Raw genomic sequence first — 72,089 nt, 5'->3', positions numbered from 1 at the left:
ATGGAATATTTTTCTTCAATAAAAATAAAGCGTAAACTTATTTTAGCAGAATACTATGTTCCTCCTGACTGTGACCTATCTATACTCATGACACGTAAGCCCACACATTTATTTTTGTTATGAATGAGAATAAGTATTTTCCCTGTTTTTCTGTTCTTTTTCTATGGAATCAATAATAAACATTTTCTGTCACTGTGCATCACTGGAGAGGGTACTTCAGTTAGACAATAACTACATAGAGTCTTGGCTTTGGGAGCTCCTTCTTGCCTAGAACTGAGAGGGATGTGGAAATTAAGGACATGCTCCATGCCACTGATGGCTCCTATTTTTCCTTCTGTATGCATGTTTCTTTTAATGGAGTTGTGTAGAAAGCTTACTGCGCTCAAAACCAACAAAGATGGTCCAGAGTGTATTTTTTCAATGCTATTTTAAACATGCGGTTATGGCTCTGAGAGACATGGTTTCACCAGCCACACCCTTCTCCTTTTCCCAGCTTCCTCAAATGGTTCCTCAGTGCTACAGCAGATTCACTCCACGTGGAGCAATTGTGCAATCTTACATTATCCCTCACTCTTTGCCTCCACATTTTCCTCCATGAAAAGAGTTGCTCCAATATATTCAAGACGTGATGTAACCAGAGAATTTTTTAATCAAAGGTCCTAAAGTAGGCATTACTATAATCTATTTACATATTTTCTACCTATCAAATGACCTACAGTTTCAGCTCTAAGTCAACAATACTTTTATCACTGTCAAAGATTGTTGAAGGAGACAAAGTTTTGTGGAATTATTTCCTCATATGATACTTCATTCCTCATGTAAATATTCTCTGACAATCCTCTACTTTTAATTTCTTTATATATTTTAGCCACAACATGCTGGAAGAAATAGTAAAAACATTATTCTGATAGACTACTATGTAGATAAACACTATAGTTTTTCAATGTGCTCTAGGGAATTAAGCAGACAATTAAAAAGTTTACCAGTGGGATATTATCATAGGTCTGCAGAAATTGTAGGGTGAGCTGAAGTTAGGAATAAACTGCAGGTATGAATACAGAGAGCTTTCGCTCTTAGTTTCAATTAATACTGACATTTTCCCAAGTGCCATTTTATGTAGTTTGTGTCACCATTGTACCTGCTCATTAATACTTGTCTTTTAATACACATTCCTGTGGCACAAGGAAATAATCTGTTTCATGGATGAGGAGTTGAGAAACAGAGATTAAGCAATTTATACAAAGTCACACAGGAAATGTGTGGCTAACCCTACATCTCTTGAATGCCAGTCTGGTGGTGCAACTACAGCAGCAGCTCTCTGCTCTCTCTTGCCAAAAACATAAGCATGAGTTGTACTAAAGCCCTATATTTTATATTGTAAAAAATCAAGATTATTATTATCTTTTAATATATTACAAATGATGCAAGACATAGCCCTATATCTAGTAGTTACGACTCCTAATTTACTTAAGTTCTACCAGTTACGTTACTGCAAATTGCTGCTGCTCAGAACATAGGATTTTGGAGCAAGGTCTACGGACATTGACATACCATTATGGCAAGAAGTGAATGAATGGTGTTCTACTATGTGATTAAGTTTATTTCCCTCCTACCATTGTGAAGTGCAATCCTGTAGAAAACTGTTTACCTCTAACCGACCTCTAGTCACCAACTATGGTTAATGTGTGTTTTGTGACTGCCCACTTATGCACAGAGTTCAGATTACCTCTACCCACAATACCTTCGTATTTCTGTACCACCCTTGAATATGTTTCAGAAATATGCTGAGAGAACATAGATGGTGACTGCTATTAAAAGATGGTTTTCAATGGCTTTGGACAGATTGTGTTGCTAAATTCAGTGGAGAAAATATAGTTGCTTATACAACTTTTTTAGATTTAGCATGTACATTTGATATTATGTGGAAGTGTTCGTATAGTAAGGACTCAGGCTACTTTGCAACTTGTATGGGTCCCTTGAAACATGTTCTTTCTTTGGCAGCTGGAAGACCACAATGTACAAGCATATTGAGTTCACCACGTGGTACTCCCTCTTAAGGCTCCTCCAAAACCTCTCAATCAGGTTTTGGTTTCAGTTTTCTCCTTGCCTTTTTATTTAAATGCCTCCGCCCAAGACCCACCGGCTTGTAGCATACCTCCCCATCAGTTTCGTCTGCTGTGCTTCAGCTGCTCTGTCACAGCCTCAGGAGGGGATGCCTGATGGGGATCCCAGCCACTTGAGCCTATTTTCATTCTCTCATCTGTCATGTCTCTGCTGCACAGCATCCATCAGCTCCTTCGTTGGTTTCAGGGACCCTTGGAAGGGTCCTCTGTTGTTTCCTTCCATCTCCAAATACTGTTTTTTCCATGTCTAACCTATGACCATGAAGTCTCTCCCTTTCTTTCATTGGTTGCCCCCCATCACTGTTTGTTTTCTCCCCAGTTTTTCTTTCCCTCACATACTTTGCTGGGAGGTCATGGGCAAAGGGTGCTAGGGACTGGCTGAGGCCCATTGTTTTTGGAGGAAAATCCACAAGGAACAGTGATCAACTTCAGGCACTCTGGGAGGAGTACAGGAAGAGGACAGTCAACCAGTAGTATTTCCCAGATTACTTTCATGCACGCCTACTGATCTGAAGGTAGGTGCAGTCCTTGTTGTCCTTTGAATATGATGAATTTTCTTAATACTGCTTTCAGGTAAAGGTCATTCTGAAGGGATTTAGTGTGATGTGGATTTAGGTTATAGATATTACTGTAAGCCTGATACTGGAAAAAAGCATCAGAAGATGTTCTGAAGGGAATCTTCCTAATAGAAAATGAACACAACTTTTTCTTCAGAAGTTCTGGCTATGTTAATAAACACTCACCTGGTATTCTCTACAGTAAGATGATGGTCCATGTAAATTAGGTTTAAAGTGCTTGCACAAGCATCCTGTATTAGCTTTCATGCCCAAAGTGAATATTCATATTGATTTTTAGAATCCATTAGTCACCCCAAATAATTTCACCTCTAGGAAAAAAAAGCTGAGGAACGCAGCAGTGAGACATCCAATCTGAGTGATGTTAAGTGAACAATTTCTTCCCCTGGTTCATTAGTTACCTGCTGGCAAGATTCTTACTGTGGGTATTTGAATATATAGGAATAGGGGAACAGTGAAAAAAGCAAAAATGATTAGAGGCTTGGGAGGCTTGAAAAGTGCAGCTGTCAGAAAAGAGACATTACAAGAGGAGTAATCAAAAGGTACATGGAACAAATACCAAATAAGCAAATAATAGTCAGTGCTTAAAGGGTTAGCAGCATGATTGCATGGGTGTCCAGCATAGGTAAGCGAAGTTGAGGAAAGAATTTGGATCCTGGAACAACTTTTTCATGCTGTGTTGTTGCTCAAAGTCAGTGCTGGTGGAGACCCTGCTCCTTCCAAGCTCTGCTAGAGAGCTGACTAATAAGTGTTTGCACAGGCACAAGGGAAACGAAACTAGAACTTGCAAACTATCAGATTTGCATTGGAAGCTTTGGTAATAATAATAAAATAATAATATTTTTAATAAAGTGAAAAATATTTCCCAGGTGTAACCTGTATTCTTAAGGAGGTTCTAGAAAAACATGTTGTTAAGAAATGATTCAACACTGGATTCCTAATCTGTGGGGGTGTTCCTATCAGTTGTTGATAATTAGCATTAGAAATAGGTTCTTATCAGCTAGCCACAAATCCCATCTTCTCTTTCTCCTCTTTTGGGTGTGTGTTTATGAGGTTTGACTAACCTTGGTAAATAATGCAAGGTAAAATTGTAGTGTTTGATTTCATGATAAGAAGAGAGGAGAAGCTGTGGTTAGAGTTAGTCAGTCTGAAGTAAAATCCTACCACAGCTGAAACAGTTTTCAGATGAGGTAAGCAGCCGAGCAAAGAATGATTAAGCTCCTTATTTGAAACACAGGCCTTTTGTCTCTGATCAGTCTACCTCTGCTAGTCTTATACAGCAGTAATCATGTCTTCTTTTGTTATTTTGATGGCCTTGAATTTGTTTTGAGCATTTCCATTATATCTTTTGCCTATAGAGGTACTTCTTGCCTTCAAGATTTCACTTAAATACCTAATTTCTTAGGTTCCTTCGGTACTTCCTTCATTTCTTAGACATCTCTGTTTACTTAAATAGAAGAGAGGTTCCAGCTTTCAAGGGAGTTACCCAGAGGAGTGTGGACCTGACTGCAGTAAAATACTTCAGCTGGATTCTGGTAGTGGCCTCGTATAGGTATATACAGATGCTGAAATGAGAGTAAATGTCTGATAACTTCATGGGATAGGTGCTTAGAGCTTCTTCTCTAATGCAAGTGACTATATTAATGGTAGGGGACTAAAGACCTGGCCATTGTCCACCTGAAAAATTCTTCTGCTGATAGTCACCTAAGGCATAAGATAGATTAAAAGACTAGATTCATTGCTGTCCAGTGATGAAATTGCATTCTTTTCAGGTATTTTATCAGGAATGGAAAACTTGGTAAATTTAGCACTTTCTTAATTTTTTTTAAAAATAAATATATGCCAGATAGCAGAAACGGAACTAAGGTTGTCCTATGGCTTCTTGTGATGGGCAATTGGTGGTCGTGCATAATTTCACATGTGGATTTCTAAGAACAAGATGCATGACTGTGTCTTAGAGAGCAGGGACTAAGCAGATTATTTAGACCAGCATTAACGGAGAAAGAAGGAACATTTAGATGTAGGAGATAAGGCAGTGGCAATCTGAGGACTTATGTCCCTGACAGGGCTAGCTGGCAGAATCCAATATCTTTCTGTAAATAATTTCTTTAAGAAAATGGTTTAAAGTTTTTTTTTTATTATTATTTTTTGCAGTCTTGTTTTGAAATTTTCAGGATGAGAAAAAGCAGATTATAACATTCCAGAATTTTTTTTTTTTTTTTTTAAATGGGATATCTGGGTTCTCCCTTTAGTCCCTAGCACTTGACAATGGTTTAAAGGTGTGAAATGCTAGCATCCCTTTATTTTGTTCAAAGTTAAAATGAGAAATTAAAAATGTCTACACCTTTATACTAAATGGAAAAAGTGTGTGAACAGGAAGACAGAATTGGAAGTTGATTTTTGTTTTTATCTTTTTTGCTAAGTTCTTAAAATGTACTGATGGAAGAATCCCAAGACTAGGGAACTCCTGACTAAGAAGAGACCAAAGCCTAGTCCATGAGTACAGTCCTTTGGATGTTGGAGTAATCTGAATTTTCCGTTACCTCTGACTGAGCTGAGGCTTAAACTGGCACAAAGGGCAGGAGTGGTAAGCTGGCCTGGCCTTGATTTGTCCATTTGTTTAATAAAATGCTAAAGAGGCAATTGGGAACATACACCAGATTCAGGACTTGCTGATTCACATTTCCCACTGGGAGAGTCCTTCTGGACGCTCTTCTTATGGAGCTGCCAGCCCAGAATCGGCCTGCATCTAATGGAGGAGGAATGAGAAGAGCTAAAATGGAGTCAAATAACTGAATAGCTGACTTTATAGCAAAAACATGTAGAAATGAGTTTGATCCTGTAGACTAAGTATTTATACCTTTTATGCAACCCAAGAAGACGATTAAAATGGTGAGATCTCTATGAAATCCTCTGGAAAATTTGATGAACAGGTTGTGGCTAATCAGCCACGTTGGGAGAAGAAAATGATGCAATTTATCAAAACCTCAGGAGACTTGGGTAAATTTACTGATAGCTCCTTGCCCCTACAAGACCAAATAAAGCCCCAGCATGTTGTTTAATCCTTGAAATCTGTTTTTTCCACTGAAAATGAAAATTAGCCCAAAGTACAACCCTAGTGATTAGTCAAGGACTTAAAATCTGTCTTCTCAGAGTGGTTGGGTCAAGCAGGTTCTGTATTTCATCTCAGGAGCAGGGCAGGATCTAACCTGGCTCTGGCCCATAATGGTTAAAAAAAGTTTGCTCTAGACATACTTCAAACAAGACTGAATAACAGTAGTAAATGAACATATGACATAATAAGTGAAGCTAAGCTGTATTTACATTTTCCACTCTAAAAAGTGAAAAAGAAAAAAAAAAAGGGTGGTAGCAGTGGAAAGCAATTCAGTATTTAGAGAATAAGCCCATGTGAACAAAAGATGCAGCTAGTATTTTTGTTGGTGCTATAATAATTGATGAGTTTATGTGGGGGTACATTATTATATACCTCATTTCCCAATTACCTAGCTTATTCAAACAAATCTTTCCAAAACGTATCAATTAGGTAAGCTCAGTGCATCAATCAGCAGCATTCAAGATTGTGCTGACTTCAGTTTTTGTGGTGACTTCTTTGCAGTATTGTTGCTCTTATAAAAATTATTTCTGTGGTCCTTTCAGATTTCCAAAGTCGGCTGCATCCAAATTCTTCTAGCAGTGGACATTTTGGGTAGTTAGGGATAACTATTTCCAAAACCACATTTAATTTATTTATTACCTCATCCCATAACTTATTTTACCCTAGGGCACAACCAAAACATATGTAACTAATTATCCCGAGAATGTCCACAGCTCCAGTAAGTATGATTTTTTTTTTTTTTTTTAATCCCGCTATTTTTCATTCTTTCTTGTGTCCATTAAGTCCTACAGAGACATTTCTGCTGGATAAATTCAGCTCTGAGTTCATGTGCAAATTCATTTATGTTTCAGAATATTCTGTTTCATCTTTTGTTGTTCAAGTAATAATCTAGATCTTGGTCCATGAACTCTTAAGCCTCTGTCAAACATTTCAGGGATATCAAAAAAGAAAGGCACAAGATGAAGGCACCAAGGCCCAGATTTAGTCAGTTTAAATTCCACTAACGTCCCCATGCGTGGTGATTCCTGTTGGCCACACATGGCTGAAGATGCAGGGCCATCCAGGAGGATACATTAGGCAAGAGGAATAAATTGGAAGTTAGCCAATGCAATTGAGATCTTGTGTCTGATTTTGATTAAAAAAACAATCCATAAAAACAGTGCATTCTTCAGGATAGAAAGTTGTCTTATGAGGCTGAAGTTTGTTTAAATGCAGATATTTTCACTGTCCTCCTTCTGAAAGAGGGAAAGTATAAATACAAAATACTTATTGAACTGCAGTGGAGTCATAGGAGGAATAAAGTCAGACCATTCTGATTAGAAATCTTTTTGCTTGAATTTCTCTGATGTCTGGTCTTCTGTGAAGTCCTGAGTGAGTCCTGATTCTAGGACTGTGATAAGAAGTATTTAAAGAAAATAAAACAAAACAAAAAAATCCAACAACAAAACCCTATAGCAGTGTTTGGAGAAACTTTGAGGCAGATGGGTGCCAAATCTCTCTCAGATATACAGATTTTCCATTCTTCATTGCCACAGAATAGACTCTTCCAACTTGCTCATGGGAGTCAGGAGAGTTGCCCATTAAAAGTATGCTGGCCCCAGTTCAATGCAGTGTAAAGAACCAAACCTGTTCAGTCTAAGTATTAGAAGCAGCTTAATTCTCACGGAGAGGAGTTCCACCTATGCTAATTTATCATATCAGGAAGCCTGGTAAATTAGCCTGAAGCAGTCATCACCAGACTGTCTAAAAATCGGATGCGCATAATGTAGAGATGTTACTAAGTACTTTCAGGTCTCATTTACTTTGCTGCCAATGTGGGAGCTCAACGCATTTCATATTCAGGCTCTTGACTAAAGGTAAAATTCTAGCATCAGTGAAGGCAATGGCAAAGCTTCCCTGGATTCAGTGAGGCAGGATTAGCCTGACGGGGCTAATACAGGACAGGTCCTTCTTCAACACAAGAGGAGTTTCACTGCAGCATTCAGTGTACCTGACAACAGAAGGTGACTCTACAGCTGAAATGTATGTAGTTCTTGGTAGCATTGCAATGTGGAAGCGAGTTCTCATTGGAACCATTTGTTTTTAATCCTGTAAAAAAGGGGATTTAATATCTGCCACTTTACATTTGTAAACTCCCCTCATAATTTTTCCATAACTATAAAAATGAATAATTTAGATGCCTGCTTTTTTTAATTAGTCAAATGGCAACAGTATGCTTCATTCCATGAAAGACTTACAAGTCAGCGTGCCCCTAGAAATATTAAACTCACAGACAAACATAGTAAAAGGAGGTTTAGTGGAAGACATAGAAACAAAGATTTGCTACGGATTTCTTAACTAATTTTGATGCTGAGTTTCCACTGTGTTTGCTGGGCTTTTGGGGGACAATTGTCTTTGGGAATGCGAATTCCATTTGGGAGATTGGTCTTGCTCTGTGTGTGTGTGTCATTTACTTTACTCATTGTCCATTGAAGCTAATGAGCCTATCCACAAGAGTAAACATAAGATGATAAAAGTTTCCCTGTTCAGACCCTAACTCACATCTCAAGATGTGTGACCAAATGTCGGACATTCCACTCAGAAGTCCAGATGAGCTCATCTCAGATAACTCACTGTGTTTCCATCTGGTTCAGATTTGAAGAAAACTATTTTGTTGGAAGAAGAAAAATACATTTTGTATCATTTTAATGCTGAACAGATTTAGTGACATACTTGCTTATTTAATCTACAGCATTGGAGAGTCTAATGAACTGAGTAAGATACATATCTTGGCTCTGGTTCTGTTCTAAGATACACCAGAGAAGCCCCAATTGACTTAAATGGAATAGCATCTCTGTTAATGAGTGCAAAATGTATTCTGATGAAAAAAAGTGTACAAGCATAGTACAAATATAAGTATTTCAAACTATTGGCAATTGCTTAACAGTTCATCTGCATTTATCTCTCGTGTGTGTTTTTTTAGAGGAACAATACTGTTTAGTCAATAAAATAGTCTGGTTTTTTTCAGCTGAGGAACTTAAGCCTGTAACTCCCACTCCCAATATCTGGAGAAATAATAGTTATGTGAATCTTCCAAATTCTGATGGGAGAGTGAAATCTAGTGTTATGCTGCACATCACATGTTGCTGTTCTGTGTGCCAGACAGGTTACCTTTGATATAATACAGCCCGGGCCTGGGGGATGCCAAGCACCTATTAAAGAGTTCATGGCCATCTGCTACATTTCAGGAAAATGGCTTTTCTCAGGATGGTCCAACTATGCTTCCTTTCTGTTGTACTGAAAATGCAGAGGGACAACTGACATAAAAAAGAGGTCTAGCCATAACCCAACTTTTATAGGGAAATTCGCAGCTTCTGGTGACCTTATCTGGACAAACTACCAGGTAGCAGCAAATGCCATAGTCCTGCTTAAACTGGCATTGCCATTGGAATAAAAAATCTTGTTCTGTCCATCTCCAGCTGCTCATTCATTCCCAGTTCTGCTCCATCCTTTTTTCCTGTTGCACATGCTTGGGAGGCCTCATGGTGAACAAAATCGAGGGAGAAGCTCGGCTAAAGCTATCCAGTTGTTTGTGTAGTAAGGGTCCATATAGACAAGCGATGAAGGTGGGAGAAAGAAGTATAAACTGCATCAAGGATGAGATCCATATTTTTAGCGGCAGTTCCATTTTATGCTGGTTAAAGTATGTCACCGTACTCTTGAGGGTACAGTTTCAGCTCTCAGAGGTAAACAGGCTACTTTGCTAGTTCAGCTATAATAAGAAGTCATTTTATTGTCCCTGGCTCAAACTTCACCTATAGCTCAGTTGTTTGCAATTTTTTTTTTTTTCCATGCTAAGTAATGCATATGAAACCCTTCAGAAAAATACAGGGGTTCAGAAAAAAAGAAGTCTAATTTTTGTTTTATGAGTTGGGTTTGTTGTACAGTTCCATTTTCTTAAAAGTTGTACTGTCAATTTATTTTTCTACAGCTGTGTTGTCATCAAAGTTGTGGGATAAAAGACTTGATTCTTAAGCATCGAGACTGGAGGGCTGTTTCCAGTGCAACTAATGAGAGGAAAAAAAATAGAGGGCTGCTTCTTTTCAAAAAAGATTATACAGTAATGAATTGTACAGAGAACGTTATTTGGGCACTCAACTATAAAACATTAGGAGTCTTTTGACAAATCTTTTTTTGTCAGAAAATGTCATTTCATTGCAGTATTCAAACATTGAAATGTCAGCTCACCAAAATTTGGCAAAATAGCTTCTCCAGATGACATATGGAGGGAAGGAGAGATCAAGCTATGAGAAAGGCCTTGGCTTTCTCCCAGGTGTGGAAAACCAACTTTCCAACCCCAGCCTGGTTAGCAAAAGCTCTCCAGAGGGCTCTCACCCTTTCCTGGGGAGTGCAGCCTCTATGAACCTTCTCTGGGGGCTTTGTCACAGAGTTGTGCTTTGTTTTCAGGGGAGAAGTTGTGGATTGCATTTGCATGCATACAGAAAAAAAAATTGAAACTAGACGCAGTTTAATGAAACAGAATCCCAATTTTCCAGTCAGCCTTCCTTGCTATACTTTGTCATCGGCTAAACTCAATGAAAAAGGAAGTAAAAAGGAGCATTCTCTAAAAAGAAACAGACTCAAGGGAATATATTTGAAACAGGTATAAATGCCAAATTTCCATTGCCATAAAATGATTAACTTAGTGTCTGAGAAGTTCTGTCCCCTTCATCATGGACAATCTGAAGGTGGGAAATTTTTATATAAAGGTGCCAGAGCATTTAACTGCCTTTCTAAATATCAAGGCTGAAGCGTGCGTTGTGCCATGTGCACTGATTACAGCAATGGCACAAACAGGCAGCCGATAAAGAAGACAGAAGCAGAGGAGGCACATTTGCTCTGAGTTCTTTTCAATGCAACTGTTGGGCATAGAGATTCACAGGTGTTAATATTATCTCCTCTTTTACAGCACGCTGACACTCACCATTAAATATCACTTGGACATTTTTGGAGACCTAGCCAAAGAAGGAAAGGGAGTTAACCCTCCTTCTTTTTCCCTCTCCGTTTAGCTGCAGCAAGTTCTTGTGAAGATTCCTTCACTCCCTTGTTCTGAATCTTTTCCGGTGTTAACTGTCCATTTGGTAGAACAGAAAAAAAGGTGATTTTGTTATTCTTACTTAAAACTGACTCCTAGTTTCTTGAGGACAACACAAGACAAAAAAACCTTAAGAGGAGAGGGAGAACAGGACAGCAAAACAGCAGAGTCCTTTTTTCATTCTATTTCTTCCAAGCTTGCTGCTAGAGAAAGAAAAAAAAGCCTTATAAGCCGCTCTAGACCTGGCAAATTTACACTTGTGTTGGGCTGTCAAAGGCAGTGCTCTCCGTTATCTTGCTGGTTGCAGGATTGCAGCAGTGTTGCAAAAGAAAAAGTTTAGGCCAGACTGACTAAACAGATGGCAAGAATAGAGAAAGATTAACTGAACTGGAGAAGGAAAAGGAGATAGCAGGGAGAGGCTGGGAACAGGAACCTGAGCCTCGCATGCTGGATATCATTCATAAGTTAACAGAAGCTAGTAGAAATGGGGTTATCTTTTGGATCTTTCCCATCGACTCTGCCCACATCATCTCTTAGCATTAGGAGAATTAAGGTCCAACAATGCCATAAAGAACTCTCAAGTCCCAGCAGACAGTGGGCATTTTGTGCCACAAAGGTATATCTCACTTCTTTCAGCCCTCTTGGCATCAAACTATGGGCACAAAAGGACAATAAGCAAAAAAGGATTATCCTTCTGTTGTTCGCCAAGTAAGAAAAATTTCCTGCTTATCAGTTTTGTGCCATTCCTCTCATTTCTCAGATGTAATCTCACCCAGCATATCATTCAGCAAGCATTTTTCTCCAAACTTATTAAGCCTTTTTGTCTATAATCTTTTCTGACTTTATAAACTCTTCTATATAACAGGCAGAAGGAGATTTTTGCCATTTGGATATTGATGTGCCTATGCAACGTATCTTGTTAGTTTTGGATCAGCGGTTTCCATCCAGTGACTTAGCCACTATTAAGTTTCCTTTTAAAATAAGCAAACTATTATTCTATAAGGATTTTTTTCATTGTCTTCTAAAAAATCTGATATTGTCTGCTATCAGAAAGGGCCACTGAACGCTGATACGCCAGCAGTCCTAGGGTTTCTGGGATGGTGGACTGCCAGTTTCTAAAGGTCAATTCCTCTCTCAAATATGCCGTGCAAAACATCTTGAGATCATCTGATGGAAATCACTGTGGAATTGTCATTGTGCTATCTGCCTGTCTCCTTAAAGATTCTGAATAAACAGAACTAACTTAAGGATATATTCAGACAGTAGTCTCAACAGAATCAGTTATAAGATGCTAGCTGTGCCCTAGGCAGTGTATCCAGTATTCACCAAAGTGGTTGTGTGGTAGCACAGGGTTCTTGCCTGGGCACTGGGCACTACCTGGGACCCTGGCTAAAAGCCATGCAGTTGGGTCCTCAGCCTTCACATTGGCCTTGCTCTCTGAAGTAGCATGGGCACACAAAGTCTTGCAGCAAGCATTTCTTCCTACTGTCATGTGAAAAGGGAGTAAGAAGCGAGAACATTATGCAAAGAACACTGCAGGGAACACTAAACAAAAATTGCTCTACAGTTGGAAAAATGTCATCATCAGATTTCCTCTTTTTGCTTCTGTAAATTGCAGCACTAGGAAAAGGGGGGAAGGAAGAAGAGGGAAACGGGCTTATGGCCAAACTTTTGTTAGCCATTTAAATGGTAGTCCAAACATAGACCAGAAAGTCTTCTGTTAAGGAATTACTTTTTTCAAAGTTGTCTCAAGTTCTTCAAACTTTAGTGCTGAGTTTTATTACACTGTTTGCCTCAGTAATACAATCAACTCTGAAATGGAAATAGTCACCCTCGAGTGCATATTACCTCTTCATGGTGCAAAGGACTACCCTGTTACAAATGACATTTAATTTCAAGAGGCAGAAAACTAGTATTTTGCAAGCCACACATTTTTTAGTTCATCTGGTGTTTCATGTAGCTGATGGAAAAGCTACCATTAAAAATGGCCCAAAGAAAGACAAAATAAGGAGATTGAAGGAAAAGCCTGTAGTCCTTTCATATTTAGTTTTATATGCTAGAACTTTGAGCATTCAGGGTCCTGTGAGTCTGAGTCATGCCTGTGTTCTCCGAGATATGTTGGTGTCCCTTCCAGCTCCACTTCTCTACATCATTCTCCAGTTCAGTTACTTGTATTAAATCATATTTCAAAACCCCACTTTCTTCCTCTACTGAGTGCTACCGTGTGTACCACTAATAAAACCTAGTTACATGGCTGCAATGCCATGAGGTGGGTCTCATGCCCAGAACGTGAGCACCTGTGGCTGGTGGAGTGAGGAGGTGCTGCACATCACGGTGGGCACAGCCCGGTCTGCTAGATCCAAAGAGGTCTGGGGAGCACTGAGCCTTACCTACGCACATGGCACACATCTGCAACATTCTGAAAGAGGAACCAGTGACTACCTTTTACAGACTGCCTGGTCATTTTATGCAACTGCCTGGGACACCTATTTGGTAGTATTAAGAAGAAGAAAAAAATCTTGTGTGACTTCAATTTGGACTTGCTAGGTGTCTAATGCCGAACTCTAAAAGAGACTCTAAAAATAAGAACCAACTTTTAAATATAGAAGGCCTTGCCCCCAGCGGGGGATGACTTAAAATAGAAGCTCAGTCTAACAGGGGAAGAGGAGTGCTCTGTGATTTTGTTACCTTATGCAATCTGAATATGGCATGAAAAGATTAAAGGAAAGGAGCGAGCCAGTTCTCTGAAGCCTAAAGCAGTTCTACACATAGTTACTTTGGAACAGAATCTTAACAAGAGAATTGTTAATGAAAATTGGGAACTGTTCAAGGATTTACTGCTGCTTTGTCCACGCACACCATAAAGGAGAAGTAAATGGAAACAAGACTAAGTTACAAGTCGACATATACAGGTGATAAATGGCAGTCAAAAGAATAAATGGACTGTTCAGAGACAATTCTGTCTTATGTTTACAATGGAGCAGGAATACACATTCTCGTGGCTGGACAGCAAATAGTCTCACACTGGTGCCATTAGCTACCTTGTGCACGACTGCCTAAATGCCTTCAGCACGGCATGCGACTCACTGGAACTGAAGCGTGAGTCTGACACATGGTGAGCGTATGGGAGGAAATCTTTGAAAACTAAATTTCAGTTCAACAGGCCTGAGTAGCTCAAGGCATATTTACTGCCCTGTCACTGCAAGATACTTACCTATGTATCTAACTAGCTACATCACTTATGACCTTTCTGCTTTCTTTTCTTTCACCAGTAAAGGTGAAATGGAAGGAGAGCAAGGGAAAAAAATATAAACCAGAAGAAAAATGAGAACCCAAAAAACTGTTGCAGAAGGGAGATTATTTTGAAATGTTTTCTATGAAAATATTAACATTTTTCCCTGGCTCTAGTGAGTGCACAAAACAGACCTGCTGTGTTCTGGTGCTTCCTATACCAGTCAGGTTGCAGCCAAGAGGAAGTATGGCTGGCATTTTTTGCCTGCAGGTTTTTTGACAGGATTGTTCTGTCTTCATCTTTTTATTTCCATTAGAACTTCACACAGAGCAAACCTTAATATTTCCAAGCATCTCCTTAGTAACTAACACTTAAAATAGAAGCAGCTCAACATTGACCTAATTTCTTGCTCTCTGCCCTCCAAAACTCCCAATGATATAGAGGATTCTAAGAAAAGGAAGCGGGATGTGCAGGCATGGTCTAAGGGAGGGATGAGCTCCATGAAGACCTGAATCCAGGAAAGAGCCTGAGCAAATGAAGGTCCAGCAGAGGAGCTGTCTCTCAGCTGCTGCTGTATCCATGCTGTTGTGAACACTTTTTCTCTCGTGGCAACAAAGCTCTAACAACAGTACTATCTAACTTCCAGTTTTTGTGTTTTCTTTGGAGACAAAAACTGCCAAAAGGAAATTCTTTTGCCTATGGCCAAGTAATGTTATTCAAAATTCCTGTGTTAGATGGGGGTTGCTAAAATCCCTTTGGAATCTCCCTTGTGCAGTGTTTCTGTACAAACAGAGCATGGCACTATGTTAAATCACCACGGTTGAATGATCTCTGCAATCTATGACATAAGGAAAATAGATTGATCATATGGATTGAATCACAATAGATAGGAAAGACTAATACAGAATATATCTTCTTTAATTAGGAAATCTTTCTGTCTCAGGTACTCAAAAAGTGAAGTTAATTCATGTAAACATTTTACATCTGGGCAGACTTAAAAAAGCATCAGCATAGAATATTTTAAAGTTGCAGCTTCCTAGGGGAAATTCAGTAATTTTTTAGGGCCAAACAGTGAAGCCAATAGGATTTTCCTCTGTAGAATCGGAATAAAATAAAACAGCACCCATCCCTCCCCTTGACTATTGATGCCAGAGCTCTGCAAAGGAAAACAGAAAATGAGCACTAATGAATTTTGAAGTGACTGTGCCAAGTTACACTACTGTCTTCATTTAAGTCTCTCCTGAGAATTTTTCCAAGGTATTCACAGGAAATAAATAGCTTATGAAAACAGCAGTATAATTTCAGTGGAACCATTGACCTACCCAGGAGCCCAAGTCAAAGCTTTTTCATGTGAGACTCTCCATAGCTGTTGACAGAACAGCACACGCTTCATCGGTTTGGGGGTTAGTTTGGCAAACAGATGTGGGTACAGTTGCTTGTTCTGCTCTGACTTCCTCTGAAAGTCTTCAGTACTTTTAGGATGATCCATTCAGTTCCTTTGGGTATCTTTCCATGCAGGGATGACCAAACCAACTCTGAACCTTTTCATACCAAGATAATTTCTAAAGCCAAGTTTCAGATACTAAAAGATAGTCCCTGAATGAGCAATCCTCGTTTCTGGAAGCAGGATAATCTCATTAGCAAGGCACAGGTTGCTTTCCAGCAGGGCTGACTAGCCAAGCAAGCATGGCTGTTGTTTTCCCAGTGCCTGCTTTGCTGCTACATGATTAAGTTGGGTAGATTTATGTGTCCCTGCACCGGCTGCTTAGTTATAACCCCTGGGTCTCAGTTCTTTGGGTGTAAAAATGAAAGCAGTAATAGCCTCCTCCTGCCTTGCACACATGCAAAGGGGAAAATGTTAGAAGACAGAAAAGCACGTGGGTGTTTCTTATAAAGGGTACTAGACCTGTCTAGTATCTCAGATCTCCCTTTCTGACAACTTTGTGAATTTTGAACCTGATCGATGGCAACTGGCCATGTGATTTCATCATTTTATCCACAGTCCTGCTTTTATCCTGTTTCCCTCTTATTAGTCACATTCATATTTGGAGAGTGCAACAGTCCAGAGGGACGGCAAGAAATGGGAGACAGAGTTATCACAGAGCTGATGCTGGGGCTCTGTGAGTTACAGAAGGTCTCAAATGCAGCGGAAAGCTGGCTGGGTCAGAGGCTTTCCAGCCACTTCCTTTTTCTGCTGCTACCACAGCAGGATGTGAGATGGGAGGCACCCTATATTAAGAGCTATCCTGAAACTCAGATGAGTCTCCCTTGACTACTTAGTATGTTTCTACTGGTAGATCATACTGGCAGTGCCACTCAACGTAGTCATACTAGACGGAAGGATGTTGTTGAGTAGCCTACTCAGTTGAAAAATTGGATACACATAATGACTGTTTTTCTATATGAACAAAGAAATATGCAAGGTAAGGAGAAAGAAGCTTTCTGAGGTTGTTAAAAGTGCAGGCAAAACTCCCCTCTGTATCCCCTCTCCCCTTGCGTGGGTAAGATGTCTCACACACAACACATGTTCCACATGTTACTGACTCATTTTCCTTCTCTTACTAAGATCACTTTTAAAGCAAAATTTCAGTCTTTTAAAGCAAGTCCCTGCCCTTTTATATTTAGCAAAAGTAAATGACTTCTCTAAAATCTGTCTGAATTTCTCTGCAGTGGGTTTGTGTGGAGGCTATATCACAGATCTGACAGTCACAGTGAAAGAGGAATATGACCTGCTCCATATATGAACCAGGAAGTCTACTCTTTTGTGTAGAGTTAGTGAATTTAAGATGAAAGATCTGAATAACTTCCTTTTTCCAGTTCAAGCTAAAAATAACAGAGCCCAGCCCAAAAGCCAGAGGGATACAGAGGGATGGGGATAAAGTAGGAGACTGTCAATCTGGTGGCTCAGGAGGTCAAAGCGCTGCAAGAGCATCACATGCTGATACTGTAAACCAGACCCAGCAAAAGTCTTGCAAGTGCTTACCATACTATTTAAACGCACTCTTAAACCTTTCTGCACTGTTACTCTGCCTCTGTCCCACTTCATATTCACTCTTTTAGCAATACATTTTCCAGAAAAGAGGACTTGATGTAAGAATTATTAATTAAATGATCTCTGCCTGGTGCTATAAAGAAGCAGAAACATGTCATTTTTACTAAGTCACATTTTGCCTGTCCTTCATGCCTAGTTTTGAGACATCTCATAAGGGAAGGTGAAGATACTGTGTTTTTAATCTGTATTTCTAGCTATTTTCTCTCTGTGAGCCATATGACTACAGTTTTGGGCCTCTAAACAGAGTCTGAATGTCTCTCTGGTTATGTTTATAATGTACAGCAGGTACATGCTGTGAAGCACCTCAAGGTGGCTTTTTTCCAGTTGTCCACTTCAAGCATGTGTCTGAAGTGTGTGTTGGCTCCCGCCTGCCCATGAGTCTCCCCCAGGAGCTGGTGGGGAGACCGTGAATATCCACATCTCACTGAACTGTGGGTGTGTGGGTTGACATGCTTTTTGCACGGCTGGGGAACCAATATCTCATATTTGCGGGCCTTTGATGAGGATCACAAAGATGACTAATAATCCTAGTGATATTCTCTGCCTCTTAGCAGGAGGGTGGAGCTAAGTGGTGGAATTCAGTATGTAAAACACCAACCTGAGACGACAAGCAATTGAGTTGGCTAAGAGTTTCTGTAGCTGGCAGTTCTTGTTTTTACCATTCAAGAATGATCTCAAAAAAAAAGAGAGAACTCAAAGAGGATCCACAGCAATGGTTAAAGAACTGGAGGATGTACAAAGACCCAAAGGAGCTCAACCTATGTATTTGGTAGGTGATGAAGTTAAGGGAGAGTCTGCAAGTCATGCTCATTGAGGAAGAAACAACTTGATGATAAAGGGCTTTCCGATCCAATAAACAAAAGTACAAGACCTAGAAGATGTCATCTGAGGACTCCCCTAACAGTGCAACAGTAAAGAAAGTCTTTCCCAACAGCTCCACGTTGGTCCAACTGAGATGGTAGTGGAGGGCACTGTTCCTTCAACTGAATCCAGTGCAGGCATTGCCTCCAGCAAGACAAGCTGTGGCCATGGCCTTGGTTTGGCCTCAGTGGCAATGACACACTATTGCATCAAATGCACTGTGCATTAGAGAAGAAGCCTGGCAAGGTAATGGCTATATAGCTGACAGGTCACCTGTGAATTGCTGAAGGATTCTTAAGAAGTCTGGATTGATTTTGGTATCATAGACTGGGCCTGTTAAAGTAGTCTTTTTAACATGTTTTAGGATTGAGCAAACAGGCAAAAGAAGTAAGGACTAAAAAGGGAAACAAATTTCATTTTGGCCCTTGGAGAAAGAACTTTTTTTTTTTTTTTTCATTTTTGGGTGCTCTGATCATTGGATTTGTAAACCTAGGTACAGAGGCAGAGACATGGAAATCCCATGATACCACCATTTGTGCTTGCTCCCACAAATGTCTGACAAATTCTGGAGAAATAATTATTTCTGCTTTCACCATAGTGCAGAGGTACCATTTTGGGTAAAAGAGGGTTAGAGAGTTTCAGATCTCTGCCCAAGCCTAAAGTAAAATGCTAAAGAATTTTGTTTCACATACCACTTCAAACTGATAATAGATTCTTCCATCAAAACTCGCATTGATCAAAACTCAGGCAGCAGACTCCCAATGACTGCAAGATGTGCTGCCCTTGTAAAAATGGCTGAATTTTTTCTTGTAAAGTAAAGAAAAAGGGCCACTTACTGATAGAATATTTTCTCTCTTTTTTCTTGAAATTATTAGAGTTGGTGATGAAAAACTTACATTTAACTGAGTATACACTGTACACAAAATCTCAAAATCTTTAAGGGAACTCTGTAACAGCAGCTCTACCAAGGCATCGCTTCACTCTGGTTGTCCTAACGTAGAGTAAAACAGGCTTCCAAAATTATATTCTCCATATCAAGGGAAAAGTAAGCAAAACCAAGTGCAGAATATTTATTGCTATTGAATTTTCTCCATTGGTTTATGGAAGAGTAACATTTAACTGGTCAAATTCCAACCCGTAATTAAATTCCACCTGAAATTCACCTCTTGCCTAAACTGACTGACCTGTTCACACCTCAGTGCTACCTGTGTTTCTTTATTGAATAAAATAATACTGATGTGCAGCCGGAATGTTTGTTTGTTTGTAAAACACTTGAATTCTTTAAGGAAAAAGTTGCTCAATGAAAATTATAAAGGCAGCTACACATACAGTGCACAAATTCCTCAGGTTTAGTTTGATGCAAACCTACCTTATTAACAAAATAGTCACACAGAACTATTGTAACCTCACGATAGTGGGGAAAAAGATAAAATCTATGGAATGAATATGTCACTTCACAGGTTATTGTAAGTGCAATAGCTCACTGTAAGTGCAAGACCCTTACATTATTGTGGATTAACATCTTTACCACAAAATTTTATAATGTGATTCATAACCCATTTTCATTAGCAATAATTTACAACAGTAAAAAACTTGAAGCAGCACATTTTTTCCTAAAAATGAACTTGATGCTAAATAGAAAGTGAATACACTTAATAAAGGACAGTTAATTGGAAAAGGTTTCTATGTATATCTTCAAAACTTATATCTTACTTTGTACATCCTTAGTAGTAGGAGCCGTTTTGTCTCCTTTGTATTGCCTGAAGAAATAAGTAATTTGGATGTTAAAAATTAAGAGAATATCCTTGGTTCTGAGTAGGAGGGGATGAGGGATGATGCCCAGATGTCACAAATATATTATTTAATTTTTTTAAATCTAAATAAAAATCAAGGGCCAAAAGTAATGACCAGAGAGGACCACAAGCAAAGTATTTATCCATTTTTAGAGGAAAATCTGAAATAATGCAGAAAATCTAGAAATGTTCTGTAAGTGGTTTTGTTCTTTTCTAGGGTAGGGGGAATGCAATACTGCATTCACATAATCTGTTGATGTAATACTTTCCACTACAGCAGTTTTCAAGGCATCTCCATTCAACATATAGAAATGGGAGCTTTTTGTTGCTCATTTATCCTACCTGTCTCGGACTCCTCTCTCAGGACAGACTAAATCACTTTCTGAAAGGTCCTAAAGACAGAGGAGATGAAGTCCATCCTCTGAGTCAAAGAACATGAATTTCTGTTGTAAAGTGGCATTCCTCATCAGGGCACAATTAAAAAAAAACAACCCACAGCTGAAAAGGCTAGTCAGCCACAGGGTGCAATCAGAGGAACAAAGTGACCTGCATGCAAAAAGGGACAAGTAATCTCAGGATGAATCAGGTGAGGGAAGTTCTTTTTTAAAATGGGAAAATATTAACGCTATTTGCCAAGACTATTGGTTAGATGTTATCTGGAAAGGCTGTTCACTCATGTTTGAGAATTCAAACTTGTGCATGGGTAGAGCAGGCACCTGGACAAAATGGGGAAAATTGCTGTCGTAGAGCAGGCATGAAGGAGCTTGTCTTGTTTATCATAGCAAAAGAAAGGATGGGATGCGATATGATTGCTTTCTGGAAAGACATCAGAGGACTGAGCACCACGAGAGGAGAAAGATATATGAACTAACAGCATTTACAGGAAATGGAAGATCGATAGGTAGGTAGATAGATGTATAGATAGAGAGATAGTCACATTCAAAGTGACTCTTTCCTGTAGGAGTTGTATCAGAGGCTCAAACAGTTGGAAGCTGAAATGAGAAAAGTTCAAATCAAAACAAGATGAAAATTTTAATTGTGATGGTAATTGTAGCAATTTATCAGTAGATTCTGTCTCAGTGGAAACTTTGAAATGAAAATGGCCCATTTTCTCTAAAAAATATATTTTGTTCATTCATAGTGCTGCTCTTGAATCAGGAACTGATTCACGGAAATCATACAGCTCTTATTTTGCTGTGTGTCAACTAGATAATTCCCATGGTGCCTAAAGTCTTGTTGCTATCACTTTACTTTTTTACTTTACAGTGCCTTTTAACTTGCAAGAACGGTGTAAATCAGACTCAATGGAAATAAAAACTGTGCCCTATGGTTTAGCACTTCTGTGAAACAAAAATCCATTGTTTTAAATTTCTTTACTCTGTCTTCTTCAGTGGTTTTATTTCATACATGGTGATAGCTCAGCAGAAGGCTCTTGTTAGCTCACAGTAATGGATTATATTCCAGTATTTTTTGTGTAGCTTCCTTTGCTGAGGAGGCCAGCCTCTATGTTCACTTCTGGAAGTAACTTTGGAAACTAATTTTCAGGCAATGCTCCAAGAAAAAGAGGCACATGTTGAGGAACTGACATAACTTTTTAACACCACAACCAGCATATTTCTTCAGGCAAACCCAGCCAAAACAACTTGCCAAAATCAATATTGATCTAGTCCTTCATCCAATCAACAAATGCCATTGTTTATAAGATATAACTTTTCTTGGTTAAAGTTCAAAGCTAAACGCCAAGGATTTTCAAAACTAAAAATGAGAGGACTTAGGTTTCCAGAAACTGGCCTGCTTTCAGCCTCAGTGGGTATTCCAAGCCATCAGAAATTATCCAAAGAACCTCCGCAGTTTTTATATAGAACCTAATGGTGGCAGGACAGCAAAGAGAAGGTGAGCACGTGCACATGTGCATGTGTGTGTGATATATGTACACAAAAAGTTACTTTACAAATCTTATATCAAAAAATAGCACTTCAGATTTTTCTGAATCGCTGAAATTTAGTTTGAGACTAAGACAAGAGAATTAAGCACTATGATTAAATGAAATTTGCAGGACCTCCTCTGTGTTGATAAAACGTCTGCTCTTCCAATCCATCAAAATAAAAATTGTGTTGGGTTCAAAATTCCATGAGCTTGGGTTTTATAGTTGTAAATCCATTGAATCATTGCATAGGCATGAGATTTATTTAACCTTTTCCATAAGATGTTTCTTTAACAGAACCTGTCAAATATTCCTGAATTTTCCATGGTAATAATATGTCCAGAACTACACAAACCCAGGAGAGGAAATTCAAATGTTTATCTCTCTTAGTAAGAGATTTTCACAATTCCAGTCAAGGATTATATTCTGGAATCTGAGCTTCATTTTGTGAGACATTCTATAGGAGCTTTAGATAACATGTAGACAGGTAGGCCATATGGCAAAAAGGCAAATTTTCAACTAATCTCCGGCAACCTCAATAAGTGGGAGCTGTACTTTTGAAAGTTTTGAATAATAATCTGTGTTCTAAATAGCTATCAAGGTGTTATTGAAATATTACTGCATACTGCTATCTAGCTGTGGCAGGCCATTTAGGTAATGATGAAGATTCTTGCTTAGATACTGAATGGTAAAATTTGGTTTATTTTCATAGCCTTTAAATTCATGGAGCAATAGCAAGTAGACATCTGATTTTTAACAGGCTTATATGGTACTCCGAGGCTCCTGATTTGCTTTTTCCTTAGATTTAGGATTTTTGCTTTCCTAGCTTGAGGGTGAAGTGGTTGGAACTGATTATAATTTCCAGTGTTAACTCCTTTAAAAAACTCCGATGTGCCTATTTGCTAGGAATTCTGGTTATTCATTGCGCTGCATGGAGATAGTGCTGCCTTCTCCTCACTTTTTACTATTTCAGAGACCCATGAGAGTTTCTAAAGGATCGTAGCGGTTCCTCTTTGTGCCTCGGCATACATGGGATTTAAAGTTTCTATCTTGTGACACAACAGAGAGCCGTGGCTTAAATTCCCCGTTACTGAGTGTGTTACATGGTAACCCTGGATGCAACAGGGGACTGTGTCATTTTCTTACCGTCGTCTTAAAACTCAGAGGTATGTTTTTTGTAAACAGGAATGCCTCTGATTATGACAAAACAAATGCAAATTGCATTAGTTTCACTTAGCTTCTTTGAAGTATTCTCCCTAAAAAATAACATGGTGGATTATATAGTCTGGTATCTGGTAATCAGGCTGTAAGATGAAAAACCTAGCATATGACAGAGTGGGAATTTGGTACAAAATTAGGTATTGTCTTTTTAGGTATTCTGAGAGTCCTTCAGGTCTTCTTCTATGCAGAAAAAATAAGAATTTGTGCTGTTTACTGATGAACACTCACAGAGGACAAGTCAAGTTCTTCCAGAAATTGTGCAATATTGTGGTCTTAAGCTATGCCATGCTTTAACTTTTGAGTTTCATAGTTCTAGCATAGAGTCTGTGGTAGGACATAGATTTCATGCAGCTAGTGTCAAAATTTACAAAAAAAAAAACAACCCCCAAAACATTTTCTCAAAGAAACCCCCCTTGTCTGTAGGTGTTGGGTTATTATCAAACTTTTAAGTGTTGCTTCAAAATGAGCCTCCCACTTGGATGTTAGTAGCCAAAGAAATACCTACTTAACCCCCGTCTTTAGCTGCAGGTCAATCATCTTTTCTTTATTAGGACTAACTTGTTCTGGGTTTAGAGCAAGCAAAGATAAGGACCTCTTCCTCAACCCCACCAGCAGACCCAGCCCTCCGTTCAACAACGTAGGCACCTTCTGTCAACCTCAGCCCTGAACTCTGCCTGATCCCACAAAACAAAGAGTGTAGTACCACGAAAGGCTCCCAGCAGCTCCTTGGGTACACCACCACCAAGTATTCAGTGGGGAAGGGACAAATGGGAGTGCAACCTCCTATTCTGAACTGGTCAGAAGGGACGTTTCACAGCAGAAGGCTCTTATGGCCGGCTTGGTTGATAGGGGACAAGCCAGTCTTCTGCTGCAGTTACATATGCTGCCTTGCAGATTGAGTGGTTTGCACTGTGGTGGCCTCACCTGAAGTTTCCACATGCTTGAAAGCAATGAGAAGATGCTGCTGTCATTTTTCAGCCCTTACGGTTGCAAGGTGCGATAAGCCAGTCGGACCTGTGGGACCTGGGAAGCAGTGGTGGACTGGGTACATACCAGAGCATGGCTACACTTACCAGGGGAGGAGTGTCACATTTACCTGCTAATAACCTATTACGAGTTTTGTCTACCTGTTCTTATTTGATTCAGGTTTTTTTAAAGGGCTCGTAACTAACTGCTTCATTGTGGTGAATTTCACTGTGATTTATCAGGCTGCATTGGGTTCGTTTGTTCAGCATTTTAGGATCAACTGTGTCTATACAGCAAAACCTGAAAACCCTACCCTCCTCAGCCTTTGCTTTCTTGAAAATCTTTCTGGATCCTGCTTAAAAGTAGATGTACTGTTCACATTTTTTCTTCTCTCAAGACACAGAAGGCCATTCTGGAGTGGACATCCAATGATATATTTTGTTTTCAGGGAGATGTTTAAAAATATTTGAAATCTATTGCCAGTAAATATTCATAATATTCCCTGCAGAAAAGCTTGTTCCCAGAAGTTGCCATAGGTGACATGGAAGTTCAGGAATGATAAATGTTTCTTTTTGCTGACGATTTCACATTTTCTTCTTGCTGCTGACATTTAGACGAAGTTTTCTGCTGACATTAGAAAAAAAAATTATTTTCCCTGTCCAGACGTTCCTGGCCAAAACATCACTTTTGTGCTTGCTTTTACATTCTTAAGTTCCCAGTTGTCCTAAACAAATTCTTTTTTATTGATCTAATGATTACTAGGTTCAAATTTTCCCTGATTATTCTTTCACTTTATGCCTTATATCTGTAGCTGTAGTAGGAAAGCTCAGCTGTTTAATACTTTTAGTAATCTTCCTTTCTGCCTGCCTAGCCACACAATAACTTTCACTGGACTTTAGGTCAGATAATGGCAGATGGCTGCACAAATTTGGATGGTTTTTTTTCCCATCTCTTCTGCAATCCGAATTAGCAATGCTTTCCTTCACACCCAATTCTTGAAATTGTATCTACCCCATCTGTTTGGTGACTTTGTTTATGTGTTGTTTTACAGCAATATGGTTGCAATTTCTTCACTGCTCTTACATTATCAGGCGTCTCTATTTCCCTGATCACATCTAGCATTGTCCATCCTCTTGAGTTCTGGGCTTGGCTTCTTTCTTAACATCATACATAATGTTCCTCAGTCCTGTACAGAGTCAACTCAGGCCAAAACTTAAGGTTGCAATGGCCACAAATGAACGTATTTTGAAATGGCCTTACTTTCTAGAACTAACATTCAGTACAAGACTTATTAGTTCCAGATTTGCACAGATTTTTAAATGCTGTTAATTCAAAACTTTTGAATTTACTTTTATAACACTCAGACAATTAAAAGCAGGCTGGACAACAATGAACAAATCTGGGACTTGTTATGACACCATTGTTGTTATAACAGTTCTGGCTGTTTGTATTTTGAAGTGAGAAAATTAAAAGTTATTCTGAACAAAACCAATGCTAGTGAATGCTAAACTTTTAGACTCAATTTCACTGCCTTTGGTTTTTCTATCATGGAAAAAAACATTCCTAAAAAAAAACATGACAAAAAAATCAGTTCTTGAGTTATCTGGCTGCCAATGAATAAGTAAGCAAGAAGGGCACAAGTCTGCAATACCACAGGAAAAGGAACACAAAGCATGCAGGCCAATTCCTAGCAGATCTGAAAAATTAAACCAGTCTTACCTCAAAAGCCAAAACAGTTGGGGAGAGGCAATGAAAATGTACTGCAGAAAACCCTACTGCACCTTTGTAAGTTGGAAAGATTTGTTCCATCTAATGCTGCCAAGGGAGAGGGAAGAGAGGACACAGAGAGTTTTGCAGGAAACACTCGCTTGTGCAAGGCTTTTGATACTCTTCTTCTTGTTTATCACCTAAACTGATAGGAAGCAGTACACAGCTGTTCCTGACGAGCAGATCTCTTATGGTGCTAATACAGACCAAGAAAAATGCCTTGGTTTGGGTTCGTACCTTTATTCCCTAAAGAAAAAACAGGGCACAGAAACCTGCTGGTTGCTGGTTTCTGGGGCTCTGGATTTCTTGGATCTGCACCAGTAAAATAACACTATGCCTGTGGAAGCCAGATTCCCCATTTCCATGCTTGCATCTCTGCAAATTCAGATGCAGTCAGTACCAGTAAATTGCTTTGCAGTAAGAGGACCCACACTATATGTTCTGCCCAAACACTCTGTAATAGCCTTTATGCTATGTATGATGATACAGGGGTGGGAGGCATCATCTGTAATGAAGACACACTTGCCAAGAAAATTAAAATATTAAAGGCAGAAAAAATAACGGTCTCCTAATTTTTAGCCCCATTGTCTCACAGTGTCAAATATCATTCTGCCGTGCCACACTGCTTTCTTCTACCTTAACACACAAAAGAAATAATATTCTACCATGTCTTGTTTACAGCCTTGAAGCTTTAAATATCTGCAAGGTTAAAAGCCTTATTCCTGAAGGTTTCGTTGGAGGCAAAATAGAGAGCTGAAAGCCCATACAGCATATCGAAGGTATATTACACAAGAGACTCCCCCCCCCCAATTCTTTTTAATATAACAAGAATGAGAATTTATAGCAGAAAACAGTCATCCAAAAACTTCCTCGTTTTGCTTCTCTGTTCCTGCCACTCCTAGTACCCACGAGAATGAAGCAATGGAAATGAGAATTGGTTCAGCTCCATGGAAGTATAATAATTGACACACTACATTTCAGTTAAAGACTTGATACCTTGCATTAGGTGACAGAGAGGACTATATAAATAACAAGAAGTTTCCTGCTAAAGCAGGAAGCTATTTTAATTTTTTTTCAGAAGTGCTGCAGAGATATGGTAGTTACAAAGCAGTGATGCTTTGGTCCACTTTTCCTACTCATCTGACCCAGCACAATGGCTGCAGGGGCTTCCTGGCTTGGAAACCATAGCACCCCAGAATCATTTAAAAATACACATTGCTGACTGCAGAAGGTAGATAAAACCAGTACTAAAACTAAGGCGACACTAGATGTTCAGGTAAATGCCAGCTTTGGGGCCTTCTAGAACTGCACTTAGGTGTATCTTTAAATGAGGGTGTAATCCCAAGCTCAGACAGGTACCACTGGGAACGTGCTTTCCTTCTCAACACAATTCTGTATTGTTCAGCTGCAGGAGCACAGGAAGTTTAAGAATTAGGAAGCTATGGAGTTTTCCTTATGCATCAACATTAACCTTTTTTTTATCATGAGCGATTAGGTGCTTGTTTGTCAGCCTTAGAGGGGATATTTTACAAAACAACCCACAAAGGAGAGCATTAAAAATTGCTGGGCAGAGTTGAAGAGAGAGCAAAATTTACTCTTCTGAATTTCCATTTCTTGTTCATCTTTGTTCAGCATCTTTTTTCAGTGTAAAGAATACTGAAAACCAAAGAATCTGGCTACGATCCCTTCATGGGATGAACTTTCTCAAATTTTAAAAATAAATAAGATGAACCTTGTCAGCAGAGCTCTACCTTTCCCTCTGTTAGGGTAACCCTGCTACATTTTGAGGGAGTCTCACCATTTGAAGATATTAAATCTTTCTTGGGATTTAAATACCAACATTTACACTGGAGGTAGCCAAATCCCAGAATATCTAAAGGGATGAAATTTTGGCATTTTGAAATTTGTTTATGTGCAGATTAGAGGGGAAAAAAGCCTGTGAAATTTCCCATTGAGCAGGCAAAGGGAAAAAAATAACTCTGCAAATACCAACACACATAATTTCCAAAATGAAAGGTGCTCTCTAGGGATCACAGCAGCAGTTTGGAGAAAGCGGCTGCTAGTTGGGGTAAGCAGTCATGAAATCAACAGGAATCGTGTCAGCATCTGCCACGGCTTCGAGACTCCAGGCAGACGTGGGGAACCGAGAAAGCCAGCTGGACTGGGAGCCTGGAAACCCTGGGACCCTCAGCCCAGGTCAAGCTGAATTAGCAGTGAACCTCTGCAGCCTCCTCCATGGCAGGACGCCTGGCAAATTTTGGCTTCAGCTGCGGTTGCAAGCTGACTGCTATAGAGATGGAGGCCAAAATAAAGTTAAAGCCAGAGCTTCCAAGGCTTCCTTGCTCTTGGCTTGAGTAGGATCCCTGCGCCCCCCCCAGCGCCTGGCCCCAGGACTGCTTGCGAAGAGGGCTGTTCTGGAGCTGTGGGCTCTAGCACTGCGGGCACCTAGACAGAAACGTCACAGCAATGCCGCTGCAGCCCACCAGGACCAAGAGAGAGCACTTCAGGTTTGACAGATTTGTAGAAAATTTTGGTGTTTTGTTTGTTTTTTTTTTAAACTGATGAGCTGACCTCTGAACCAATGCTTCCTTCCTGGCCAAAGGGATGTGATGTGTAAGAGGAAAATACAAATGCCTCAGACTGAACAACGGCTGCATCTTAATTTCACTGAGTTAGTTAATGTATCTCTAAAATGCCAGAGGAGGCATCTGCTGTCATGCCATCAATCCTACGGCTTTCAACCCTACAAAATAGGATAAAAACTCTGCCTACTCATCTTAATTATCTCACTGAGGCCAAGACTGGCATTTTCTTTCTAATAACATAGCACATTAACAACTAGCTATACATCATGTGTCAGCTGGAAGTGAACTAGTAGAAGGATGACAGTGTAAGAACTTGCCTGAACCAGAAACCTCAATGGGTCATTTTGCCTTTGACTTTACTGCCACTATAATTAAATTTTTTTTTCAATGCCAGTGTTCAAAGGACCCAATTAAAGCAGGTCTGCACTTTGACCTGGGAACTGAGTACAAACTGAAGAGCGATTGTACTCCTGAATCTAAACTGCCAACTAAGTTGGCGCACAACATATCTAGTTTTTTAAGATGATGAAGTTGTATCCTTACACTGAGACAATGAAAACTGTATGTCAAAAACATTATGAAACATCACATTGAAATACAGCGATTCAATTTAAGACACTGATTGGCATAAATAGAAAACAGATGCTAAAATTGCATTCTTGTGGATCTTGGTTGAAGGCTAAGCCAATACTCTTATCTCTGAAAGTAGCCAACATCAGTTTCTCTGAAGGTATAATACTCTGCTGCTTCTAATTTTATACTTCTGTAAATAGGAGAAATTCTGTCTTCACCGAGCTAGGGATCAGCCTGTGGATCAGGACTGGTGCTTCTAGAGTCTTTCCCCAGCTGGTAGCATAGCAGTGGAGGCAGATGCAAAGACATTACAGAATGTAACATCCATCACTTTATTGACTCATCTTTATTCCTTCGGTACAGTATATGAACAAATATGCAAGAACCATTGCCCTAACAAACAGAACAAATAATTAGTAGGCAAGAGGAAGAGCTGAAGTTTACATGCAATCATGGTTCCTTTTTTTTCTCTTTTCACAAAATACATTTTCCTAAACATGGACCAAGCTCATTATTCACATGCAGTGTGAACCCCACACTGAAGTCTCTCTGCCCCCTTCCCCATATGCCTATAAACCACAAAGTGGTGGGAAAATACTGTGGCTGCTTCTTACTGTTTACTGTACATTTTTGTGATAAAATGGTTTGTGGGACTATCAGGATGAACTCCAGCTGACTGCTTTCAGTCCAGCAATATTCCATATTGCCAGGAACTAACCCTTGAAGCACTTCCTTCTTTCCCTGAGCTCTGCAGTGAGGAACACTGTCTAGTTATCTGTACATCTTGACTGCTTCTCTGTATTTCTTTAAAGCAAGACAAAGAGGCATTCAATAGGAATTTGCCTGTATTATATAGCTTCTACTTCTGTTTTTGCCATTACCACGTATCAGCTCTGTTTTTGTTCTCCAGCCAAGTTCTTTTCATATTTTCCAGATCATTCAAGTGCCTGCACCCAGTGCCCCAGCAAGGTTTAATGAACAAGTCAGTATTACTTTTTAAGCAAGCAATTATTTTTGATTCATCTCTTTTCAGATCTGCAAGGGAAACAGTGAATTAAAGAAACCCATGGAAAGGAGTCCTTGCTGCCACTAGCATGTGCTGGCTCTGAGCCAGAGCCTGTCTAACATTTGCACGAATCATGAGTGTGAAATGAAGGTGGATGACGGCTTTTCTGTAAAATAATTAACAGTGTTTGTCCACTTTCACTCTTCTCATGAAAAGAAGTCAGACAGTTCTTGCAGAAGAGCTAAACTAAAAAATATTCCTGGTCAGCCTGCAAAAGGGAACCAGGATATCCCCAGCCAGAATTAGCTCATCCAACCTTTCCCCCTACTCCCAAATGTGTAAAAAGTTCAGAGACAGGTATGTTTGGGAGTCTGGCACCAATGACTGTTGCTATCTGAAGTAGCTCAGATCAGGGTTAGGTCTCTTGGATGAAGATTTGGGCACCAAAGTGCATTTATCTGAAGGCTGTTTTCCACTTCTGTTGGTCTGGAATACCTCCAGATATGAATTTTCTGCACGCCAATGTCCTACCATTGTCAGTCTTTAGGAGAAAACATCTTTGTCCCCCTCACAAGAAAAACACAGCAGAAGCTGGTAGTTTCCACCAAGTTCTTACTAAATAGCATCTTTTTTTTAATTCCTTTTCAGCTATTGTTTTCATCATCTCTCTGACATCTCAGCCTACCAGCATTACTTTGTTTTTCCTGTATCATTGACAACTTTTTAAGTCTTGCATCAGTGTATTGGAGCATATGACCTAACAGCCAGAATCTCTGAAATGACCATATCTCTAGTGGCCATGGAGGGCAGAGGGAAGTAGTGTATGCTGTAACCTGCAGGCAACTTCAGCAACTAATAAGTGCTCTTTGGTCCTCCCTCATCTAGGGATGACACAGTAAAACTAGGATCCTAACTTTAGTCTTCTCAGTGTATCTATCTCATTTAGATGTCAAAAGCAGATAGCTTTTGTCACTTTTCTACATGCCTACAATGGCAGAAAATAATCCTTGTGTTTTGGTTTTGGAATCTGATGCTGGATGTGAAGTGAATTTATCAATGCCCTATTTCCACTGCAGCATTGCAACTGCCATCCTTGTGCTCCTGATGAGTAAGATGTCAAAGGAAATGCTGATGCTAATAACACTGCATCTTTTACACAGAATTTGTGCTAGAGCTCTTTATCACTGTGATTGCTTGCACTTGAACTTTTTTCTCTCTGCATGATGCTAGTATGAATGTCTAATACTTATGCTGATTATTAAAGTTTACATTTTATTTTTGCTTATGTTGTATCTCTTCAGGCAGAGTTAATATTTAGGCTTTTATTGGAAAATGAGTCAGCACTTTCAAAAAACTGCAGTCTTGAGTCCTCATATGCTTAACCTTATGAGAATAGCTTTGTATTGATAGCCAAGGACTCCCAAAGCTTGGTCCTGGACTAGCTGGGATTGTAGTACTTGAGATGCTGACGAAAGTTTGCAACTTTTATTTCACCCTAATAAAGTTTCCAGTATTGCCTGTACATGTGAATGGGCACAGATCAGCTGATACAACACAGATTTAAACACATTTGACAGAATTTGAATTAGACTCTAATTAAACTTGCTTTGTTATCTATTCCCTTTAATATTTTGTTTTCAGAAAAGCCACAAGCTCTTCTGACTTAGCTGGCCAAGGAAGCATTCCCTCTGCTACAGGCAATCTTTTGATGCAGGCAGCTGGAGCCCCAGTCCTCCAGCACTCATCTTTTTCAGCCCCATCACAGAGCTTGACCTGAAGATGAGAAACATGGCTAGGTCCTAACCTTTATCTTCTTCTTTTGGCATCAATTTCTGTTTGCATCACAAGTCCCTGACTTCATTATCATCAAAAGGCCCTTACCACACAGAACCATGATCACAGCTCCAAGCAGCATTGCATATTTTGAACTTGTATAAAGCACAGTATGTTACCACACCTTCCACTTGCCGTCTAGAAGCATCTCCTGACGTTGCCTGCTTTGGTTGTAAGGACAGGAGCCATTGCAAGTATTCTTCTGAACTGATTGTAACAGAGGAAAAAGAACAGTGCAGCAACTTTCTAGGAAGGTTTTTTTTTAAAACAAAAACAAACCCTATTGACTGGAAATGATCTAAATGTGATTCTAGCCACTGCCAGGTCTCTTGGCAGCATGAGCTGCCAGCTTTCCTTTCCTGTTTTTTTTTTCCCTCTGATAACATATATAAACAACCAGTAGTACACATCAGAAGGTTTTTCTTAGGCTTACGTAGGACCTGCAGCTTAACGCACACACACGATATGGGATGGTGAAATCTACTCCATCAGAGGTAGAACTCGTTCTATCAAATTTGCATTTGCAGGACACTTTTAAAACAGCATGATGGTAACGGAACTATTTGCAATTCGGGGAAACAGAGCTGAGGACAGGGTCAGATGATTGCAAGCCTCTGCTCAAGGCATAGCGTGATATGAAGTTTGTGTGGTCCTGGCTTCTCACACCCATCCCACAGTTCATTCCCATCTGCCCCTCACAGGCTGGCAGAAGAAAGAGGTCATTACTGCAAAAGCCAGGGTGTTGGAGGGTTTAATAGAGTCTTCACATTTTCTCCTCCTGGCACGTGGAGTCATTTGATAAAGTTGTCAGGGCGCCCTGAAGATACTGAACGCTACTGAACTTCATGATGTAGATCAGCATTGCTCACAGCTATTGTTTCAAACTGCACAGGCAGGCATCAGTATGGGCATCAATATTTCTTCAGAGGGACTTACTTTTAAATGAAAACTGAGACTGTGATACAATCAAATGAACCTCAGGATGTTTTGGCACTAAACTATTAAAAGAAATTATGCGTATACTGCCAGGTAGGTCTTTCCCGCCTTCTCATCTTAAATCCTCCATCAGTTCTACTCATACTTTTAACTTGGTTGAAGTCCTTTAAACATCTTTGTGCTTGCCAGACTAGCTATTTAGAGCAGGGAAGGAACATGATATAAAAAGACAGAAGAGACTGTAGAAATTACTGGTGAAAATCAGAAAAGAATAAAAAGTTATAAAAATACGGGCAAAAGGACACCCCAAATCCTCTCCTTCTGAAATAAAATCTCAGGAATCAGGGGACAATGAAACCTGAGTTAGGTAATTAAGCCTTCTGCCCTGTAAGTTCTGATCTAGGAGGCTCCAGGGTAGTCCTGGAACCTAGCAGGTTTGATCTCTGAAAGACTTCACTGGCATTGGAAAGTGTGAACAAAAGTACGCTGTGTTGCCTTTTTTGTTTTCTCCACCAATGTAAACAACACAGAGTGATGTCTATCAGAGTGTGAATATCCTTGATATTAAAGGAATTGTGAACGATGCTATCAAATGAGCCCCTGGCTCAAACAGCAAATCCTTCATTATCTTGAGCATTATTTATACAGAAGTGAAAAATACCATTTTGACGTGGTAGGAAGTTCACTAGTATCACTGAGATAATACTCACTGACTTATTAAGCAGAAATACACATGGCATTATGAAATACCATTTGCCAGAATATATGACACTGTGATGTCACACAGAAAGCAAGGTGAGTATGTGGAAAAGTGATATGCAAGTCATGTCACAGACAAAATGTACTGTCCCTAAACCAAGAAATTAGTGTTTAAGTCATCCACCACTTCATCCTCCCAGCACCTCTGTACTGCAGACTGGAAAGTAGAGGTATAATGAAGAGGCTTGAGCACCCAAAAGGACATGTAACATAAGTTCTTCTCTCTAAGAAGCTTTAAAAGTATTTCACCCACTAGCTGCAGAGCACACCTACACCTAGTTGACTGCAGTAGTTGACTGTAGGCAGCAGTAGATGTGATGTCCACAAGGCCACACTACCCCACATTCAAGTACACTTTTCCTGGTCACTGTACCTTTGTCGCAAATTGTAAAGCCAAGCTATCCACATGCACACCTTCACTCCTATTTTAAAACCTAGCAAGCAGTCAGATGTCTGCTCCTTGTTCTCGATGGCCCGCTCTACTCCATGAAGTAAGAACAAGGAAAATTCACTAAAAAGCTGGGCTGTTTTTATTTCATTTCTTCAGACTGACTCATACTCTCCAATCCCTTGTCCTTAGGGAAGATACAAGGAAATTATGTAATTCTTTTTGGGGTTTTTTTTCATGCTTTGGACTTTTTCTTTTGGCATCATCTCCACTGGGCCTGTTTTTTAATTAATCTGTATGGACTGTGCTAAAGTAAAAGCCTTGCGCTGTCTGTCTCTGTGTACTCACTTGAAATAGGGATGTAATGGTTGAGGGTAAGAAATATTGATCTCTATGACTTAGCAGGTGACCCATTAACAATTACTCAGGAGTTCTGCAAGCTTTCTTTAAAGATCAGATTTTAAAAGGCTGACCAAATTTAAATCTAAAAGCCTGATGCAATTTTAAAAAAAAACTGTTTGAGAGATACAGTTGTTATAACTCCTGCAGCTCTAAACTTGTCATAATCCTGGGGTAGAAGGGAAGATACTTTACCTTTCTTGTGTTAAACCAAGAGAAGAAAATCAGAAAAACCTAGGAAATGTTCAAAATCTGAATGCTGGTTTTACAAACAGTTCCTCGTGTTTTACCAGACTGAAGTGAGACCTTATCTCTGAACACCCCTGTGGACCACCTGCAGTCCAGATTAAAAACTGAAGCTCCCTGTAGTGCCCGACTATGAGGAAACTTTTGGTTTTGCAAAAATGAGGTGGAAAGCTTTACAAAAATATCTTCTGATCAGGAAACAAATACACTTGTGTTGTTCTAGGACCAGGACTAGAAAGGGAGGTAAGGTGTGCTGGGGCAGAGGATGCCCTAGAGGTGGAAAATGTAGGTTTGAGTCAGAACCGCAGCAAAGCAGCTGAGCATGGCAGCCTCTGAAAGTTTCCTAAACTAGAATAACATTTCAAGGCGTAAGTGCAAAAGACATTCTAGAAGCAGGTTTTAATTAGTGTGTGACATGCCAGGAGTTTGGAGCTACAGCTGACTGACATTGCAGCTCCCCAGGAAGCAGCATCTTCCAGCTCTCTGGGCAAACATAGCCTCTCATCTGGGGATAGGAAAATACAGTAAGGGACACCAGCCTCAAAATATTATTGGCAGGAACCTGGACCAAATTGGATATTGCACAAAAGTGGATGGCAGCCTTTTACAAAGAGAAATCTTTCCTGCTCCTGCTGCTTATACCAAACTCAGCCCTTTTGAGGGCCCAGTGTCGTTTCACCAAAGCTGGTGTATCAGTCAGGTCTTGACAGAGCAAGCTGCAAGTTAACAGACACAGCTCTGGATAAGTGCAAATGCACAACTGCAGGCACTAAAGGTGCCTCCAGGTCAGAATAAGGAGGCTTTCAGTGAGCTGGGGCACATCCATGGCAGAGGAGCATGTTTGCCTGAATCTCCTGCAGTGCCCACGGTTTTAGCTGCCACCATTCCCTTTGGCAGCTAGCAAAGCAACCTGGAAGGCAGATTGGGGGTATAATCCACAGTGTAAATATGGGTGCCCTCTACTAAGCTTAAACAGAAGCTGAGCTGAAGTTCTAACAGCACATACTATGAACTTTAGGAAATAATTGCTATTTTAAGTGGCCAAACCCCTTTATGGATCAGACCCCAGTGGAAGAAATTCAAGAGTATTAGACCAAAGCCAATAGAGTACACTACTGTAGGAATTCTCTTGTTTAGCCGTCAAATGCTTTTTCACTATTCACTCTACATTCCTTTCTGTTGGCTTTCTGGAAACATGCATTCACTCAAAATGTGCCTGCTCATTTGTTGAGAAGAAATGCAAAAATCATATACGCAGGAATTAACTGAAACTAGATTTTGTACTCGTACCAGCGGCTGCACTAGAAACTTGCCTGAGCTCTGGCAAAGCAGCCAAGGAACTGAAATTACACAAATGAATGTGACTAATCAAAATTAAAACATTCAGTGCAAAAAGTTAGCCAGCAGTAGTAAACGAACGAAATTCAGCAGTGTTTTAAAAGCAAAGTAATGATTCACTCAAATAAATAAACTAGAAATGAGAAAGGTAAATTGTTAAGTTGTTGAACTCTTTCTTGTACTCTTTGAAGCATTAATATTCCTTTTCTCAGGTGGGAAACTCCAAAAAGCAATGATTTGACAAAAGCTGAAAATCATTGCCGAAGTCAGAATTAGCATTTGGGAGTTCTGACTTCTGATCTCATGATCAATACATCGATGTACTATATGGTACCTGCATTTCTAATGTTACTTCTTATCACCTCTGGTAGAGGGGAGTAAGAACAAATGAAAGCTAACTACTTTTTTCAGACTTCAGATCTGATTCTTTCCAGGTTTTGACTGATGCTTTTGCTTAGTTTTTTCCTTGAGAAATGTAGAAGCAGAAGACAGAGGTAGCTTTTCATGGACCTTTAGAATGCATCAACTTGCTTTTCAAGATTAACTATCAGAATATGTGAGTTGGAAAGAAAATGTTCTCTTTTGTTGAGCTGCTGAAATAAATTTATGTGCTGTACTCATTGCTTCAAACTAAGTGAAAAGAGAAGTCTATGATACGAGCTGAGATATGAAAGAGAAGGGTTGATCCCAGCAGCAAAACCAAACTTCTAATGTGGGTGAAGTTTTAAATACCAGCTGCTTAAAGATTCCAAGTATCATCATTTCGAGTTACTACATCTGTGTCCTTTTTCCTGCAGACTGACCAAAGTTTGTCAGCTAGGGGAAGTGATCAGTATTGTGAGTTTTTCCAGCCGAAAAGACAGGAGGGACTTACTAATTTATTTTAATATCCAACATTTCAATGAATGAATTTTCAAGCATGTTGCTTTAAATGAAGCCTAGACAATTCCAGACTTTTTTTTCCTTCACCCTTTATGTGTTTCCATTAAATCCTATGTAGAGCAGCACCTTCTTCGATCACAGACAATTAGTTTCTTTTCCTGATTTGGCAAACCCATCACTTTCTCTTTTTTTGGGAGAATTGGAGTAAAACTTCCTCAATTTAAATCACAGTTATTTCATCACGCAGCTTGAAAACCAGTTTTTGATATTGTTTATGTGAGGACAATATAACAATTGCTATAACTTGATAAAATGAAGTTTGCTCTTCTGAGTTGCATGTAAACTCCATACGTAAGGATTTCTCTGCTTACATAATGATTCAGTGTAGCTGGCTTTGTTCTTGGCATTATTAAACACAGAGAACTTACCAGAGGTTGCTGGCCAGAATAGTATACAAGCAGATATATGAGTATTACCATGCAAAATTGCTGGGTTTGCATACAACAGGAAAATATACAGTGTCTTCCCAAAGCCACAAATATATATATGGTTGCCTAATCATTAGCATTTTGGTTCAGAGCAGTAATGCAGTTTTGAAACAAATCCCGTCTCCTGACCATCCCCATTTACTGCACGTTGGTTCGGTTCACAGAGCAGTTTTGCTGCACAGAAGCACTGAATTCCCCTCACGGGGAACTAACCCCAAAGCTCTGCCCAGTGCACACGAAATGCACTCCAGCCTCCAACGGGGACATAAGAGTCTAAACCAACCAGCGGGCCTTTGGGCAGCTTAAACCACTTGCACGGTGAGAAGCGCCAATCCAAGGGATCAAGTTAAAAGTAGCCTGAAGTTCAAATCCTTGAAGTGCTTATAATGCCCATGCTGATTCTCAGCACTACCTACTTCAATATGGTGATCTATTCCTGTTATGATGAATTATTCATTAATGTAGACACAGCCAGCCCATGCGACATACTCAAAAAAGAAAAAAAAAATCCCTGAAAGTATCAAATAGGTTTTCACACAACATCTTGAGAGGTATCTCTACATGTTTGTTTATCGTGCTGGTAGTTCCTCTACAGCCCTTGGTATCACGTCCTCCTAGGACATAAAAAGCTAAGATTTTACTGATGACACAAGATACCTTTGCTTTAAATTAACTTACAGTTCAGATGGAAAAATCCTGAAATGGTAAATTTGAAAATACAGTATCAATTTTGGTCTACTATATGTGAACCGAACAGATGAAATAAATTAAACACCATCTCATTCTTAAACTACTATACTATGGGGGATTTCTGATGAGACAGATGTCATGGTGGTCTCATTTTACAACTGCTAAAGCATCTGTAGGTTCTTTCAAAATTATAACGCACAGTAACTCACTAGTAAAAATATCACAAGAAAATCAGTTCCATTCTAAGCTGCCTACTGTTCCTACAGAGAAAGACAAATTGATCACTGATCTAAAAATTGGGGATTGTGTAGATGCCATGGGTCATGCTCAAATTAAGTTTGTTTTGGAGAAACAGACTTTTTTTTTAGCTAAGCAGTAACTACTTTACAGGAGTAATTTCTCAAGGCTGAAAGTAATTGTCAATTTAGCACAGCAAATGGAAGCGTTTGATTTTAAACCTCAGTGATAGCTGAGAATTTTTTAAGAAGGCTTTATTAACTTCAAAACTCCTGTCATCAGGACAGGAGCCTTCCTTTGGACAAAAAGAAAAACTAATTTAAGACGATGACAAGAGGGTGCTCAAAGGCAAATGCAGGTAAATTGAGCTTACCCACTTCCAACTTGGAAGTTACCCCCTTCTTGGTTCCTGGCTGATACTGCCTCTTGAAACTAAAACCAGCACTTCTATTCTTTTATGTCAATTTTTACGGTGCACTTCTCTGACCTTTCAGAAAGCACCAAGAATTTCCAGAAAATTTGCAGACATTAGTGCTCTCTCCCAAGTAACAGTCTCTTTTGCATGTCTACTGTACTGAGTTCTTCCCAATAAAAGCAGCTATCTGGGGTGAAACTCGTGGTGCTGAAGAGCCTGTGTTCACCCCGTATACATTTCCACGGATTTTAATTTGAAGTAGCTCGAGCTGGTGGACTGAAAGGCCATGCATCATGTGAGGACATTTGGGGAGCTCCTTCCAGTTTAGTTGCTTTGTAACAAAATTCAGCTCTTGCACACCCAGGCTGCCCTTCACCCTGAACGAGCACCACAAGCGGGGACAGCCGGGAGATTACGAAAACATGCTGCAGGCACATCCCCTGAGCCCTCTTAGGATGCCCCTCCTAGATGTCCCACCATACGGCCAGGCAGACAGCGGTGAAAGAAAGAAAACCCAGCCATGCTGCTTCGGTCTGAGCTGTTGGGGATATCCACTCTGCTACGTGTTCTCTTAGCCGACGCAATGAAGTACAAAGGGAAAGGAGAAAATGAGCCAGCTCCATGGCTTTGTTTCCAGAAGCATTTGTTTTCTCTCCCGGTTGTTCTCGGCTACAGTAAGACATACCATCCTCCTGGCTTCTAGGGCTCTTTACCTTGTTGTGCTTCGCTCTGAAACGGAGGGTGAGGATGTGAACTGCCCTGTTGGCAGCGTCATGCAGTCGCCGGTGTGGGACCTGGCGTCTTCCAGCCACTCTGTACTTCATAATGGTATTCGTGAAAGTGGGGGACTAAAGTAAGCACGTCTGTATCTCAGAGAGGTGGTGAGAGCAAATATTAGTAAAGCCTGACTTTGTTTTCTCGAGTCTTGCTATCGCAACTATATTCTTTGATAAAGCAGTGCAGAGATGTCAAATATGACAATGATGATTTATTTTTATCACCCCTTTTGCAGTGATTAGCATACTTTTCTTTTGATTTTTGTCCTCTTGCCTTCAGCTTGCTCCTTCTTTCCCATTTAATTCTCTCCCCTCCCTCTTTTCTCCCCCTTCCTTGTTTTGTCTCCCTCAGGTTCTTTCATTGTCACATTGTGCTCCTTCAAATGCTGCACACATTTTGTCAATGGAGCCTCTGTAGTGGCTGGAAACCGAGAAGACCCTGTGCTGCTGCTTGCCAGGCAGCAGGGGACCAGGGTTTTCTCAGTTTCCAGCTGCTTTTGAGGCAGCACTGATTGGTTTCTCTCGCTGCTGCAGAAAAGGCTGGCACACGGGAGCAACAAATTCAGCATGTCCTTCTGGCCTGTTTTCAACAGATCTGCAAGTGCCAGAACAGAGATGGGAGCAATTTGATGCTGTCTGCTCAGTCATCCCTCTATTTACTGAAGCAACAGTCTCTCCCTCTGCCTTTCTACCCCTTTTTCCTTCACTTCTGTGATTCCTCTCTCTGCCACATCTCTTTCCAGTCCACAACTCCAGTTTAGCCAGAGTTTCTGTAGGGCCTTAAAGACAACATTTTTCTCTTGTGCTACTTCTGCAGCAGTATTTAAGCCGAGCAAGCACAGTTCTGTCGCTCAGTGAGGTGATACTCAGCCATTAACACAGTGCATGGCTTAAAAGGTGCAAGTAAAACGGAGCTGCTTTTGTAATCAACATAAAGGACAAAACAAAAGTTTACTAAAGTTGATTAAAGCAAGACTACCCTTTCAATAACCCTTTCAGAAGATTTCTATAACAACTAAAAGTAACACTATAAACAATGGGAACAAATATATTTAAATATTTAAAGCTTTGAGTATCTTTTTCTCCCTTCCTGAAGTTTTAAGCATCTCCAATAAGCTTGGGGAACCTCCTGTATTATATGCTTAGGAAATACCACTGCAAAGACTTATTCAACCAGGTAAATTGAAGGGGCTAAAAGTGGGTAAGTGCTGTAAGTGGGCAGAGCAAGCAGCGAGACGGGATGGATGACAAAAGCAACAGAAGACCACAATAATCATATGTGTACCCTAGGCCAGCTGCAAATCGCTAAGATATTGCTTTCATAAAGCTACATAATTGTATTTTATGAATCCATTATTTCCTAATGGTCATTTATCTGGCCATTAGGCATTAGAAACTGGCAGATGTTACTGCAGAAACAATTCAGAGAAAAGATTTGGAAGAAGATAGGTTAGTAGATTGGAAAATGAGTTCAAGGCAGATCCATTAAGAAACAGCATGTAAGTGGTTTGGGGGTAAAAATCAGGCCAAAGCTCCACCAGGCAGTAAATCCAAAGTTACAGCAGTTAATCCCAGATCAAAAATGTCACCGCCTCTTGATGCAATGTACTCAACTGGTACAGCTTAAGGTAGTAGATTAAATTTGTTTAAAAAGGCAAAACATTGCCTCTGTGCAATTTGGGTTTGATCAATACCACTTTTTCTCCCAAAGTTGTCACTGAGGCAGCATAAAGAATAAAGCTGGCATAAACAGCCATTATGTGTATGTATTATGTGCTCTGGCTGATTCAACATACATTTCATTGTGCTTGATCTGGACTGAATTTGTATTGCCCAGAGATCTGGTAACTTGCAGAACTGGTCTTTATAAAAACATATCTACAACCTCAGAGATAAAGGGTGATGTCGATGAAGTAAAGAGGCAACATAAAAAATAAAACTGTTATTCTGACCTAGATTTTCCCAACAGCTCACCCCCCACTCAAGTACCTAAACAAAAGTTTCCAGTGCAGCCCCCGGATGCTGTGTGGTTTCAACATTAGACTCCGGAGCAGTATGTCTAACTAGATACCCGTTGGGCTAGACACTATATAAATTCATTTAATGTAGGCAATTAAGAAAAACAGACCAACATCTTTTGTTCACACACTGACAGATTTACAAAATAGTAGTTAAGAATAGGATTTATCCAAGGCACCACTTCTTTTAAGTATGCCACAATATGGTTGAGGAGGGAGTATTCCACCACCAAGAGCATGGTTTAGCAGAACACACCACTGAACAAGAGTACCAACATAGTTGTTCAATTGCTTGTCCAGTAAAAGCTTTATTTTTATCCAAAAAGTTATTTTATTAGGCAGAATGTATCTATTCCTGTGTTTTACATTTGTTAGTAAATACAGGACTTGTAAAATATCTCCTGAATACTGAAGTCCCTTATTTATCTGCAGAACACATGAAAACAGTCCCAAATTTCCGCAGCATTATTTGAAGAGTATGTCTGAACTGTGTCCAGCAGAATGACTGAGAAAACCAGTCTATTCCCCGCGCTAACCTAGTCACTGGCTGCTAGAATAAAGCCTCCAACATGGGTGCAAGCAAGAGCCAGAAGGGGTGATTTCCATGATGTAGCACCTGTCTGTTGTGGGCTAGATACACAGGACAACACATCGCTTCTCCTGGACTACCGGTGGGAATGACTTTCAGTCCCTACGCATTTGGGGCAGACTTACATCAATTACCTACAGGCTAAACGCTCTTTATCCTTTCAATTTATTACTAGTGTCCTCACAGACCCACTCTGCCGGCTTCCCAGCCCCTGCCTTCCTCTCCCCAAAATGAAAGACATCAAGTTATTTACACTTCACATACATTTTAATAAGTATCTAAACTATACGTTGACTACTCTTCTGTAAATTTTTGCTTCAAACTCATTTCCACAGCACTAGATTGTTAAAAAAAAACACCAAAAAAACTCCCTCCTTTAGTTCTGATCTGACACTGAAAGGCTGCCTAATTGCAGTACGAACCTGTGCAGTTCAGCTCCGTGCCGAATGGCTCAGGGCAAGTGCCCTCCAAGTACGAATATGTAACTCAGCCTGGTGATGTTTTCCAAGGGAACACGCCAAGGCTGCTCTGCATGCCCCCGCAGGCTCCAGAACCAGCTCCGCGGCTCCGGCAGCTGGGGTGTCCTGGTGCCAGCAAGGCCGGGGAGGTGGAGTCTTGAAGGCATGTGGGTGCAGCTACCTGGAGGTCTCCTCTGCCATGTTGTGTTTCAGGCAAAGCATCCGAGAAGGCTGTCACTCTTTACAAGGACTGGAGAGGCTTTATGCAAAAATGCCCAGAGTGGAGGTTAGTAAAAAGCAACTGAGGATAGCACCTAACAAGATTGGGTTTGCTTGTGCCAAAACCACTAATTAGCAGATGAAATGTCAAAGATATGTATGTGGTAGTGCTGTGACAGACACTGTAGCTATGTCAGGCAGGGAGTACAGCAGTCCTTCGTGTGTTTTTGCTAGTACAGCACGGTTTCTAGTTATTTGGCAATGAGCCTCACTCAAAAAATGTTCCGGGTCCAGCTCCACCTGCCCTTTTCATAGCTTTCCAGGGCTGCTGCCCATTCCTCTCACCCCCTGCTGGCACTGCTGCCTGTTTTAACGGTGCTGATGCTGAGCCCAAACTAATAAACTGCGTCGAATACTGCCGAGTTTGTCCTGAGCGATGCAGATGTCTCTGCACTGAGCTCCATTGCTCCCCCACTTCCATTTCGATGCAGCGCTGAAACACTGGACTTAGCCCTGCAGCAAGCTAGCCCAGACCACAAAGAAAAGTTGTGCTTTACCTCTATGCCTTAATATACAGCAAGGACACCCACCTCCAGTGCTAGGCACCAGAGGTGTCACGTCTGCGTGCATGTGTTCAGCCAAGGGTGCAGGACAGCACAAAGCGAAAGGTTCGCCATACCCTGCAGTAACGCCTGACGGGTCACGCTGGTGGTGCTGAAGCAGCCGTTTTTAGCAGAAGACATTAATTACTCACTAGTTGTTGTTCGGGCCGAATTGATGCTAAAACTGCTTATTCGGTTTCAACATCACAGTGACACAGTTGTACTCGTCCTGTTTCCAGGAACTGTTTCGTTTACGTCAGTCAGGGCTCTCTGCACCTCGCTCCAGCACATGGCATAAGCCCCATAAAAAGATATGCCCAGACAAGCTCGGGTAAGTGGCAGAGATCAACTTGCTGCTGTTACAGAATAATATATCCAAGTGTTTAAAATTTATAATTAAAGTATTTCCCATCTAACTGTCTTCTCCAGAGGACTTTGTAAATAGGAAAAGGGAGACCCAGGCATCCTTTTAGCGATGCTACGTCAATTACAAATACAATGATCGCTAGGTTTGAGCTTATTGGTGACAGTTTTTCTTCCCTTCAATTTGCGTTACGGCCTGAAATCACAAAGCTGTGATCCCCAAGAACCTCCTTTGTAATGCATATCAACTTTCGTTGTGCCCCTTTGTTCCCAATGTGACGGAGCATTGTGGTGCCTGTGTCCAGGGAGCAGGTTTGCTTTATTGTTCTTGTAAATATGTACTGCTGGGCGCAGCTCGGTGGAAGGCATTGAGTTTGTGCATGACTGACGCCGACCTGGACAACTGCTCTGACCCCCAGCAGATGGTGGTGCAGGGACTGCAATGATCTGGAAGTAATAGCATGTGCCATTTCTTTTTGTTTGGAACAGACAGCCAGACCCTGCATTTCCCTCCCCTGTGCAGCAACAGCTGTATATACAGTACAAACTGGCGAAACCCTAACTGTCACTCCAGCCTTCCTCCTCTGCCATTAATCAGAAAACCTTGGGCGCTGAGACTTCATCGAGATTAAACACTGTATGAACACCACATGGCTCTTTCCAACGTCAAGAAAATTGTGTGCATTGGGGCATAGATCAGTTGCTTTCCTAGAAAAAGTGAGTAACAGTTAAAAGATATCCACCACCCTCAATATTAGAGTCGGCAGTGGTGGATTTGCTGTTTTTTTAACCTCTACCCAAAAGAAGCCAGGGTACGGGAGTTAGTAGTATTTGAATATTTTGACTTTTAGATTACAAATAGCCTCTACTGTAGCTTTAATAAGCTTTCATTGTCATTTATATTTGTTTTTATCAGGGACCAAAATAAGTGTTTTGAAAGGAAAGTATGAAGTGGGTGAAAGTCCACAAGTGATTTTTTTTCCAAGGCCATGTGAGATTTATTGCTTCAGAATGATAGCGGAACAGTTGGTATTTGTTTTTGTAAGTGAGAGGCCAGATTTTTTATAATCCATTGTATATGGGGCATCTCATCAGAGGTCAAAAATGACAAATAATAGCATGTTGGAGTTAATAATCATCCACTGTATATTTGGCCTGTGTCACCAGTGGCCATAAAATTGTCCTGATGGTCCAAAAGGGAACTTCCTTGGGATGGATGGAATAACTGCTCCCTGCCCCTCCTCTCCTCAGTCCCAGCCGAGACAGCTATCAAAGAAAGGGGCTGAAAACCAGCTGCACTCTAAACATTGTATTTCTGGCTGCTATAATGCTTCTGTGAGTCTTTCAGTGGTCAGGTCAAAGAAAGGCAGACTTGCAGTGCTCAAAATGAGGAACAAAGGTAGGGCGGGAGTATTGGCAAAGAAATGCATTTCTTTCTCCACAAAACTTCTTCAGGGTTTTCCCCACTCTAAATCGGCATAAACACCTCTCGAGGATTTTGCACAAAACACCCTCAACCTATAAGCCCATGTCCAAACTGTCAGGCCATTCCTCGGAGACAGCAGGCACCTTTATGTTGTTTAATTCAGAGCAATCTCCCTCTTTCTGTACAGGGGAAACCTGTCCTGCGTTTGTCCCTCTCAAACTCCCCACATTAAAGAAATATTCCTGGGGGGACCCAAAGTCTCCCAGGTCGCAGCGCTGTGACATTGCTATCAGGTTACAGCCAGCCTCTGCCGCTGGGCCGATGGCTGAGATGCATATTTCTCATTATCTTTCAATTAGAAATTTCACCTGAAACTTGAGAAATGACCTTGTAAAGTTTGCCGGGACCAGTTTCAGTTTTGACAAGCTCCCATCTTCTGAAGAAAAAAACAATGTTAGAAAATCCCTGTTCGCCTCCAGTGTGAAACCACCTCGTGTTCATCAACCATCAGGGTTGCGTCAAGGGAAAAATGTTTTAATTTCTCTTTATGTGACTTTTAATGAAAACTACTATTCAGTCTGAGTTTCTTCCAGACTTTCCTGATCTTGTTTCTAGTCGCACTACCTCAAACGACAAACACTTAAACAGAAGTAGCTTTACTTTCTTGACTAATCCCATTAGCTTTAATGAGTCTAATCGCATGAGTAAAATTATGCATGTGCTCAGCTCTTGGCAAGGTCAGTGCCAGTAATGAGCAGAAAAACAAACTGATAATGAAGCCATGAGTAATAAGAATGGCTGGATATCTGAATTTCTAGGAAAAAAGATATAGCTGTCTGGAACATTAAAAATGAAACATCAGTTGTTAAGATTAAAGAAGAGAGAGTGAATTCTGAACCGAGACTGACAATAACTAAAATTATATAGAAATTCTTCAATTAATTAGCATCCATGACTTGTCGTCAGTTACCTCCATAACAGCTATAAGCTCATTACCTTAGTTATGAGTTATCTGTTTACCCATTCATTTATACAAAGCTCATCAATATGATATCCAAGCAGTAATGAACTTTAGCATTAAAAGGTCACATGTAATCCCCTAAAAGGAAAAAATTCAGAAGGTTATTTTCTTCACAAGTGTCAGCCACCCTGGATCTGAGCAATGAAATATTCTCAGGCAGTTTGTATGGAATTTTTCATTAATTACTGCTAGAAATAGTCTTTCTTTTTTCAGGATGAGGATTATGGAAAATGGGCTACAGAACAGCAGAGGTTCAAAATGAGAGTGGTATGAAAGTTAGACTAAGTCCACAACAATGAGAATTCGTGCAACCATTCTTGACAAAAGAAATAATTCAAATAGATATCAACATGGCAGTGTTACAAGATAATTATTTTTTAGGATTACCTGTTCTTTGACCATGCCTTTAGACTACTTTAAAAAATCTTCTGTTTCAGGCATGTATAACTTCCTCGATGTTTTAAATAAAAAACCAGCCCCAAACCAAGTATTATCTTCATAGCCTGAGGCCATGGACAGCCTCTGTAAGCCACTAAACACACAAAAATAGTTCAGCTTCTTCAAACAGGACCAGCACAAGGCTTAACCATCTCTAAATAGTGTTTATGTGGTCCCTAGCTTTATGCTTTTTGTGAAGTAATTAATTTCCCAACTCTTCTCTCTATCCATAACTAGGAAAATTCCTGTGTGTATGTATTTGTTGTAGAATTACAGGTTAAAGATTTCTGTCTACGTTTCCTCCCATTTGACATAGCGTGTGGTTATGACTGGGACCTAGACTTTCCTAGTACATCGAAAAATGGGCTGGTTTATAATGTCAAATAGGTTTTTAGTGGTAGTTTTATCAAGGGGTTATGTGCAGTTTGTGGTTTTCTTTTAGAGAAGGCTGCTGAGCTCATTTTTTGTACCTTGTTATACTTAGTCTGAAATTCCCTTAAGCACTATATCCAGCAGAAAAATGTGTGTAATCAAGAGTCTGGGTTTCCCTCATGTTTTGTCAAACCAAATGAGTTTTCATTCTTTGGAGGCTTTTCCAAAAACACATTTTACTTGCAGGTAAAGGTGTAGCATGTCAGCATACATTTTCTCAAAAAGCCTCATGAATGGGAGAGCGGACTAGCTGAAAAAATCAGCTCTAACTCAGTCACCAAATGACAGGCTTGGGTGTGAGCATGTCTCTGGCAGTGTAGATGGTAAACCTGTACACATCATGAAAACAACAGAACTGTGATGGCAGCGCTGGTTACATAGGTTTTCTGCACAAAGACATCTGTTTTCACATTGGTTCAAAACTGCAGCATTGCAAACTTGATTTGTATTTATGTATGAATAAAATATTTGTGACACAAGTATTTGACGCAAGCCCCCACAACATCCTTCTCTTTAAATTGGAGAGATACAGATTTGATGGGTGCACTGGTCGGTGGATGAGGAATTGGTTGGGTGGTCACATCCAAAGGATAGTGGTCAATCGCTCAATGCCCAGATGGAGATTGGTGATAAGCAGTGTCCCTCAGGGGTCCATATTGGGACCAGGACTGTTTAATATCGTCATCAATGACACAGACCGTGGGATCAAATGCAGCCCCAGCAAGTTTACAGATGACACCAAGCTGAGGGGTACAGTTGACACGCCTGAGGGATGGGATGCCATCCAGAGGGACCTGGACAAGCTTGAGGAGTGGGTCCGTGTGAACCTCATGAGGTTCAACAAGTCCAAGTGCAGGGTCCTGCACCTGGGTCGGGGCAACCCCTGGTATCAGTACAGGCTGGGGGATGAAGGGATCGAGAGCAGCCCTGCTGAGAAGGACTTGGGGGTACTGGTGGATGAAAAGCTGGATATGAGCCGGCAATGTGCACTCAGCCCAGAAGGTCAACCGTATCCTGGGCTGCATCCAAAGCAGTGTGGCCAGCAGGTCGAGGGAGGGGATTCTGCCCCTCTACTCCGCTCTGGAGAGCCCCCATCTGCAGTGCTGTGTCCAGCTCTGGAGTTCTCAGCACAGGAAAGACATGGACCTGTTGGAGACGGTCCAGAGGAGGGCCACCAAAATGACCAGAGGGATGGAACAGCTCTCCTGTGAGGACAGGCTGGGAGAGTTGGGGTTGCTCAGCCTGGAGAAGAGAAGGCTCTGGGGAGACCTTATTGAAGCCTTTCGAGGGGTCTTATAAGAAAGATGGGGACAGACTTTTTAGCAGGGTCTGTAGTGATAGGACAAGGGGTAATGGTTTTAAACTAAAAGAGGGTAGATTTAGACTGGATATAAGGCAGAAGTATTTCCCAATGAGGGTGGTGAACCCCTGGCACAGGTTGTCCAGAGAGGTGGCAGATGCCGCATCCCAGGCAACATTGAAAGTCAGGTTGGATGGGGCTCTGAGCAACCTGATCTAGTTGAAGATGTCCCTGCTCATTGCAGGGGGGTTGGACTAGATGGCCTTTAAAGGTGCCTTCCAACCCAAACTGTTCTATGATTCTATGACAATCGATAAAACTTGTGGAGCCGTATCATAGTCTTTAAATCTTCCTTTTGCTTTGTTAATTACTTGTGATAATTGACAGTCTAACAGACTAGTTCAATCTTTCCTGTCCTCTTGATTTCAGTGGGAGGCAACTAATTTCCTTTGGTGTACTCTGCTCAAAATCAGTCCTACAGGGAGCAGACACACTGAAAAGGAGCTGTATCATCTCAAGCATGTTTTGGAAGCATGGAGGAGATTTTGACACAGTTTATCCTGCTGTACTCCTTGTCACTAATGACTTTGTAATCCTGCGTACTGTGGTTTAATCTTAGAACTGGTTTGGTGGGTACACACACTAGCCATGGCACGAGGTCAGGGCGGTGCGGGAGCCACGCTCCCGGCAGCACCAAGGTGGGGCCCAGTGAACCTCTGCTCCGCTGGTGTCTGTGGTTGTGAACGCTGGCGTGCAGGGGCCGGACGTACCTGGTGGGCAGCAGGCAGGCTCTGCCAGCCTCCAGGACATTTTACTCTCCAGCTGATTCACAGGTTCACTGAAGTCTGGTGGTACCTGCAGGGACACCCTGGGGATGGGGAGGCTGGTGGCACCAGCCACCGCTGCAGACAGCAACCACTGCAGAAGAGCTGTGTGTGGAGGGCAGGGGTAAGGGAATGACCAGGCACCATGTGCATGAGTGGGGAGGACTGCTGTGTAAGAGAGTTTCAGAGATGGATAGCTGTTTCTTTGAAAAGCTCAGTAAAGCTAAGGAGAAGAGAGATGCAGGATAGTTTACATGCAGACAGAAAGAAAACTTCACCTCATGGAAAAAAACTGAAGATACTTTTCTGGGGTAGGGTAAGGAGCAAAATTTAATACAACACAATGTGTCTTAACTGTGTTCTAGAAAAGTATTTAAAAATAAAAGCTTACAGAAGTCAGTCATCAAGCTGTTCACACTGTTAACCTACATAACCACATGATGTTATTACTGTTAACCTCATCTTCCCTCCCCCTCTTCCTTCCTATTGTTTGCTATACTCACTTCTTGCATCTTGCCCTTACATTTTATAAACACTTTGTGAAGGGACTGTACATGTTTGCAAGGCACACGAGAGTGAGACCCAAGCCCGACAGTAGCTTTTGGGAACAACCACACTAAGGCACCTTACGCCTTCACTGGCATAAAGATGCTGATTCAGATTTTTCTTTGCGCTACTGTCCTCCCTGAGGTTATGACACACAAGCAAAAACTATTTAACAACGTTCCTGCTGCAGATGGCTAACTAGCCTGTCCTTTATCCCTATCATCCTCAAGACAACGTTGCAAATCCTCTAAGCTACGTTGAACAGTAGCTTCCATTTCCAACAGCAGAGGCACTTCTGCCATCGAGTTGTCCAGCCAGCAGCTGAAGCGATAACTTTTGTTGGCACATACAGCAAAGTTCAGATGTAAGATATGTTCTGTGGGCAACTGCCTGTTTATTTTCTTTCCTAGACACGCGGTTAAACCACATTGTACATCCTGTGCTTATAAAATTCCAGCAGGGTTGTATCACAGTACCTACTACTAGAATGTGTGATTTACACCATCAGATACAAACTGCAACATCTGGAGATAAACCTGCTGCTTATAAAGAAGATTCAGGTAACTGTGCGGTTCTACAACCTACAATGCTTTTTAAGGTCACTGGATTTTATAAATAGCTAGGATTTTACAAGACACACACTGAGTTATTTTTTATGAAAGAGAGACTCAGAGGGGAAGTGTGTCTCACCCCTGTCCCCTTGCGTCTCTCTCTTACATGCTTGTGCTAAGCACATAAGAGACATGGGGTGCTTCTGCACATATGGGTGCAGGTCTGTTGTCTTCTCATCTTTCTCCAAGCCAGCAAGGTGGGAGGCAGCTGCCAAATGAGAAGCTAGACGGCATGTTAGCTAGTGCCGTGCCCAAAGGAAGGAGCTTAGGGGAAGCCCAGAGCCAAGGCTGAGCTGGAGAAAGTTTGGTCCAGACTGGTCAAACAAGCTGTTGAAATCTCCAGCCTAGTTATCACATCTTGCATCCAGCACTCCCTGCTTCCGTCTGCCTTCTGCTCCAGAGCTGGGCTGCTCGTGCTCTGCTGGTGGCAGCTCCTTCAGCACCATCGGTCAGACAAAACTCCAGGCCAAAAGATCTCCTCCCGGTCCACACAGAGGGCCCAATCCTAATGACTCTGTGGGCTCTTGCTAGGCTCCCTGTCTTTTCTCCTCTTTCCACCCAAAGTAAGGACAGGGGAACCAGATGGAGGGGCTGGCATCCACATAGCACAGGCGCACAGACCTGGCTCTGTGCACATCTGCATGTGTTGGTGAATCCAAAGAAGCAGGAGGTGGTACCGTCCCCCAGTATAAAAATGAGAGTAAATTGGATTTCCTTCTTTAACAGCCTTCTGTTTTTGAAGGCGGCTAATGATTCTGAGCACCCAGCTGGAGTCACCCAGCAGAGCGTCTGCTTGGAAGAGTGAAACCCAACACTTGTTGAACTCACCTCCTTCAAAGGCGCCTCCAAGCCATGCTTCTCCAAATCGTCTCTGAAGCGACAGACCTGATTCAGAACCCTGCCACCAACATCAGCAGGGCTTTAATTAAAAAGTCAAACTATCCATTTGCATAGCAAACACAAAATTTTAAATGGTGCAAACCTTGTATTTAAATTTGGTTTTCTACCTCAGCTCTAGAAGAGTTTACATTCATTACAGACCAGAAAGTGGGGCCTCATTCCCTGGGGTACTAGATGCTTTCAGTTTCCAATGAAGTCAACAGGAATTGCTCACACTCTACTATATGAAATACAAACTTCTGGCAGCAAGAAGAAAATTCAATGCATGAACAATATTAAAAAAACCTCTGCGGTTTTATTATCTTTCCTTCCACTGGCTACTCACATAATTTCAGGCTATTGTTTTTGATCTGAATAGTATTCCTGGCTATTTGAACTACAGATTGCTTATAATCAAAGATAAAAAAAAAAATCCATCGTTATTTGTTTTATAATGTACTTCCGTCAGTGACGGAAAGGACTACAATAATTTTTGTAATTATTAATTCTTTGAAATAATATACCTGTTCCAGTATCCAATTAATCTGGTTATTAATCAAAATGCCTTCTTTGTAAAATATTAAAAGAGTCTAGACGCTGCAGATTATTGTGTGTTGTATTTTTAGATTTTCCAGTTTGATTCAAAACACACTAAATGAGGGGCCCCAGAAAATGACCATCTAGAGACAGTCCATGGCAAATATCCAGAAACCATTCTTAATGGAATGGAGCTAGCACGAGCTGAGATCATTCTTTAACCTTGGGAGAAAAAAGAAAAAAAAAAAAGAGATGATGTTTTTAGGAAGAGATTTCCAAAGGGATTATGAGTTGCTCTTTGCAAACAATACAGAGGATTTCCAGTATGCATTGTGCTTTTGCCGAGAACTGTGCCTATGAAGGAGCCAATCAAAGTCCTTTCGTACCTAATGAGGAGGGGGAAATCACGATGGGGAAAGTCCCTTAATGATGGCAAACAATAATTGTTTGTACAGCGAGTAGAATTACAGCAAACTTTGTCATCAAGAAATCTCTTAAAACATGACTTTATTCATCTGAGGTTAAATTCATCACTTAATTAATATTAGCATCGGAGAGCACATGTGGGAGAGAAACCCAAAATCATAGTCACAGGATTACAGAAATGGTATCTTTTTTCCTAATTTGGGAGATAGCAGAGGTTAAGGAGGTGAGGTAATAAAAATTAAGTGGGCTTTGGAATTTGAGTGGATCTTTAAATCAATGCTGCATTTGTGCTTGAAGTTAGATTGACAGGTTATACTAAAGATATAGAGGAAGTTGAATGGACAGGAGTGAATCCTTGGTGGGAAAGGATTAATTTTCAAATGTGGCAATCAGACCCTCACCTTGAAATGGTAATGTTGTTAAATGAATCAAAAATCAGGGTCTTCTTTTTTTGTTATGTCAAAACATTGGAGCACATCCAGGTAGTTTCGTTTTGCAGGTACCTTCTGTTCCCGTGCCTATATTCAGCAGTCTGTCTGAGAGGCCACCACAAGGTTTGATTTATCGGTTGGGAGTCTTAGCAGACCCAACAATTTTTTTTTGCTGAATAAATGTTTCTTATGCATTTTGGTTGCAGAGGACCACAAAATTATGAAATCAGGCTTTTCACTTAAAACTGACTTTTCAAAAGAGTGTTCTTTCTATCGAAGAAAGAATCTTTCTACTAGCTGTGCCTCTAGATCCCAGCCTCCTACTGCTATTTTTTATTCACTATTTGGAAAAGAATTTCTCCTCCATTTCCCACTGGCTTTGGAGCTCTGTATGAATTAATTTTTGAACTCGGTAACAAATGAGAAAGTGTTTGCTCCATACCACCCCGCAGAGCCATCGGCTGCGGTGATGCAGGTTACCTCCCACCCATGGGTTTGGACTTTCACACCTCTGGTAGGAAACCCAAGCTGCTCAACAGTTACCAGCTTGGGTCTGGCTTTGTACGGCGTGATTTGGAGCGAGCAGGCATGTCACTTATTGACAGAACTGCAACAAAGGCTCCGGGTCGAACCCCGGGGAGAACATTCATTTTATACTGGGGGAAAAAACCCCAACACTTCGTCTTCCCAGTACACCCCAATGGCCACCCCACTTCCCCACCGCTGCCCTGACTGAAGGCCCCGTGTCCCTGGTGACGTCCCACGACGCCGGGGCCCACACCAGGCCCCCCGCAACGCGGCTGAACGCCACACCGCGCGCCGCAGCCCGGGACCCGCCAGCCTGCGCATGTGCTGGGCCCGCAGGCAGCACGAGGCGGGCGGCACCACATGCGCTTCCCGCTGGAGGGGGGGGAGAAGGGGGAAGGCGGCGAGCTCCCCTCCCCGGCACTCCCGGCTGGTACCGCGAGCGCCCCGTCCCCGCGCGCTAGCAGTCACCGCTCCTCTCCCTCCGCGCCTCGAATGGTTTCTCCCCGCGCTGGCCCGCCCCTCCCCGCCGGCGGGGGAAGGCGCAGGAGCAAGACGCGCGAGCGGGCAGAGGGAATCCCTCGCTCCCCCCGCCCCCCGTCCGCGCCCTCTGCTCTCGCGAGAGCTGCCCCGCGCTCCGCTCTGCTCGCCGGCCGGCGGCGCCCCGCTCTCGCGAGAGCGGCGCAGTTCCCACGCCTCGGCTGTTGTGTCTGAGGGGAGAGCCCAGGCGCTGAGTGGGCGGTGCGCGCCGCTCCCCCCCCCCGCCCCGCGCGTGTCTCACGGGTCCGCGCACGCGCGCTCCGGGCCCGGGGAGGGGGGCGCTCTCGCGAGAGTAGGAGTTTTGGCGAGAGTTTGTGGAAGATGGCGCCTGTTGTGACAGGGTAAGTGCGGGGGGTTCGCGGCGCCGCGTCGGGAGCCGTCTGTTTCTGGGGGTGCCGGGGCGCCGGCCGTTCGGCTCCCGCCCGTCGGCGCCTCTGCCGCCGCTCTGGGGAAGTGTGGGCTGCCCTCTGGGCGGTCCGGGGGCAGGCCCCGGGGCGCAAACCCCGGGGGGCTGGGATCCCCCGGGTGGGCACACGGGAGGAGGCCCCCCCGGGTGACGGGCCGCGAGCGGCCGGGCTCTCCGGCGGCCCGCCGGCGCGGAGCTGCCGGCAGGGCTGGGCGCTTCCTTCGCTCCCCTTCTCTCCGGCGCGGGCACGCCGGTCGGGACTCCGTGCGGGGTCAGAGCTCGTCCCCGCTGCTCCGGTGGGGGTCCTTCTCTGAGGGCTTCCTGGAGAGCAGCGGAGCCCAGCGGGGAGGGCAGCCGGGGCTGGCCCAGGCCGTTCCCTCTTCTCTGTCGCCCAGCGCATCCTGCCGCAGGAGGGGGACCCCCGCGCTCCCTCGGCCACAGACCGGCAGCGCTCGGACAAAGGCTTTTGCTCCCGTGGCTGGGAGAAGTTGAGCGCCGTGTTGCCGCTTTGCCTCAGACCCCCGGCAGGGCGGGGGCCGGCTGGAGGCCCCCGGGCCGCGGAGCCGCTCTGTCACTGTCGCGCGTTGCGGCGAGTGCAGTCAGGCTTTCCCCTCCTGCGAGCGGGACACCCGCGCTCTCAGGCTGGGGCACTGCGCATCCCTTTCTCTCCTCCCCGTGCACCATGCCCAGCGCTTTGTTGAGTTTTCTTAGCTGCCGTCCTGCTAATATTGTGTTGCAGTGGAGGGTAGCAGCCTCCCCACCCCACTAAGCCACGCTGGATCATAATGAATGATGGTTGCCATCCCTTTCAACCGCACTGGGTAATACTTAATCATAGCTAGCCAGCTGCAGCGTGTGTCACTGTAATAAGTGACACCCTCTTAGCCACCTACAGCTGATGAACAATAACAGATCCACTGCTGGTATACAGTATGCAATCTCACCTGCAGTGTTACATTGCATATTGCCATCCTCACCACATCTTGAATTCTGCTGTTTGTTGTAAGTGTCCTTACTTTTGGACTATGCTGAGCACGTGTGACATCCCTCTAGGTGCTGAGGGAAGGGACAGCCAAGCAATGAACAGGCAGTTCTGTACTCCACCTGTTTGTTCCAAATGAAATCTTCACTGGTGAAAGTACTACTGTGTCTTTCTAAAACATGGACCTTTTTTCCTTATTTTTTGATTTCACAGTGTGTCTGTGACCTTCTGTCTTCCCTGTGGGATTACATTGTCTACACCATTGGCTCTGTGGTTAGAGAGCAACAGCCTGCTTGGGGGTGGGGTGGAGTTGGTGGTTGATGCTTTTGTTCTCATGGAGAAGGTAGCATTATGGTATTTTGTTGTTTTGTTTGGCTGCAGTAGTGTTTCCAATTCCTCACTCTTGTTTGTCGAAAACTAAATCGAAGCTTTTGCTTGATTTCTGTCCTGATAAAGGCGTCTTGCGGCTCATACACGTTTTCCCAATTAAATGTTCTTTAGGGAAGCTGGTCTTGTTTGTTATGGTTCCTGGAGTGTACTATTTTAGAGGTTAGAGTTGAAAGAAGGGAGCAAATACTTTTAAACTTTGCTATAAGTATTAGTCTGCGCTCTAGTTAGCAATTAAGTTTTTCCACGTTTCTGTTAGTTTACTCATCTGAATATTTGGGCTCCATTTCCTTTTGTTATTGAGTATTAGAGGTTTGTCAGAAGTGTTCTCATGTTTGTGACATTACTTTCATTCTTCTCTGAGATCTGTTAAAATGTTGACAATAACAACTGTAGATTTAAATTAAAAACAAACAAATGATCAAATCATTTAATCATTAGGAAAAACAGCATTTTAACAAGAGTGAAAAAATTGTGTGTAGTTTAGGATTTTAATGCTAAAGTTATTGTTTAAAACCTGTAAGTAGAATAATTTCCTGAAAAAGTAGTCTTGTTTCCTTCTTTTTAAATATTTTTAGTGTTAGTAAAATGAAGTCTGTTAACTTTGGTGGATGTTATAGTTAGATTACATTAAGGAACCTGATTTTTTAATTATATGACCTGTTTTTGGAGTACGGCTCTGATGCCGAGTTGTCTGTGTGTATTAGGATTAAAAATTGAAGATACTTGCTTTTTTCAAAATAGTCAATAAAGGCAGTTTTCTTTCTAGACTGTTCTGTAAAAGCTGACTTGCACAGGAAAGGTGTGCTTGAAGTTAAAAAGCTGTATCTGAAGAATGTAGTACCCAAATACTGCGCTGTATTTTAATGGGCAGCTTGCAGTTCTTACGCATGCTCAAACTTTGAGATAAAGCATAGGGCTTTTCTGCATGCAAAAGCTAAATGTAAAAATGCTTTTTTCTTTTTTTTTCCTTTGAAAAGCGTATGCCTAAGCCCAAATTATGGTACATAGGTTTATGCTGTGTTGGAATGGAATAGGAGGAATTTACTGCAGTAATTTTGGGGGGCAGTCAGAGTACATTACCAGTTTCTTGTTTGCAGCATGTGGCACACTCCCGCTACTTGCATCACAAGGAATGTTTTGATCCAAATTACTCGTATGTACAGTATGACTGAACCTAAATTGCACAGTGGCAGACTAGATATAATGAGAAAGTACACAGAAAGATGAAACAAGTAACTGAAAAAGAATTACTATTTGAACTATTATTTAAAATTAAGTGGATAATTTATGGCTGGGGTAATAGGGTAGTCTTTTTGGGTTTTGTGGAGTATTTTTGGTTTTGCTTGTGAATGGTTTAGGGAAACTCATCATTTTAAGATGACAAAATTAATGAAAATGTTATTTAATTAGAGAGGCACATTTTGAGTACAAAACACTTTGTTTTAAATAATTACTGATACTACAAAAATACCTGCAGGCCTCAATTAGTTTGAAAATTGCTGTGCTAGACCTAATACAACCATACGAAAGAGAATTTCTAATACTAAGAACTTACTTTTGTATCATTTTAAAATTACATAAAATGTGGAATGATGTCTTCTCTGTAACTTGAGACAACCTGATCTTTAAAATACTAGAAAATACTCCAAGAAGCTATTGCAAAAACAAACAAACAAAACCCAAAAAACAACCTTGCAAAGATTTCTATACCGACAAACAAGTGAACAAAATACAGCAAGGGTGGATAGAAATGATAAATGCTAGGCATTGGTTAAGTACTTGATTACCAGTGAAAACCTCTGCAATAGCAGTATACAAGATACTATTTGGATTATTTTTCAAACAGGCTGAGGAGCCTTGAAAAAACCAAAAAAACCTGAATGGATTTATCACTGGTATGATGTTTTCCGTAGGCACTCTAAACTAGAAAATTGTTCTACTAACACTTTTTCTAAGTATCAGACTATTTAAGTTATGTGTCTGAATTAGTCATCCCAAAGTTCTGCGGTTGTGTTTCCTGACCCAGAATACTTAACGATTTAAGGGTAAGAGAAGACACATCAGATCTGTGATGACACAGGAGAATGTTTGGCATCAGTGTGGTGAATTTTAGCACAGTAGTCTAGGTGTGCCAGCCATCTGTTCAGTTTGTTTGTTTGTTTGTTTGTTTTTAATGAGAACTACGGAAAAACTTGTAGGAGGTTTTTGAAAGAAGGTGGTGCTGCTTTGTGGAGCTCTGCCAACCATGAGGGCAACAGAAGAGAAATTGAGAGATGAAAATATAACAGTTTATTGAAACTTTAACCTCGTCTACATCCTGGTTAGTAGTTTTAGAATGAGGACGTTGACCAGTAAGGGTCTTGAAGTAGAGAGTGAAGTGGATGCTGCTCAAGAAATGGGAGGGGGGCAGGGGGTGGAGACTTGTGTGATCTGAACATAGGCTAAAAAAACTATCTAGAGAGGACTATTCAGAATAAATAGAACAGGGTCAACTCTGGATTTTGAAAGATGAGGAAGGATGCTTCACTAGTTCAGTTCACCAGTGGTCACAGGATAAAATTGAAGCCACTAGAGGCGTATCTTAGTGATGTGGGCATTACCAGGGTTTCAAAACCAGGTTATTTCTAGGACCTGTAGAGAACCATGGTTTGAAGGCTGATGCTTAATTAAGAGTCCTGAAAGTTAATGACTTGCAGTGTTGGAAAGGGGACTGAGGCAGTGATAGAAAGAGTAAAACCCATGTTTTGTCTGTGCTGAGACTGAGCTGGTAGTGAGGCACCTCTACAGAGAAAGAGAGATGCAAGCTCAGGTATTAAGTTGGACAGACACAGCAGATATGAAGTAGAAAGTATGTTTCTGATTAATGGCAGGGAGTTAATAGTTGAATTTGAATCTTGGTCCTGGATAAAGTGAAGGAGAATGGAAAGGGATGCAAGACAGAAACATATTAAATGATTCATAAAATAGTACAGGTGACTGAGGGGGCTCCTTCAAGAGGATACACTGAAAGAACAATTAGAATGATAAGGGATGTTTCATGAGAGCAACAATGCGAAGGAAACCAGGGAGAATATTTCGAGACAAGCAGCATTGCTGGTAGTCATGGGTGATTGACAGACCTAGGAAGATAAGAATTACATATTGATTCAGAGGCTTATTACAGCGTTAGGCTGCAAGAGATGTTAGTGAGAACGGTTTCAGTGAAGCCCAAGGAGTAGAAACAGGATTATGTAGACTATAGGAGTAGAATTCAAGGATGGGATCTTCAGGCTACAGTTTTTACTGTCACTGGAGGTTTAAACATAGTGCTTATTAAGATTTGAGTAATAGCATACCTACAGCTATTGTATTGTGTATATGCACATGATGAGTGTTAAAGGTTGGGAAAAACTCATTTACAATCAAATGAGTAGATGGTTTTATGTGACTAACATTTAAATCATTATCAAGGAGCATGTGAGTGTCTTAAGTCTGGCTATTGGGAAATCTTTGTGAGCACTGTATTCTTGAAGGAGTGTTCTGAGATGCTTGCAAATATATGTTTAACTTTTTGTAGTTTCAGTAGGAGTAATTTTATGCAGTTAAGCTCTTGATTTGGATTTTATTTGCTTTCATTGTTTATTCATTGTATTAAGTAGCTCTTAGCCATTTCTGACTTATGCTGGTTGATATAGAGCACAAAGAAACTTTGAAAATAATCTTTTTACAGCTTGATTTCTCCAGAGATAATCTGTAGACTGTTTTATTAGACATAATATGTCCGTGTGTTTTACTGCTAGTTAAAAGGCAATATCCTTTGCTGATAATCTCTTTGCCGAGATAACTCTCTTAAGTATACTATTCCATACTATGAATTGTATAAATGATCATGGGTTTGTGAATGAGAGTTTCTTTCCTCTGACTTGTGAATTTCTACTTGGCAGTAATAATTCATTCTAGGGTTGTTTTTCATTATTTTGAACTTAAGGAATTTCTATACTTAAAAAGAATGTGAAAAGAAGCTGAAGTAGCCTACAGCTACTTAAAAAGCCTTCCTAAAAGACCTGTGGTGCCTTCATGGGCAAAGATTTTGAAAAGAAGGTTTTATAGTTAGTAACTCTATTTTGGTGAAGAGTATAGTTAAGGTGCATTACATACCTATTCTATGCTATGTTTGTTTTTTGATAAGATTGAAGAGAAAGATTGTGATTTTAGATTTGTAAAATACATGTTTAATACAAACAAGTATTCTATCTTATGCAATACCTTTCAATTTCTATTGGGAATGAAGAATAAAGTTTATGCAAAATACTAGTTTCACATTTGGAGAGCAAATCATGTCAGCAGAATTTTAAAGTTTCAGGACATCTTTTCTATGTTTGTAATATTTGCCACCCTAAATTCTTCAGGTGTTAATTGCAAGCACATTATTAACTTGCCTATATGGCACTGTAATGTGCTGAATCACTGCCTCCCAAGAGCATTTCACAGGGAAGGTGTACTTTTAAGTAATTTTTTTTTTATTTATTTACATTCTTGCAGTATTTTACAAAATTGAGCAATTGTAGTGTCTGCCTGATTTTAAAGAGTTGCTTATTTTTTCCTGTGTATTTAGGTGAAGAAGGGGGAAAGGTAAATGTCACTTCTGTATTCTCAGGTGAAATCTTAATTCTGTTGGCAAAACTGGCTATACCTTTTATGTCTGTAGCATTTCAAGGAAAGTTTATAATCCTAAGTGTTAAATTATAGTCTTGATCTTACTGAACTTTCATTATTTTTATGTGGAAATGCTTATAATAGTCTAATATTCTACATTTTTTATACTTGTCTTAAAATTGCAATAATTAATAAATAAGATTGTATGAAGCAAGGAAATAATATGGAATTATGGTAATCTCTTGCCAGTGTAGAAACTCAGAAAAGGAAACAGCTGGTAAATGTCTTTTGAAGAGACAATTTTTAATAGAAAGTAGCAATTTCCATATCATTACCTTCTTACTGAGGCTTGGAAAAGTGCTAAACTTAGAGTTTGACATTATCTCATTTCCTGGGGTTCTACTTATGTTGTGGTGCTCTTTACTCATAATTGGTGCGTGCGCGTGTATTTTGTGGCTGCTACCTTTTTTAAAAAAAAATGTTAAGTACCCTTCACAACCTCAAGAAACTCTCTTCCATTGCATGTTTCTATGTGACATCATAGGCCACTTTTCAGAGCCTCTGTATACTATGTAAAATAATTTCATCTTCTGAAAAATACTTCATACTCTTCAACTGGAGTTTAGTTAGCCAGGTAGTGATTTTTGACCAGGCATCTTCACGCTCTTTTGCTTGTAAATGCATAAACTACATATTTGTGGTGGTAAACTTTTTTACCAACAAAGGAAAGAAGGTGGGTGTTTCAGTATGTACACTGTGAGAAACCTCTTGATTAAGGTCACAGTTTTACATCCTTACAAATAGGCAGAGGCTATAATTTCACAAGGGTAAATACCATTTTTGTGTTCCATTTAATACTTTTGCTAATTTTTAAAAAGCTTGTCTGATTTATAAAATTTTGCCGTAAGATATAATCATTATAATGTTTTACTATTTTGATTAATCAGATTATTCGATGAATGACATATGCTGCTGGGGCTTGATTTATTCTTTCTAAAGCAAGCTGAACATTTCCTTCAACAGCATGTTTCTTCTGTAAGTTTGTGAGGCTCTTTTTTTGAACATGTCTTTTTATGTAGATAAGTCTTGAAAACATTCTTGTTGAACTTAAGTATGTATTTCTGTGATTATTTAAGTAAAGTTGTTTTCATTGCTTTACTTGGAAAACATGAAGACATTAAAGTGATTGGGTTAAGGTAGAACTTTTCCTCATTTGTTTCTTATTCCGGAGCAAAAACTATCTCCTTTTAATTGTAATTGCATGACTGACTGATATGAAGTGCCATTTAAGAAGTTTATTCAAAATCCAGAACACTTGTAATAGGCAACAAGCTGTATTGGCAAGTGGTCATTTTTGACTGCTCTGCGTGAGATTACACCTGTTACTTCATTTATTTTTTCTACTTCTCCTAGGTGAGATTCAAGGGTATATATTGCAATGGGTCCTAGTCAGTCTTTTGACTGTTAATCGAATTATTTATAGTTATTTGAGTAGCAGAACAAACATTTATAGTTTTCCCTTTATGAGTATGGACAAATGTAGACATTTTTCTGTATGTCCCAGAAAAAAAGTCTTTCTACTGGTATTCTTGATAACATTGCTTGGTCTGTAGAACATTTCATCGGCACGTTGTTTTTTTCAAAGCTGTACTTGTGGTATATTTCCAGTGTGTGATGCTTTGGGAGATTACCAGGAAACTTGTTATCAGAATGAAACTTGATCAGGCAGCCATGAAATTCAGAATTTTCTAAGACTGAGAAAGAGAACAGAATTGTGTGAAATACTGGTCTCTTTTTTTTACTGGACCATAGAAATGGCACAGAGTAAAAAATACACTCTAGGCAATATCCTACTTTCCTTTTGCTGGCAACTCTTATTTTAACTCTATAATTTAATCTTGTCTGTGAGCAGTGGCAGAGGCAGTGTTTCTTTTGCAAGCTGTGGATTAGGAGCTGCCAGTGTAGAAAATAAGGTCAAACTTGTTTTCTCAGCAGAAGAATTCATGAAACTAAGCTTTTATCAGTTTTTGATACAGTGTGTGGGGGTCCTCTGATAATGGGTTACGGCTTTCACCAGTGCCCTTATGTAAAGGGAACTTCATAATGAAGGTCTAGAGAATCAGAGGTGCTTGTGCTCGCTCTGAATTTATGCCATTGCGGAAGAGTTCTAAGGCCTGGCATAATAGGATAAATAATAATTAAACTTACTCAGTTATTTTGTTGTTGTTGTTGTTCCAGCCATCTGCGTAAAAGCCCTTCATGTCCTGAACATGAAAAAACAAGCACAAAAAAACCCAGTGACTTGCCAAGGTCAAACACATAGTCCATGGAGAGGTGGAAATAGAACTACTGACTCCTGATTCCCTTCTTGTTGCTCTGTGTGGTTATGAGCCGTTCGCTCTTCAGAGTTTGCTGGGTTTTGGCAGGTGGCATCATGTCTTCTCTCCCTACTGCGACTGTGAAAGATGGTCAGAAGATACCAGACTTTCTTGGGTTTTCAATCTATGTAACAAAAAGGTATGGTAAGGAAGACTAAGAGTTGACTGTATTCATAATTAATGTGTTTTGGTGATAGTGAGGGATATTAGAATAAACACTAGAAAGATGCTGCTCTTAATTGAGAAATAAAAGCAATGGATAGGGCATGACCAGTGGATAGATGTGGCATAAGAAAAATGAAGTGGCGCTGCAGAGTGCTGTAGCTGTGTCGTTATACTACTGAAAAAATTATTCTGTATTAGGTATTTATTTTTAAAATTCAAAATATTTTACCACTTTCCAAATCAGCCAGCTCTGGCTTCAGTAGTGAGTGTAAGAATTCAGAAAGAAAAAGCTTTATTGAAAGACTGGTATTATTCTGCATGTGTGTGTTTCTTTTCACGCTCTCTTAGATTTGTAGTAGATATACGGTGATGACTAGTAAAATACTTAATAATGTAATATCTTCCAGAAGTGAGAGGGATATAGCAAAACTATTTTGGATGTGTCTTTTCTGTCCAAGTATTTTTCTGGCCAAATTTTTTTCTTCTGCTGTACAGCACTTCTTTGCCAGCACTGAGTCCTGGGGTGTTGTTTTTGGTTTGGTTTTTTTTCTTTTCCTTTTGCATTCCTTTTTCTTTTTTTTTCCTTAGTATTGCATGGTTGGTGTTGGTTTTGTTTTGTTTACATGTGCATTACAAATCTCTCAATAAGCTATATAGAGCAGTTAATCAGAATAAGTATTTGGGGTCGGGCTTCCTCTTTGGAAGAGTCTTGTAGCATGCTTGAAGCATTGTGACAGACTTTCAGTCAGCAGAGGTGGTACTAACTTTGAATCCTAATCATGATGTAAATGTTTCAGACATCTTTGTGTCAGTCTAAATTTACAAGGGTGGCTTCCAATATTAATTGTTTTGTTGATGATTATGGACGTTATTGTGCCTCTTAGTTTGTCTGCAAGAGTGATAGAGGAATATATTATGTAGAGATAGAAAATAGGGAATTCTCTAGATCTGACGTAATTTTTTATCATAAAGGTAATCAGAAAAAGGAAAGTGAAGGCATAAAAACTTACTCTAGTACCTGTTTTAATTAACACTACAGATGTTGGCTAGGTTCATGTTCAGTTTTGATAATACAGTAAATAAGATTTGTGTTTGCAGTGCTTATGTTTAGATAGCAGCACTCTGAAAATACTTAGAACAGTGTTAAAACAAATGTGAGAACTGTGCTAAAACAAATGTGAGAACTTTACACGTTTTTATTTGCGATGGTCAGAATACCAGTATTTCACAATAGTTAACAGGCAAAACAAAGGCGTCGTTATGAAAAAATGTTTGGAAAAGGTCTTATTGAGAAGATTTACTCACAATTAGCTCGTTGAAATGATAAATCATACTTCAAATGGTAGCAAAGGAGAAGTGGACCAGGCTCTTACAATCATTTGCAAGTGTTAAAGGCTACTAGAAAGTATACAACAACTCTTATTGGATCCCTTGAGCTGTAAGGATAATTGTTCTTCTTTTTGACTAGCTGCTGCATCTCCATGTAGCTTTTGAGACGGCAGTAAATAAAAGGTGAGGTCAGAAGATATGCTGAAGGTACCTGTCAAGACAGAGTTTGAACCCAGTCCTTGTGTGAGTGTTCCTTGAATCTGGGCTGGATTTCCATATGAAAATAAAATACATAAGAAAGAACTCTATGGACATATCCAGTGGTTTTCCAGTGTTTCATCCAGATAGTTTTCTGGATAAAATATTAGTATTTTTTTGTTATATTGTTCAATGCTTATAAAGCAGTCGGAAAAACTAAACTGACTCTTAGCTGTTTCACCTTATTGCTGTATGGCACTTGTCTAACCAGTCTTCTGCTAACTATGTCAGTTTGCATAGTCATGAAAGTCATATTGCATCAGTTCAAATTTGAAAGTTTATCTTTTTCAGTTAGAACAGTTCTTAAAAAACCCTAAAAGCAACAGACCTATGTTTGCCGGAAGTTATTAGGCAGTGAATGAATATTACATCTGTAGATATAAGAGGCTTCTTCACTTACTGGAAGTTTTCTTCTGCGCTTCTGGTGCATAGGATTCAACTTGTGGATATTGTTGTTTAAGGTACTTCCTTAACGTAGGTTTTACTTGTGGCACTTTTGATACTTTCTCTGTTGTATTCAGTATTCTCCTGCTTAATGTCCTGACTTGGGGCAATTTCCTTCAGTAATTGTAGTACTTTTTTTTCTTTTAAAGTGGAAGATACTATTCTACCAGTGTCCAAATTGCTTTCCCAACTAATATTTTCTCATTTTTGTTTTGACAGTAGTTGAAAAATGTGTATAGCCACTGCTTGACATTCCTTTCCTCCGATTCCAATTTAGATCTGGTCAATTGTGCTTCCTCTTGTTATGTTTTTATATATAGGATATCAAAAAAATGTTGGTGTTTTTTATTTTATTTTACTTAGTTGCTTTCAATCTCGTTCTCGCCTGAATTTTGTGATCAGCTCTCAATTAGTTTTGCTTCTACATCTCTCTTTTTTTTTTTTTTTAATGTAGTAATATACCAGAATACTTTGTCTCACCCTTTTTTCTGTGATGTTTCTGTTAGAAGCCCTATTCTCTCTGTTCCTGGGCAGTCTGTGTTCACTAACCTTTGTCCAGAGCAGTACTTCCACAGTATTTCCCAACAGTATTGCTCCTTACTCTGGACCTGTCATATTCCTTTTTTTTCCACCCAATTTTTGCTGTTACTAGTCCTCTAAGACTTGTGGTGTACTTAGAGCATCACCTCCATTATCTACAGAATGGGGAAGTCACTGTTACTGCTCAACCAATGTGATAATCTGACAACTGTATGTTTTGAGTCAAGTCCAAACCCTATTCCTTGCTTTTCGGAACTTGGAGCTTAGCCATATCGGTGTCTTTGATCGTGAGAGGGGATGTCTAATGAGCACTGGTATGCTACTTGTCTCCCAGCTAAAGAATTGGTGAGGATTGGAGAGAAAATAGAATCTACAGAATTCAAGAACCCCAGATATGTTATATAACAAAAGGCAAAACACTGATACAGAGAGATGAAGAAAATTAAATTATGTGGGGAGTGTTAATATTGTGAAGGCAGAAAGTGGATTTTGGAAGAGGTAGGAGGAAGACATAGTGGACAATCACTTTATTTTGGAGGAGTTTAATTATTTCCTTTCACTACCCTTCTCTCTTTTAACATGTTTCAGTCCTCTCCATCATCTTAGAAGTGTATGGGAAGCTATTACTATTTTGTTATCCTTTTGCTGCTCCAAGAGGGATGGATAAAATAGGACTTTGAATTAATTCAGAGACTGCAATCTGTTGCTAGTGGCTTTGTAGGAAGTATATTAAAAGCTGTGAAGAAACAGGACACTTTGTTCTTACTAACATGGTTCATTTCTAAAGCAACAGAACTGGGAGAAAGGATTGTTTTTGAAGTGATGAAAGCAAACAAAGGAAAGCTGAGAACAGGTTTTGAAAGCTGAAAATTCTGTAAATAAGCATTGCCCAAAAAGGGGTGTGGGTGTGTGTATACAGATAAACTTCAGGTTGTTTGTTTTACAGCTTTGTTATACAATTTGAATTAGTGTTTACTATACAGAAGGTTTCTCCTACACTAAGATGGTTTAAAGGAGCATTAGTAACTTTCTGCATAAAATTGTGACTTTTTGCTTGGTGCAGTGGATGAATACAAACATTAGATTTGCTTTTCTTAATACCTTTTCAGAACCTTAGAGAAATACCATTCATACTGGGGTGTTTTAATATAGGTTAAATTATACCAGTTTGATTGAAATAGTTCTCTCCTACATTTGTTCTCATTGGAGAAGGAGACTTCAGTAGTTTGTAGATTTTGCGATGTGCTCCTCATGAACTTGTCTGCCATTGTTGCATCACAAAAAATACGTATCTGAAGGGTTACATGAAGATATTCCTGAAGTAGATGTGGAACACTGGTGCACTTTTGCTTTCAACAGTGAGCCTCAGTTTACTCTCTGTGATTAAGCAGCTTGTGTGTACCCCTTTGGCTACAGCACTCCCCTCCATTTTGCAACAAAATTTAAAAAGTCAAATAGGCATGTCCTTTGGATATCAGAATTGAATAATAGTTCCAGCCAGCTCGATGTGTGCAACCTTTCTCCTTTGGTAAAAGGAACCTTCCAACATGCAGTCTTGCAACACTGGACCATGGTCGGAGAAACAGGAAGCAAACACTTAAGCTTTGTCCCAGATCTTCATTGCTTCTTCTGTCTGTGGCCTCTTCCTTTTTTCAGCTGCTTTCTTAATTTCTGTCTTGGAAGCCAAAAGTAACTTCATGCTGTTCTCCTAAGAGTTGAGTCATTTATCAGCTTCTCCTTTGCCAAATAATCTGTAATGGAATCCACTACATTTTCTTTTGCCTGAGGCAGTTTATTTGCACTGTCCACTTGCTTTTCCCTTTCTGTCTCAGTCCTCTTGATTCCTTATTCTGTCTGTTTTCTACAGTGTCTACAGTTATTTGTAGCTGTTGGAAACATCATCTTAAGGACTCTGAGTTCAAAGTGCCCTAGATCTTGGCACAGTATTGCTCCTGTAAGTAGCCTGTATTCACCTATAACTCGTACTGCTTGCAGACTATCTGCTGGGTGGCATGCGGGTTCAGGGAGCCCTTTTAACAGGGGCTGTAGTGTACCGGGAAGGATGGACTGTGTTGTTTTCATTACAAAACCAATCAGGATAACTGGAGCTCTTGGGACCTCTCTGTATTCCTTGTGTATTGTGAAGAGTGGTGCTCTGATGGTGAGTATACTTTAGGTTTGTTCCAAGGTGTGCTGGCATGGTTGACCAGATCCTGTAACTACTAAAAGTAGCATAGTTGAGCAGCTGTTGGGTGCCTGTCACGGCATTCTCTGTGTAGTTAATGATATATTTCCTAAAGGACATTGTCCTTTATAGTTGCCAGTCTTGGGGGAGAACTGGAAAAATCCTTTCCTTGGGGGGAGAAAAACTTGAATAAACCAAACCAAACCAAAAAACCCCACAAAACTCCCAAAAAACTCAGCTGGATCTGCAGCTTCTATTTAAAAAGAAAAAACACAACTCTCTTTTCTTATTTAAATTAGCGAAAAGCAAATACGTGATTAGTAGAGATTTGTTATGCTTTCCCTTACTGTTCGTAGTTAATTTTATCAATAAGCATTTGTATTATCATACCCCACTTGACAGCTGGCTTTCTGTGCGTACTCTCAGCCAGCTGTGGCATTCTGTTGCAGTGCTCAGGTCAGCGGTAAGCATCTGCGGTTTCTGAGCCATATGGTTTGCAGGCTTTTCAAATGTTAGCCCAATATGAAACTGGCTTTGCTGATGTGTTAAAACTGAATTTTAGTTCTGGGATGGGGTGACCTTCGAGGCTGATCGTACTGGTGATGCCAGGTTGCCTTGGCGTTCACTTGCACATCTAGTATAGCCCTGTCCTATAGCAGAACTCTCCCTTGGTCCCTTCTCTGCCTCACTGGTCTCCAGAGTGTGCTAGTATGTGTCCTTTACTATCTACAGTATGTTTGCACCATGTGAGGTCCAGTTATTAATAAAAGCTGTGTTCATTCCTGGCATCAACACTGGGCTCAGAAATCCCTTGAACTGAAAATAGTCATAGGCAGGAGAATGTTCAGGGGAAATACCACTTAGGCCTGTTAGTTCCTACTCTTCTTCAGCTGTCCATTAAACCTGCTCTTGGAGGTGGACAAATAGATTGCTGGAGCCTTGGCCTGAATGAGAATAACTGCTGCGTCCACTAGCAGTGGGAGCAAAAGGCCCTGCACCTCTGGGGGGACTGTCTTAATTCTGCCCTTCTTCCTCATCGTTGCCTCACTTGCTTTGCAGCAGCAGACGAGGATGGAGGGGAATGTATGGACAGTAGTCTGGGGTTGGGGAAACAAATGAACTCTAAATATGAAGGTAGATGATGATGTGTTTGGAGGCATCCTAATCTTCTTTTGTCTCTTGTTTCTCTTGAATTTTTTACTACTGCAATGCCTTTGCTGTCTGAAGAAATTTTGGAGGTGGGGAAATTAGATTTCGCTATCTCAATGTTGAAGTTTTTGTTTGATTCTTTAAATTTTGGTTTTTTTCTTAAGGTATGGAAACATTGAATGGCTTTTCTGTTTTACACATGTTCTTGTATTTAGCTATAGGGAAGTTGGTCTTTCTCCCCCCCCCCAAGGGAGTTTCCTGTGTATATGGAAAAAATACAAAACAGAAGTGAAAAATACCTCAGGCTTCCAAACCTGCCGCTCACATTTCACTTCTCCCACTACCCTTCTCGTCATAGAAACAGTCCAGCAGTTCTTCCTCTGTCCCCATAGCAATACCATCTATTTAAAGGGCTAGATGCCATCATAGCTAATAGGGTAGGTAACTTGGCATGCAAAATTATTACAACCTGTGAACCACTGGGGAAATAAAAAAAAAATACGTTTCTGGTGTTTATCTTTAAATTGCCAGAATTTTTTATTAGGCTTTCTTCAGGCTAGTAAACATAACATAATTTGATACCTACTCCAAGAGGTTTATAGTCATAAATAAATTTCATATGCAACTCATGGGGGTTTTTTTATTTTAAAATCCACTTAAGTCAGGGGCCCTAAAATTGTGTGTAACTCAGCAGTTAAGTTGCATTTCATAATTTATTATTATCACTAGAAATTCTGGAGACCCTCTGCTTACAATCTGACTGTAGAGGAGACACTTGGTTTCTGTATTTCTTATGCCAGTGTGTACAGCATGTAGATAAACTGAAGAGATTTATAAGATGAAATGCTGGTATTCTGTATGCATGAATGCTATTTTGACAGTATTTAAAATTTCCCATAACCGTATAAGATAATTTAAGCACTTCAGAATTGGCATTCTGAATTTTCTTCATTTGCTTAGGCTGCATTTTGTACATGCTATTGTCATGCAACAGGTTTTTTTTAGGTCTCCCAAGTTCTATAAACAGCAGGACTAAAGAACTTGGTGTTTCCTATGTATTTCTGCCCTGTATGGTGAGGAGAGTTTATAGGACAATACCATGAGCTCCTTCATCCCTAATGGGCAAAGCGTAGCTGTAGTATAGCTAAGGCATATACTTATTATCTATCCAAATGGCATATGCAAAGTGACCAGCTGTGAAACAGTATGTAATCTCTAAATTCTGCTTGTCTTTTTCAATTACATTAGTATTTTGAAAAAGTCTATCCAGCCTTCAGTTTCTGTAAAACTCATAGCAACTTAATTGTCTTTAAAATCTCTTTTCTTATTTTTAAACTAACTTAGAACTGATTTATGGGTTCCAAAGTTACTGCAAGGATGGCTAATCAGTTGTATAGCATAAGCTTCATTTTTTAGTAAACTGGGAAACTTAAGCAATGAAGGAGTATTAGCTGTTAGTAGAAACTAAGCCTGCTCTGTGGACACATTAGCATGTCCACGTTTCCCAGGATGCATTAATGCCTTGGAAGAAAAGATAACCATCTCTCTAAAATGCTGAATTCTAAGCTGTAACTTCTAATATAGGTCATCCTTCGATTTTCTTTAGGATGGGACTTTTTTGTTCACTTATCTTCACTGCACGGGCATCTGTCTGCATGTTTTAATTCAGGAGTTCAGCTTTTCTATCCGATTGCTGAACCTTAATGATTGCAGTTGTCATGATTTTTCCCATTTTTCTTGGGGAGCTCAGTCTGCCCTGTTTGAAGCAGCAGTAGGCAGGAATTACGGAAAGGAAATCTCCCTATTGATTAGTGTGTTCCACATACTACACACTTGGCAGCATTGTTTTGGCAATCATTTTTAAACTCGTCAAGATACGAGTGAGACGGCAGTAGCTGCTAACTGAAATGACTTCTTAAATTTGGTTGTTTAGTACTTCAAAACAGTTTTGACAATTTACTTTTCCCTTCTGGCCTGAATGTACTTGAAAGGATGAGACAATGTTTTGAAAAGAGGTTGGGTTCAGAGCTTAGCAGTTGGGAGTCTTCGCAACACTGCTTAGGCACGCTTATCATGCAGCAAAATCCTTACACAAAAATATGTGCCAGCACAGGCATTATTCTGGGAAACTACTGTTGCAGCAGTCACAGCTCCAAGATCATGCAGAAGTTAAGTGCTGTTGGGTAAAACTTTCTTTTAAAATACTAGTTCCTTAAACACTTAGAATACCTAGGTCAAGTAAAATTTGTCTCAGAAACATTCTGGTTTTCAAGTTGGCTTCATAGTTTATAGTGTACCTCATTAAGATGCAGGGAGAAGTTTTACCAGTAATTTGCATCTGTGTGGAGTTTAAACTTGACAAACCTGAAAAGCAAGCCTACTCGAATTAAGTATGATTCACACAATTTCCATTTAAAAAAATGGACAATAATAACTGCTTTGCATTTGTGCTCTGCAAATTTTTTTTCATATGAAAAATGCCCCATAAAAGCAATTGGGACACAATAGAAGCATGTGTAACTATGTAAGAGAACTGTAATATTATAATACCAGGAGAAAGAATGATAAGTTGTTAGCCTGCTGACATCCCAGACACATAATCTAATCTTTTCATATGGTTGTTGTAAATGTACTGTGATAAGGAGGAGTAAAAGTGTATTTTTGGAGTGTCCACTTAATTATCTTGTTCAGGGATCATTGACCCATTTACCGCAACAGTTATTAAAAGTATTATTGTATCTGATGGTAGGCATTGTGAAGATTGCATTTCGTTAGCAATTTGTTTATCAATATTTGAGTTTTGCAATTAAAAATAGCAGTAATTGAAAGGAACTTCTAGCTTATGTAATTTAAACAGAAATACACTTGTTATACATACCTCTTTGTCCTTCAATAATCAAGTATTTGTTAAATGAGAATCTGAATACCTGTGTCTTTCCTATGTGGGAATGCTTTATTAATTATTGCAGGGGCTGTAGCTGAAGTATAAATTAATCTCTTGGAAACATAGAAATAATTTAGCTATGAATCAATTCAACAACAACAAATCCAAAGCTTTTGAATTTTTTTCAACATTTATGTTTTTATTAAAACACAGGTTTGTAAACTGTGGAGGGAACATCACCTAATTTTGTTGTCCACTTATGTGACTTGTAGGTTTAAAGAATAACTTGCTTATATAAAATGCTCTCCAGTTGGAGGCCGTTAGCACAACCACAGTGAAAAAGATTGACTGTGAAGAATGGCTTCCAAATGATTTAGCTGTCCTAGAAAGTTGAAAAAGTACCTTCTAATTCCCCTTCTTTTCTGAGATGTGTTTATTGCTGCTGTTTTTATATTCATGGGATGATGTATTCATAAACTTAATTACAAAACAATATACTTGAGATTGATTAATTCTAGTATACTGACAGCTCATTTTGCAACTGCACCAAGTTAATGTCAGTGTAACCACATAATTCCTGGGTGATGCAATAAGAAAACATCTGAAATCTAGGAAAACCTGTGATTTTGTAAAACAGGTCAGAGCCAAATATGGCTTTCTTTAAAAGTGTATGTATTCACAGGCTTTGTGTCATCATTTTAATCTACTGAAGAGATTAATTTTATTTGCTGATTTGGAAATTACTGTTTGCATGGAAACCTGCTTATGAGCTGATACCAGTATGTAAGGAGAGAATAGGTTATCATTTGTGAATTGTTTTACAACTGGATGAGACATAGTTATATAGAACTAAGCTTATATAACTTAGCAGTTTCCTTTTAATGGGTGTACGGAGCTGCTTCCAT

Source organism: Phaethon aethereus, assembly GCF_964289735.1.
Source record: "Phaethon aethereus genome assembly, chromosome: 4".
NCBI classification, from domain to species: Eukaryota; Metazoa; Chordata; class Aves; order Phaethontiformes; family Phaethontidae; genus Phaethon; species Phaethon aethereus.
Note: the sequence above shows the minus strand (reverse complement) of the source record.